The following is a 72,089-nucleotide window of genomic DNA, read 5'->3' as shown; positions in this document are numbered from 1 at the left end:
GTTTTAAGTTATCATTTGTTATTGCTATCAGATAATTTTTTCATTGATTCTGTCGGAAAGTTATGACATTTATAACGAGATTAAATATTTTGATTAAATTATTTGCTGTATTATTTAAGTGAGGCTATGCAAATAATTGAACTCACAGATAGTCATCTGGAAGCAGGGCAACAAAAGATATTGCATACCATGTTTTGTCCTTAATGAACAAACATGTAATTTACATTGGCATTACTCGAACCAAGCTGCAACACATTGTGGTGGAGAAGAAGAATTTGCATTCACGGTCGGCATGTGGTGGAGAAGAAGAAATTTCGTTCACGGACACCTTGAGGTGGGAAAAAATTCTCGGGCTTATAATTGCGACCAGAACGGAACAACGTGATTGCTAGCTGTGCGGAACAATATCTTTCCTATATCTGACCGTCCAGGCTGTCTGTAGATTATAGATGAGAATCTTCCTTAACTCTCGATCCTCTCTAGAACTCTCGATGTTCATCGGCGGAGCAAGTCGGCCAGGCGACTTTGAATGTTCAGAAGGAATATCCCTTACAGGCATATTAAAGGTTTGAGGCCTTACCTTGTGTAGGGGGACACTCAAACCTCTAGAAAGAATTGAACGCAAGGTTTAGCTTGTTCCACCTTCTCTCTAGACTGCTCTCTAGAAGGCTTCCTAGACCGTATAAACGTGAGTTTATAGCTACCTTGTCAAGTATAGCTAGTTACCTTGTTCTTGTGTGTCAACTTTGACGTTTAAAAATATGACAGGTCAGATGTATGATTTGTGAGCGAACAAGCAGGACAAGTGTAAGTTTCGTGCTGAAATAAAAAAGGATAAATTACAACCGCTTTATTTATACCCAATTCTTAAATTGGGACAAAAATAGTTTTTGCTCGTTTTTTGTAACCAAAAAAGGTTCCTTATTGGTTTTTCTTTTTGCTATTGCATTTTGTACAAAAATGTTAACGTACATACAAAATGTGTCGCGGTGCGATCGATTGCTGCACTTGTAAGAAATGTGTCACTATTATTGTACTGAACGATTGTGGTGCGATCGATTGCTGCGTCCGCCAAAAATCTGCCGGATATCAATCGTCGTTTGATCTATCTGCTTGCTATGGTTCGATTTCCATGAAGTTACTTGTTTTGTGTTGCCGGCCACTGCCTGGACTCACGCACCGGTCGATGTTAGGCGCGCTGGTTGTTTTGAATTGATATCATATTGCATTGCGTCACTCGCTAGCCGGGTTTAATAATAGTAGCTGAATGTACATTTCTTACGTTCTTAGCTAATGCGAGTTATTTGTTAAATTGGTAAATTTATGCTCACCGTAGCATTACGTAGGGGCGGCCCGGTGGTATTGGCGAAAGCGGCGCCGGTCTTCATACGGCAGGACCGGGGTTCAAATCCCATCCGGACCGTCCCCCCGTAGTGAGGACTGACTATCCAGCTACGTACGAGGTATCGGCAGTCTAGAAAGCCAATTTCGATGGCCGGCAAGACCTTAGAGGTTGTTAAGCCAAGAAGAAGAAGAAAAGCATTACATAGCATTAGCTACGTAACGCTAGTTGAATGCGAGAAAATGTATACTCTAGTGAGATGTTTAGCAGATATGCTACAACATATCTAACTTCGTCTGTATATGTCAGCAATAAACTGTAACAATAAGTACGTATATCAGTAACAGCAAATGATTTATCTCATTATTTTTATTTTAAATAGGAACTGGAACTGCGAATAGAAACTCAGAAACAAACGCTCCAAGCAAGGGACGAGAGCATAAAAAAGTTATTAGAAATGCTACAGAGCAAAGGCATGGGTGCGTATGACAAACAAACATACTACATAATCTAAAGCAAAAATAACCAATTATCTGCACATTTTATATCCATACCTGCATTCCCTACTTTTTAACAACAAGTGCAAAAACCCATTACTGAAAATCTTGTATTTTGATTCTAGGCAAGGAAGAAGAACGACAGATGTTCCAACAAATGCAAGCTCTCGCTCAGAAACAGGTGAGTTTTATTGTTTTATACATGCTACACCAGAAAACTAATTAAATTGACAACGTAAGGCTCTTGCGCGGCATACAAAGAACACTTTAAGTTATGTTAATCCGATGGATAAGGCATTGAGAGGTCCGTCTTATGTTGTATTAATAATTAAGATTGCATGAAAACAACGAGCTATAATTTATTGATTATTTCTTTCCAATTAACACCAAACTCCATTACCATTATTTTTACACAAATATCTCCTACAAAGAGCTTACATTTTTAAAGTTTGTTGGATTTATACCAGTTTCATTCTTTGGTTTAGCTACCATCTTTTTCTTTATTTTTTGTTTGGTTTAGTAAATTACGCTTCTATCGCTTACGTACCTGTTGTTTGGCGAAAGAATTATGATAACTTATTTGTTAAAACAACCGTGCGCATTAGCAACTACGCTAGCGATCATACACCCACACACGTGGGATAAGCTATTTGTTTCGATCTTTCTCTTTCTCTTCAACTGTGAAAATCTTTTTTTTATGTTAGTTTGTTATTCTTTGTAAGTTAACTTCAGATTTGTTATTCGAATCAAGAATTTTTTTAAATCTTTCGCTCCTTTTGGATTTGGCTCATACTTTTTTCTCTTTACCTTTCTATATCTCTTCTTCTTCTCTCTGTCTATCTCTTTCTTTCTCTCTCTCTCTCTCTCTCTCTCTCTCTCTCTTCTCTCTCTCTCTCTCTCTCTCTGTTTCTGTGGCTCTGTAACGTTGTTGAAATTTGATTATTTCGCTATCTGGTTTCTTGTAAATATATGCGTAGGGAGCTTTCACGGAGCTTTCAAAATGTCTTGCAAGATTCACCTTCTTAAAAATGTATCTTTTTTTGTCACATTTGATTCTGTATTTACTCAGGTTTTAGGGTTTTCTTTCCATTTTGTTTCTGTTGTAAGATTTGCTTAAATTTATTTAAATTTATGTATTTTGTTTGTATGAAACGTAATGTTTGTATTTTCATTTGAGCTGTTAGAAGCAGTGTACGCTGCTGATGAATTTATTTTAATAACTTAATTTCGAGAGAGTCATATTGTTATTTAGCCATTGTTGAGTTTATACAATTTTCATACACTTTGTTGATTATCTCTGTAGCTCATCCACACATCCTTACAACATTTGATGGCGTTATTGGTTATTTACATTTTTATATTACGACTACATAACTATTTTGATTTTGTTTCTATGTTTTTTTATATTTTTTTTATTAATCACATTTCAAATTAAAAAAAAACACCCGAGAAAGAGTGCACTATTATGTGATCGTTCGTTTGTATGCCAGCCATTTAATTGTGTGGGTGTATGTGTGCGTAAGTGTGAGGGTTGTTTAATGCTATGATCGTATGCTGTCGTTCGCTGGCTCTACTGTTTCGAGAAGGCATCTATCTAGTTCAAAAGAAGAAAATTGAGCATAACAGTCGGACTGGCAAGTGTTCAATTAATGAAAAGTAATAATCTGTAAAATATGTCAAAGTTACCAACACACATAAACAGATTGAGTAATCAGATGCTGTTCACAACAACGTTAACAGTTGGCAGAAATTTCCATGTGACACACGTATATGCAAACAAACATTAAAAACTATCGAATGTAACACGAGACCATAGCAATGCAATGTAAGCGAACACGTTGGCGGATGATGACAATGATCATAATAACAATAATTCTTTCGTCAAAACAAAACAAATGCGATTCTTGACGAAACTTAGAGGCAAAAATACATTTCATACATTTTTTTCAATCGGGAGCTAATCGGGAGTCATGAAATAAGAAAATGTACATACAATTTAATTGTATAAACCATCCAAATCTCAATAGTTAATGATGAAAAAATGACAACACGGCGCAAGCTCTTTACACTTAGAACAAATAAAAACAATGATGAAAATATGGTAATTTATTAAACAAAAACTTATTTATTAGAAGAAAAAAAAATGCATCTTTTCACTAGAGGCATTTAGCATACAATGAAATGAGTAGCATTGTGATATAAATATATAATACATTTAGCTAAGCATAGTCTATAATATCCAGGCATAAGCTCTTTATTTGTATTGCAACATTATAGAATGCTTCTGATTATTTTTAGCTAATCATATACCAACATCTACCGATGAGATAACAATGATATCTTTTTGATTTGAAGATACTGAAGCAACCAAGCATTAGATTTCTTTTTTAATTTTCATTATGTTCTACAAACAACTATTATTTTGTCGTTCTAATTACAAACCTTCATTAGATTAAATTTTTTCTACATATTGCGGAATCTAGGAACATCACTTTTACATTAGTTTACGCAAACATGAAACATACTTGAAATTCCAGCCGACATGAGTTCGACGGCATGGCATATACTAAGCCGAAGCGAACCAAACACTATCCTAATCCTAATTAACAGACCAATGTTAAAAATTTACAGTACCCGTTAAACGAAACCAAACCAACATCTCCAGTGTTGTCTTCTCTCTCTCCTCTTTTTTTTCCAAATGGCCATATTTTCAGATGTTTGATTTCGCCAACTGCACCACTACCACACCTGATTTAATGCGTAGCAGTTTTTATCCAGCCCAGCCAACGTCAGTACTAAATTCAAACTACCACAACATGACCCCAACATCTAAGCTGTTGGAAGCGCGCTCCGGACGATTGCCGGCTCGCCGCTACAGCATAAGCGGCAGTGTGCCATTGTCATCCATGGTTGATTACTGCAATTTGTCCGAGAATGCGGCGAATCTTTACACGCAATCGGCAAATCTTACCAACTTGTTAAACGAAACCACCAAATCACTATCCCGCTCTTCTAATATACTCAATATGCGGTCCCTGGGCACAACCGCCTCTGGTGAAAGTGGAATTAATCTACCTATGAGCCATGCAGCGACACTCTTTACTCAACCATTGCATACATCCGCACCTACATCTTCCTCCACTAACGTTTGCGGTGTCCTCGATCCTTCGCCATCGAATCCACTCGAGCGAATGGCCACCGCGGCTGCTGCTTCAGCGTCAACAGCCTCCGGGTTTCTTTGCTCATACCCGAACGCCTCTAGTATCTCACATTTGCCGAATGCGCATAATAACAATTCCAATCTATCGTACTATCATCACCATCTGCAGCACCATTTGCCCCAGCTTAACCACCAAATCATGTCTTTACCACAGCAACTACAGCACTCACAGCAAAACTCATTCTCAAGCACAGCATACAGACCGACCACTGACTACTTGCTCTCAAAACCAATTTACAGCAATAATACGCTCAATGCCGCAACTAATTCCACCTCCTTTCCATCGCAACCACACAGTATGTTGTCCCAGACGAAGAATCTCTTGTCTCAGCATCATTTTCTTTCCAACCCAAATATAACGCGCTCATTAACTAACTTGCCTTCTTCTACCACATCTGCTTATCCTTACGATCGTCATTTACCTTCAGTATCCGCTTCACGCTATCCATCGTCGTTTGATCATTCACACTTTCTGCATACAATGCACGATAACATCGATAGCAGCGGCTTGTTCAAATACCCCACCATGTATCATAATCCATATACCAAACTAGACTTAGACTACAACAGGGCAAACGATATGAAACGCCAAGTAAGTTTTAAATTCGATGTTGATACCTTATCAATTGATTCGTAGATTGGATCGGGTGTACGGATTTTTCCTATGCATAGACAACGAATGCCTGCGTAAACAGGAAAATGCTTTAGGTAGAGCATAGTCTTAACTGCGTACGTTGGTCGTACCAACGCATTTGTAGTAACAATTCATGCATCAAATGTAATTGCAATAGCGTTAGATTCCTTGACAAAATCATGACATGAGAAGTAGACCACAAACGTTTCGTACTTGATGGACAACGGATAGTATAAACTATGTACGTTCCAAGACTGCCAAACTGCCAGCAAAACTTGCCATAGTTGTAAATACAAAATTGAATGTAGAATATTTTACAATTTGCCAACGTATGTTACATAGTGATCGGAGTAAAACGCAAAATTGACACAATTTCATCAATTCCATTCCTGTGCTTTGAGGCTAATGGAGGGACAACCGTAGAAAGCGAACAAAAGTGAAGCGGTGAAACAGTAAGGCAAAGACAGGAGAAAGTAATATAAATACAAGCATAAATCTTTAAAAAAAAAGCATAATGCCAATTATTAAACGCCAACATGTAGGTAATAATTAAGTATTTATTCAAGTGCAAGCAAACATGAGTTGTGGTATTGTGGAATGCCTTCCAAACATTTTAAAGTATAGTTATAAGGACATTAAATTCACTAGTACAATCCATGTCCTAGAAACCCATCATAAAGAATTTTGATTATGATGCCAAACAAGGTGTAATGACACAACGCAACACAACAGGAAATAATCCCTCTCATGAATACGCAATATGCAATAATAGATTTACGGTTTGGGCTAGAACATTATCTTTTGTAAAAATACAGTCAATTCTCTGCTATTTTTATCAAATCTTACTACATTTATCGAGAAGACCAGCTCAGCCACATTGCTCCATTAGACTTTTTTTTTAATTTCTTACAATGTCATTTTAATTTAGAGATTTGCATTAAGAGTAGTTGCAGAGTTACATTTTTGTTTTTAAATTCCATATTATGTATATTATGTTAAATTGATGTAACTTAACATGTTCTACCAGCCAACATTTAGGAACGCGACTCTGATTTCACATGGAATGCAGCTTGATATTATTGTGATAAATATGAATCTATCTGACGAATACGAAGCTATGTACAAAATTGAAATGAAACGAAGTAATTAAGGCAGTAAACAGTCAATGTCAATTAAAAACAGTGCTCTCAATTTTCGTGCAAAGAGCTGTCATCATTGGTACATAAATCCAAATAAAGAAGGGACTTTCATTTCATGTTAATTCAGCACGCTGATTATATTACCCGAGCAATTCAATATGTACGTCTTTCACTGATATAAATAAGAATGTTACTTGTTGCGGAAATGCAGCATCAAGATAATTCCGTAGTTTCAACGAAAAGTATAAGCAAAGTTTAATGGTTTATCAGTTATGATGTAGGTGCTAAAGCAGATTTAATAAATCTAAGAAAATGACATGATATTTTACCTGTATTTGCAAAAAAAAAAAAACAAATGTTATTTCAAACTTTTGGATCATTCATCGAGCAATTGTGTTAAGATGTATTTAGTACAACCAAGGAAGCAAGTGAACAAGATATCTTTAGTAATGAATACCACCATTAAAACGTTGATAGTTAAAGTTAAAGATAAATCCAGAACGAGTGATAACTAAGCAAAAATATTAAGCTACCCAAAGCACACGATGCGTTCAGTATTACTGAATAGGCTAGTATGCTGCATTGTTAAGGTTGATTGAACATTAAAATGTTTAATTTTATTGTACATTTAAAGTTGAAAGATACTGTGTTTCCGTTTACTTGAAACTAAGTTTCATTTCCGAAGCTTTTGTTGTTACTGCTAAGAATTATCATAAGACTAATAAAAACGAATTTAAATCTGAAACGCAGCATTTCAATCGATTTGTACATTAGCCGTTCGAAAAAATATGTTTTGATCACTAAATCATTTGAAGACGGGAATGTTTTTTTTTTATTTGTCTATTAATTTGAATGGATCACCAGTTCTTGTTGAAGAGTTCTTTTTCCTTTTTTGATTAAAAATTACAAATAGTAGTACGCAATACAATTCAAGAACACGACAAGTCACATAACGATGAACGGATCAGAGTTTCATCAGAAGATCAGAGCAGATCGTACTTTGAGTTTTAAACTCAAAGCCTCTATAAATAAATGAAAAAAACAATTAGATCGTTAGTCCTGCCTGCCAAGAATTCTCGAACAGTAGCGCCTTCGACTTCAAATTGTAATCCTCGCACTGAGAAGCGTCACACGTATACGATCTACAATTCTAAAGGCTTGTAGAAGATGGGATCTGGATTTGTTGTAGAATAACCACAGCTACAGGCCATGGAAACACACCATACTAAACGCATTTTTGTATCTATTTTAAAGCTGGATGATTTTCGCTTGGAAATCACACGCCGCGATCAAGAGATAATGGCAATGGCTGCCAAAATGAAAACGCTCGAAGAGCAGCATCAGGTACGTAACATGCAAAGTAATGTCACTAACGTACGCTGAGTATATGTGTATTGTATGGCTTACCCACAGGATTATCAGCGTCACATTGCTGTCCTCAAGGAATCATTATGCGCTAAAGAAGAACATTACAACATGCTGCAATCAGATGTAAGCCAACTGAATAATAAAGCAACAAAATATGTTTTTGTTTTCATATTTCGACATTCGACATATTTGTCAATAGTTTATCCTACTTCTAAGCTTCTAATTTAGTTAATTTTCAACTTCTTTTTCTTTATGAAATTCTATTTCACTCCTTAAGGTTGAAGAGCTGCGTAATCGGTTAGAAGAAAAAAATCGAATGATCGAAAAGAAAACACAAGGTACAATGCACACGGTGCAGGAAAAGAATCGTCTGCAAACAGAACTCACTGAGCTCAAAGAACACATGGATATAAAAGACAGGAAGATAAACGTTCTGCAAAGAAAGGTATTTGTTGAGAAATGTCATTGAACTATGCTAGTTTAGCCGTCATTTTGATAATTCTTATGTGATTTAATCGTTTCAGATTGACAATTTGGAAGATTTGCTAAAGGAGAAAGATAATCAAGTTGATATGGCACGAGCAAGGCTCAGCGCAATGCAGGCGCACCATTGCAGCTCAGAAGGAGCGTTGACAAGCTTGGAAGAAGCAATCGGAGATAAGGAAAAACAAATGCAGCAACTGCGCGACCAGCGCGATCGAGCTGAAGCGGAGAAAAAAGAGGAACGAGAGCTACACGAACGTGAACTCGCCGAATTCAAGATGAAGCTTCACTCTTTGGATAGCGAGGTAGAAAAGCTAACGACACGTCTGCACAGAGCACTTGCCGAAAAGGATCGCCTGGAAGCCAAACTGGAGAGTTCACAGAGCGAACTAGGAAAATCCAAGGCAGAGCTCGAACATAAGACGGCAAGCGATGTGGGTCGTAGTGGAGCCGATTGGGAACATGCTAAACAGCGGCTGTCACGATTAGAATTGGAAAATGAACGTTTACGTACTGAGTTGGAGCGGTCACAGGTAATTTGCCAAGTCGACTCAACTCGATGAGAGAATTTTGTTTTTATATAAACAAGTATTTGAACGATAACCATACAATTGTTATCCATTGATCGTTCGTTTGTTTTGCTAAAACGTACAGTAATATCAACCTCCTTAGTGAGGACTTACTATCCAACCACTTGGCATCAATAAGCCTAGTAAGCCATTCGGTGGCCGGTGTGATCTATTAGCCAAAAATAAGCCAAAAATTAGATGAAGAATGTTATATCATGAATATTAGTGATTAAGCATGTTGTGTCACGTGTTTTCTCTGAAAAAAGCAAACTACACACGAATCCTTTCATCATGTGTTTGCTTAAAATATAAATCAATTTACATACTCCAAGTGCTACTTTCCCTACAAACACGCAGTTTAATGCCTGATTTTTTCATGTTTATTGTATTTTTCAGACCACTTTTGGCAGATCTACCTTAAGTACATCACAAGAACTAGACCGCGCTCAGGAACGGGCTGATAAAACTACGAATGAGTTGCGACGCACGCAAGCTGAGCTACGAGTGACACAAGTAAGCCCGAAACTTTACTTACTAGTACACTACAAGCTAAAATATCATTTGGCTGTTTTACATCATTATTGCTTCCTAAGGTTTCTATTTTTCATCTCATCATTTCAATGACATCCAAATGGAAACATTATTCAAATTATTTTCACATTTACATGTACAACCGTGAATTGTGAACAAAAACAAGTCTTACAACAATATATAAGATTGCCGTCATTTGTTTTTAATTTGATTTGTTCGGTAAATATATATTTTGTTCCCATACTACAGTCAACCTTTCTAATTTTGGAGTTTTGGAATAAATTCAACTGCGGCACATAAAAAAAACTTTACTACCGATTGCAATGCGTTCATATGTTATCATATGTTCAACAATAGTTTATTGGCGCTAGTTATTTTAAAACGTACATTTTGATTATATACCAGGAACATTAGCATGCTTACATAGTTATACATATTATGACACGTTGAGAATTTTTCCTGTAGCTATAAAGCTGTCGGTGTTCTGACGTTTTCTAAAGGACAAGTTTTCTAGTATTATTGTGACCCTGATATTACTCTTCACAGTTGTTTTCCATGTATTGTTCCCCCAAAATATCAATGTGGTTCTTGTACCGTTATGTAAAACTGACCGTAAATTACTAGCATTTGCTAATTTATCTACATCTCGCAGTGGTGTTTGTTCTTCTTTGATTAATTTCCGCTCGTATTTCTGGTGGTAAAGAGTAGTAATACATGATTTTGCAAAGTAAAATCAATTTATTATTTGATCCATTTCTATAAACTTGTATCGCTTGCATTCGGCTACGTGAATAAATTGTGAAAACATGCTTTGATGTACCTGTTCCTTGTGCATGTTGTGGATTTCACACGCTTTAAATGTGAAAATGATGCTTGATATGATTTAATCGTGTTTTTTTGTTATTTCATACTGTGCTACTTGAAAATCTGTAACCAAATTTTATGATTTCACTATTACGAATGTGGAATACTATTCTAGCTGAAAAACAAAATTTGTTCAAGGAAAAGTGTGTTTTACCGTTTTCTGGCTGATAACGAGAACACCGTGTAAATAGAGTTAGTAGGGAATGGACATCAGTAAACCGTTAAATTATGCCAAACAAATGTGTTGTTCTATGTTCTCGTAAAATTTGATAGTAATCATACCCCTTTTGTATAATTGGTCAAATGTTTTGGTTTAAAATGAGGAGCATAGAAATCATTCCTCTAGTAAGCATAAATATTGCATTTGTTTTAAATCGTTTTGTGCGCATTCGTTATTGCATACTCAAATAGATGTTTTTTTGTTTATTTTATGTTCAATTCATTACACAACAAATAACACAATCACTGATAAACCGTTCACCAACGTTTTATAGGAACATACGGTACACGATTTTGTGAGTAGCAACTTTTTACACAATCTTGCTCTTTTCTCACTAATTCATTGATTTGATGTAATATTAAAAATAATGCCAAATCAGTTTAATTTAATCTTGCAATAATTATCTTGAACTACTATTCGTTTTATAAGCTCAATTTCTTGTTATTTAGATTTCTTTACTCTTAAGAACAATTGTTTTATTTTCTGCCAGAATGATTCAGATATTAAAATTCATGCAATTTACATAATTATTTACCTTCCATTGTACAATCTGCAGAACTTATGAACACAACAGTTTCACGCTGACAATATTACGAATCACTAAGTGATTTTTTTTATAATTGCTACACTTGCACTCCAAATACTGGTATTTAAATTAACCAAAACAGTTCCAAAGGCGAGAGCGAAAATCACACGAATAGCAAAACAGCTTTATGCTCACTCTTTATATAGTACACATAATCATCTAAAACACTTTGTTATAGACTGTTAGCAGTACTTGTTGAGCTTTTGTTACTTTCAAACCAATCTATGTTCCTAGTACGTTTTTTTTTTGTTTCTGTTACTGAGTTATTTATGCCGATTCCATGGTCACATGTATATTCTTTACAAATTATTGTTAACGGTTGGTTGTCAATTCAACAAAAAAAAATCTCTTAACATTTATAGCCTTTTTATGATATAATAATTACTCTGAAGTGTACTATAAACAAAAAACAACCTCTTTTTACCTACCATAACACATAGCAAGATATATTTTATGTAAAACATTGCTATAGTATTTGCTTGCGTTAAAATGCTATACAATTCAATTTTGATTTGATTTTCTTTCTTTCTTCTTTTCTTTTTTTCTCTTCGCGATTCTTCCACTTGTCGTTTTCATCCCATTTCTTAACCTGTGTCATTTGTGCAATTGATGCGCTGCGACTCCGCATTACGACTTACTCAATCGAACGGCAATTTTAACGCCTAGACCGACGCCGAACGATCAAGAGCGGAAGCTGCCGCCTTGCAAGAAAAATTAGAGAAGAGTCAAGGCGAAGTCTATAGACTAAAGGCCAAGCTTGAAAACGCACAAGGTGAACAGGAAAGCTTGAAACAGGAAATGGAAAGAGGCCAGGCTGGTATACAACGAATTGTTAGTGAAAGAGATAAGGTAATTTCCTGTTCCTTTTGTTTTTAAATCTACACACAACATACCCTCACATGACCGGCTTTATTACATACATTCGTCACACAATGCTCTCACATTGGCATTTTGTTAGAACATGCCATAGATGCTAGTTTTCTATAGTGGAAAATGTATGCGCAAGTGTTTTTTTTTCTTTTTGGAGACTGGGATGCTAACTCGTTCTAAAGTACTTTAAAAAAATCCTTTCCCAACACTAACAATTGCCTAAGCACAATTGCTTTCCTTTGCGCAATTGTTTCGATATTTAATAACGACCTTGCAATAAGTGCACCAGTTTGATTCATTATTTTAGTTTTCTTATTCTGACTCATGCAAACATTCAAAAGCAAACTAACGTACCATCATACACCTACCATCATACATTTGCAATGTGACCTGTGTTGCTATTTTCGTACCCTAACATATATTTTGAAGCACATCCACGAACAGCATTTGTGTAAGAGTGCGTACCAAAACCAAACAGGCATTAACATAGCCGATCAGACTGCATTGCATTGTAGATCACTGCAACACATTTTGTATCGCAATCGTCGTTCTTGTCAACACTCCCAATTAGTATCTTGCTCACCGTATACCATCATCATGTCCAATACAATATAAATCGTATGAGTGTCGTATAGCAAACCATAGCAAGAATTTATCAACAATGTACTACACACACACATAATTTCCGTGAATGTGGATTAGATAAGTAGTTAGCAGTGTCATTTAATGATGTGAGTCGAGAAACACATGCTTATCCCTAAGGGTATTTTGTGACTGTAATTGTAATACCATGTTTCCATACAACTTACAACGGTTGAAAAATAAAGCTATGACGTACATTAAAATTGATCAGACATATAGCATGTATGCTCGACGGCATAGTAATATGTAAGACGCGAATTATAATTCTAAACTAATGTTGTAAACACTTTTTCTTGACGCAATGCAAAACGGGGTTTCTGTTGATATTGACACATTTGAATCGTACTCCAAGCTTTCGTTTTGTACAATCAGTAAATGATTTACTTTGGACCGCACGGGCCCGGAAACAAATCTCGACCGTCCAGCTCACATACTCTAATAACAGCCGTTAAGCAAAGAGAAAGAGAATACTATAATTCAGTACAACCATAATGCATGCAGCTAACTACTTATGAATCCATGCTGTAAGTGTAAACACCTGCATATATCTACATACATATGAAGTGTAACTAATGTCTAATTATAAGTACCTATCTAGAATATAAAAAAAATACATAGCTGTATGTAAATATTGAATGATTGGTAGTTCAAATCTATCGCTCCTGCAGTACGTTATCACTCTACGCTTTGTAGTGTAAACTCTATAACTTTTTGTTATTTCCCACATTCAACTCGATATGTCCATGGTTTGCTTAAAATGACCTACATTTTAATGGCAATAAATTAAAATAAAAAATATTTCACTATACTAACGGCCCTGTATGCACCTCTGCCATACTGTGCAAACCACCGATGCTAAGCTCCCATTCTCCACTTCCAATACACAAACGAACATTTATGGGAACCGTTTCATCAAAACAAATACATGCTTCTGTTCGACCGTTCCAAGTTTCCAAGGAGCTCGATAGTCTTACAAACATATTCTTAACATGTTGATCCTTTTATGGTCTACTGTTCCACATAATCAGGCGTACACAGAGCTGGAAAAAATTCGCGAAGAACTCGAACGTACTCAGGCGACACTCGGAAAGTCACAGCTCACGCAGGAGAAATTACAAAACACGCTCGACAAAGCACAAAACGAAATTGATCATCTACAGGAGAAGTTGGACAAGAGTGGCGGAGAAACCCGTAGGGTGAGTCAATACAACAAATGGGCATGCACTTCCGTGTTCAGCATTATCTAATGAATAATTTTATGTTACACTTTTTTTTTACCTGCAGCTACAACTCGAGAAGGAAAAAATCAATTATGAATTTGAGAACATTCAATCGCAGTTGGATAAATCATTGGGACAAGCTTCACGAATCCAAAAAGAGAAAGAAGCGGCACAAATGGATCTCGACCGGTACCGAGACAAGGCAGATAAGCTGCAGTCATCCCTGGCCCGTTTACAAAAGGAGCGCGATGTTCTTTGTGATGAGTTGGAAAAATTGAAAGAAAAATCCGAATCTACCCAAAGTACTGCCCTCAAGTATCAGCGGGAGCGTGATGCTATTCAGACCGAGCTTGAAGTGGTCAAAGAACGATGGGAAAAGGCACATCAGATCCACCAAAAGCTTCAGATGGAACGTGATGATGCCGTTACAGAGATCGATATATTGAAGGAAAAACTGGACAAAGCGCTGTACGCCAGCCAGAAGCTGATCGATGAAAAGGACACATCTACGAAAGAGTTTGAGAAAATGCTGGAGAAGTACGATCGGGCACAAAATGAAATCTACCGGTTGCAGTCACGTGTGGACACGGCTGAAGCTGATCGTAACCGTTTAGAGGTGGAAGCGGAACGTTCCGCACTGGCGGCATCGAAGGCACGCGAGGACTTGCGCAAAATGCAAGAAGAAACCACACGCCTACAAGAGGCTTGCGATCGTGCCGCAATGCAGCTAGGCCGCTCGAAAGAGCTCGAAGATAAGGCCAAGGAAGATGTGGACATGATACGAGAAAGATTGGATAAATGTCAAACAGATTTGCGCCGTGCTCAGTCGGAAAAGGAAAATCAACAAGCAGAACTAGAACGCTTAACGTATGAACTGGACCGTTCGCATAACCTATACACTAAGCAAACAGCGTCACTTGACTCGGCTCAGGAAGAAATCGCTCGCTATGGGCTGGAAGTCGAAAAAATGCGCGAGCGTTACGAAAAAACGGCGGCTGAATTACGACGATTGCAGGAGAATGAATCCTTCTCTCGCGAAGCCCGCCGAATGAAAGACGAAAACGATCGATTGCGCGAAAAGTACGATAAGGTCATAGTGGAGTTAGAGAACTTCCGTGGCAAATCGCAATACGAACAGGAGACATTCGACAAGATGAAGGAGAAATTTGAGGCTCGAGAAAATGAATACCAAACGATGGAGCTTAAATTGCACGAAACCAGCCTGCAGCTCGATCTGGCCAGGTCAGAAGTTACTAAATTGATCTCGAATCAAGACAAACAGCGTGCCGATGCTGAACGAGCCCACATTGAATACGAAAAAATTCGCGACAAGCATGAAAAACTCATTAAAGAAGTGGAACGACTACGGCAGAACCCACAATCTGCCATCAGTCCTGGTGCGTTGTCCGCTGCCAGTACGGTAAGCTTAGCGGACAAGAACGAGGTTGAGCGTCTGCGTGAACGTTTAGAGAAGGCGCTGCAAAGCCGTGACGCTACTGAAATGGAAGCAGGCCGTTTAGCTAAGGAGCTCGAGAAGGCACAACTGCATTTGACCAAACAGCAGGAAGTGTACGAAGCCACGCGCATCGAGTTCGAGCGTATGTCTGCGGAACTGACACGCGTACTCGAGCGACTTGAAAAATCGGAAGCCGAAAAGGAAACGCTTCGCCAGTCGACTAAGATCTACGAAAAGCATCACCAGCAGCATGCAAGTAACCATCATGTGGAGCAGAGTTTGATGAAACTCGAGGCCGATAATAAACAACTGATGGCCGAACGTGATCAACTTGTGATGCAGCTGGAGAAGAGTCAGGATATGCTTATGAGCTTCCAGCAGGAGCTTAACGCGGCCGAACTGGAACTACAGCGACAGTGTGAAGAAAATCGTCGACTTAAGAGCTCACCTCAGCAGCCGGGAGCTGCTGCTACTACACCTCAGCAAGCCCAGGCAACGGCCCAAGAAATACAAAATTATAAGAAAGAAATCACTAAGCTGAAACAAATGCTCCAAGAAACCGGGGCACGTGGCGACAATGAACTCGAACAGTGGCGTAAAGTTGTCGAGCAGGAGAAGAACCGCGCAGATCAAGCAGAGAAGGCGGCGATTGAGTTGCAAAAGCGGATGCAGGTAAGATACGCAAAAATATGATTGCATTCGATGAGCCTGCACCCCGTGCACCTGTGCGATTAGGCTTCTGTTAAATCTAAACCGTTTGACTTCTATTAAATGTTGATAAATTTGCTTTTTTCGTTTTAGGTGATGGAACAACAATTAAAACAACAACTCCTGCAAATGACCAATATGCAAAAACAATTACAACAGCAATCAACACAACAGCAGCAACAACAATCGCCGTCAAACAAAAAGGAACTCGAAAAGTTACAAGAGGAACTTAAGGCAGCAGTCACCCATCGAGATCAGTTCCAAAACCAGTTGGAGCTATTGGTGCAAGAACTTGAAAAGAGTCAAGTAAATATAATTGAGCTACCTGAGCACTTTGCCTGCAAAAGCTGACTGCAATACATTTTATGTTTTTTTCTTTACAGACAGAAGCTCTGGATGCTACGAAAAAGACTCAACAGCATCAGCAGCAGGTTGGTCAACTCCAGCAACAAATACAACAATTGCAGCAGCAATTGCAACAAGCAACACAGGCAGCTAATCAAAAGGTAGCCCAAAACGCAAATGTCAGTGAGGCAGAACGTAAGCAGCTAGAAGCACAAATGAAACAAATTGAAGATGCAACTCGGCTGCTGGAGAGTGAACGAAAAACATTCGAAGATCAGCGCAAAGCCATTGAAAACAAGCGTAAAGAGTTGGAGGATAAGGAAAAGAATCTTATCGAGTTCGACAAGCAGCTTAAAAAACGCAAAGAACAAATGGACCAACTAGAAAAATCGCTACAAAAGGTATTGTAGTGTTCATGCTGCTCTGCGACATTTAGATCAAACATATTGTAATCTATTTGTTTGATTTTGTTTTATTTTTGCCTACCCATATTCATTGCAGGCCGGTGGAACTGCTGCTGCTGCTGGAGAATTAAACAAACAGTTAACAGAGGCTCATCAGATGTTAGACAAGTATGTGAATAGAAAATGAATATTTCTTATTTTCTATCAACAAACCTATGCATGTTTTTGCTAGAAAGCTAAAGCTGTATGGTTTTTTTCCTAATGTTGTACAATCAGATTTTGATTTTAAATACCTTACCCTGAACATTCACATTGATTTCATGATTATCATCCATGCCCACAGGTCAATTTAATTCGAAAATATGCATTACCAATAGCAAAAAGTTGCTTACTGTAAATTATATTTTTCTAAAAAAAAGCAACCCACTCATACCACTTTTTGTACTCCCATTTCCATACAATAGAGCGTCGAAAGAACTGGAAGATGCAAAGGAAGAAGCCAAACGATCGGCTGCCGAAACTGAACGACTTTTGCAGTTGGTGCAAATGACACAGGAAGAACAAAACCAGAAAGAGAAAACAATTATGGATTTGCAGCAGTAAGTATAACTGAGTTTTGAATTTAAACAAACCATGTTATTGTAATATGCCACACCCATTCGCTTTATTTTCAGAGCCTTAAAAAATGCTCAAGCAAAGTTAAAAACAGCACAAGCACAGCCACAGGATGCGGGACCAGCAGGATTCCTCAAGAGCTTCTTCTAAAAAAGGTTTCCTTCGATCTGGTTCTGCTATTGGTGTATTTTAGTTCATTATACACCATTTATTAATCGTATTTGGATGCCATAAAAATGTTATAAAGTAACAATATCGCAAAGAGAGTACAACTACCAGTAGTCATTCCGTTTAGAGATGCCGAATAATTCAGGGTTAGTTCCGTGCAAGCAACTTCACTCGATGCAGTGATTAGTTTTGCAAAGTTGTGGTGAGTGTTTGCTTATTATATTGTATAACATTGACTAACGAACGCGCAGTAAGATTGTACAGTAACAGAACAAGGGATACAATCAGACACCCATAACATTTTTCGTTATTTAAACTCGTCAAGGACGTTAGCGAGTTATGATTAAGATCGTTGGCATTTGTTCTATACATCGTTTAAATAATGTTTCATTTCAAAGGCAAACCTAAACGGTGAGTTTACAAATAAAAAAATTAACAAAATAGAAATTGCTTTAATGTGATGCAGTCACTAGCCAGCGATCAATCTTAATTATAAGCAATAATATTAAATGTCCTGTAAAGCAGCAATCAGCTAAATGGAGAAATGGTTAAACTAAACGAGTAAACATACTAACACGTGGCAACCAATCGCAACACTAGATCATTAGTAGGGCATGTGAATATCTGCCGTCATTGACTATTTGCTTTCAAAGAAAGTTTAAAAGCAGATTTTCAAGTCTAAAAAATGTTATCCATACTCTACATTACTTTACGTGAAGTCCAAGTACACGTCTGCAATGAAGATTTAGTTAAAATGTTAGTGAATTAACAGGAGTGCAACCAACAGACCATTGAGCATTTGGATTTAAAATGATTTGTTTGAAGTCTGGAGATTTGTCTATTCTCCTTCTCTCTTTCTCTTAAAGCCGGCGAAAGTATCTCCTTCGAATGGAACAGTATTTTATTTGTTGATATTATAGTAGGATCATAAGCGACCAGTTCTGAGCCACCGTAATCGTTGGATAGTACCAGCGTACATACATGCCGGTAAAATACAAACCAATCAGTTATATAGTATTTTACGCACCTATGTATTGTACAACACATTGAATAAGTAACAATGCATGTGAGCAAAAAATACACACACGCAATAGACAATAATAGAATTCAAAAGCAAGTGTGTAATCGTTATTCGAACCAAATTGAAGATATTCGAATTCATCAACCCCAACGAAAATGTGTAGCGTAATAACACTTTACTTTCATCAACTTCATTACCTTACGGCACACGTACGAACTATAAGCTTGACTAGAAAAGCAGGACCAAATCGTTAGTAGGTCTTGTGCAGGGTGTTAATTTCTGAAGCTACGTAACCAGTTCCAGCGTACATGTTGTTGCTGATAAATTTTATTCCATTTTCTGCATTTTTCTCATTTACAGCAACACATTTGCACCTTCCTTGGCTATTGCATATTTTTACTTGTAACAGTTCCAACAAAAAAAAAACCTTGCTTATAATACAATAACGTGTTAGGGCGACACTTCGGTAGAGCGTCAGTTAGTCTTGGTTTGCCATTTCTGGCTTTCTTGACTTTACCTTACCCGTAGTAGTCAATGTAGCCAATAATGCGTACGCGGGGACATTGCAGATTCAATATACTCACGATTGTTTTGTATAGATGAGGTTACAGAACACATTCGCATATTTCAATAGGACAACACAATATGAGACCAATTATTTGGAGTTATTACCGTTGATATATTGATTAAATCATTAGATAAACGATAAACGTAAACCGTTAAAGACAAACGTAAAAAAAAGGTAAAACGTAAAAGATTAACTAAGTGGCCATTCCAAAGATGCTCTCTGGTTGAAATAATCATTTATAGCTTCTTCCTTTGTTAGATTATAAATATTCGAACAAAAGACATCAAGATTTTAATTTTTTAACGATTCTTGCTTTTGTTGAAAAATACTTTTTCAATTGGTTGCTTAAATTTCTCTTTGCACACACTTTTGCCGATTTGACGCATTTATTGTATCGTGTACATCAGGTGTGTCAAACTCATGATTAAAACAACAACAAAATGTCTTTTTCTTGGGCCATAAATTTATGCAATAGAGTTAAATATGTTTTATTTTTTCTACCAGTGACATTGGAATTTAAGAAACTGAACATTAAAACGTTCATACATAATTTATAAAGAATATAACGTTTTTAGTGCTAACACTCGCCTATCGCCTGTGAGACATGGACCCTATGACAAAATCCTGTGAGCTGTGTTATACCGTATGTGTGATCCGCACGCTTACGAAATGCAGGTTCTAACAATGTAGTCTCCATTCATTTGTCTCTAAGTACGGGTCAATATTTGTCTGAGGCTTGCTGTACTGGAGTGGCATTTAGAATAGGCCTTGGCCTTCGTAATGCGTCATATTGAGAGATCCAGCATGTTAAGACAGCGGCTGGATCGCGGCCACATCCTTCGTCCAGAATAGAAGACCTACAACCACTTCTGGATGCCGTTCGAGGTGTGACACGGAGCCCCATATAATTCAAATACACCGTTTGGCTTCGGATCGTATTGTTCTTTTTTTTATTTATATAAAACGGCCAGGCCGTATTACTGACCGTATTGTTCTATGATCCACGGAAGAAAGTACTCACTTAAATTTTCAATGTAGACCTGCGTGTTGACCTTGCCGCCTTCTGGAATGAAAAAAAAAGTTTCAATTTTTTTGCCATCGGAAATTCACCATAACACTAGCAGGATACTTGGTCAGATAGACATTCTTGTGCTTGTCGGTCACGTCTTTTACCGGAAGAAAATACTAATCTATCGGTTGGTTCTGGAATTTGATACCGGATCGATAGTAAACAAGATCTCGTCGGTGAACAGGACTACCGGATTTTTACGCTTCGTGAAGATTAAGATTTTTGTGCATCGTTTGTCTAGCATGTCCCGGTTGCGGTAGTTAATCATGTAGGATTTCTTCCTTACCCACGACTTCGCCCCGTAATCTTCCTTTAGAATCTTCCGTGCCGTAAAGTCACTGATCTCGTGTTCCTTCGCCATGACTTCGGACGAGCTGTGGCCACCTTCGCGGATAGTTGCCCTTTCTTTTCTCGGTCTAAAACCCTTTCAACGGTCCACCGAGACACGGCGATTGAAATTTCTTTTTGTGACATTTGCGCGCGGGATAAATCACGAATATGCTGTCACTTCCTCATGGTATAACTGTGAAACTTAGTATTTTAATTGTTGTTTTGCATTTTGACACTACGGTATAAACTACAGGATACCTGAAAGCAAATAAATCCAAGATATTTAATGCACAGGTGAAACGGGAATCTTATTTGTACGATGGTGCAAACATTATCACGCATACGGTAAAGGAACATGCACAAACAATGGCCCCGTATTTGCAGTAGGTCAATGGAGAAACCGATACTATAACGAACACTAAGAGCCGTACAACGACTGCACGAGTGTGCAACGTGTTACATTTTCCAGGCATGGAAAACAACAACCAAGGCGAGAAAGTATCAAACGGAATGCTAAAAGTGATCTAATGAGCTTTCAAATGATACCATTGTTTTTTTTTCTCAACTTGGAAGATCTTGTTGGCGAAAATTTATTATTAATAACGATTAATGGATTTCATTCACTAGTTTGTGTTGCGAGTTCAATCTATATGTTAATGCAAGTTTAGGCATAGTGTTTTATTTCATTTATTTATTTATTTTTTGTTTAGAGTCCACAAAGGCAATTCGTTTAGCAGTCTTAGAAAAACTGCGGATCCCTAACTAACTTCTGGTAAGCTACCCGTGCATTGTTATAGAAAGAAATACAAATACAGTTAGAACCGCAACAATTTTGTCTAGAACGATGTGTGCGATTACATGTACATTTAACGACAGCGATCTGTAAATCATTATTGATCGAGTTGCTAGCACATTAGAGGCATGATCGAATCACCAACGCATTAAGCATACATGCTCGAAAGTTCAGATTATCGACAACAAATGTAGAGTAAACAATATTAAACTTAAAAAAGTTATTTCTGCCATTTAGTTAAGCACCTTTTCTGCCATACGTTGCCTGATAATGTATTCAGTACATGGAAAATTTGCACAGTATTACCAATTAAGAAAGAGCGCATGTGTTAACGCATTAGAACGCTTGCATATATAAATCTTGATATTCTTCATGGTCCGTTGGTCCAATACTAACTAGATTCGAACATAAACAATTCTATTCCTCCGTTGCTTTAACTAGTAAAATTGCTAGTAACCATAGCGATTGTTATTTGTTTTGTTTATGCGCTAAAATAATTTAGTTGCTGTACTTCCTTGATGCGCTAGATAAGTTAATATTTCAGAGGTATTTTCAAGTGCCTTAATGAAGCTTTTTATTTTTTTATTTTTTTCAGTATGGTTATCTTCTGACATAAATTTTCTCCTATGTTTGCTTCAAACTTGATCACTACCTATTAACTCTAAGCTAATTATCACACATAGTGAGTCAAAATTATAAAATGGAAGCAACCGTGGCTACGTTAAATATTATTCGTATTGTACGTCTTCGCTCGTCTCGGTTCGCATTTCTCATTAACTATCTAGGAACAGTACAATTTATCCATCGTCAAATAGTCGTGGAGTGAATGAAGGACTCCAAATGGAATTTGTTGAGTCGTCCACTGCTAGCACTGCGATGAGATTAGTTCAAAAGACATTAATATCATAGATTATTTATACCATAATAAGTAGACGTTCCAGTTGAAACTTAATCATTTTCATATGGTTTTAAACTAATATCACGTGCAACGACAATCATATCAGTTGCTATTTTACTTTAAACTAGTTTTCCATCGTTGTGTAGGAAGCAAACGGTTTTCAGAATTTATTTTGTCTCACGTCCCAGTGCAATACCGAAAGAATGTCAATGTGTAGCAAAACAGAAACTACGATTTTTAAACTTATTCCAAGTCAAACTGTGATGTTGCTGCAAACATTTAAATTGTACTACACTTATCCTTGTTCTTCTGAATAAACTTACGATCGCACACCTCAATCATTATATAGTTGGAATGTATCGAAAAGTATACAATTGTACTAAGAAAAGTTAATTTATAAAGACGATCATCTCTAGCAATCGTGCATAGCTCTATAGCGTTCGTAGTAGTTTGTAAGGAGCTGGACTCCTAGGAATTCTTGAAACATCAAACTTACTACTCAAGGTTGTACGATTCTGGTTTTACCTTATTTCAATTGGATTAGTCTTTTTTAATTCCTTCAAATGTATGTTTGGTGCGTACAAAGAGGAAAGAGTAGTATTATTTTTCTCTAACCGACGCAGTTTAGTGCTACAGATGGAAAAATGTTCAAATTACGATTGTTTGAGCTTTTTTGAGCTGAAAACGTACGGCATGTCGAACAAACAAACAAATTTAATAACTAGCAAAAAGGACCACAAAAAAAACATGATTACACAGATTGAGCATCACATATTTTGTCACGTAGGACTCGAGCACTTAAGGACGAGAGTACATAAGTACTATACTCGACGGTTACCCGTTTCTCATGTATTTCTATCGCTACGATTGCAATCTCTATTACTTCTACTATTCCTAACTGTTTATAATACTGCTTTTCATGTACTACCATTACTGTTACTATTGATACCGTGCACCCAAGCTGCTCATTGAACTAAAAAAAGTACGGTTATGTCACACAAATAAACCTCATCCAATACTTCTATCTTTGTATTAGGACTAGCTATAGTTCGAAACGGGATGTACGTAATAGAAAAAAAAGTGAACAAATGCTATAGAAAATATCATTTCTACCCTAACTCCGCCAAACCACAAATGAATAATTGTTGAAAAGGTTTTTTTTTTGTATGTAAAAGCTTAGGACTGCGTTACTAATTTGTTGTAGGAGCATCGACTTCTAGTACAGTAGCAAAACATGCAGTGTACGAAAATAAATGGCACAAGAAATGAGATCACATATTAAACTATTATGTAATTTACTGTAGTTAACTGTATGAGTCGGATAGAGTTAAAGAGCAATTCAGGCAGAAATAGGTCTCACCGTAGTAGCACACTGTTGCAACAGACTACTATGAAACGTAAAACAACTGAAGCATGAGTATATATATATATAAAACAAACCTAAATACACGAAACGTGGCGCGAGTGCTTTTCTCATTTACATATCTTGAAAATTATTGAGCACAGTAATATGTAAACAATGCAACAATCCATTACTAAACAAACGTTAATCTATTATGGCGCCAGCGAAGGCATACAAATCGGTATTTATTTTAATAACTTATAATAAAAACGAAACAAGCGAAACACAAAAATGGCTATAGCATTACATATATCGGAAATTATACGAACATATAATGCGAAGTATAGTATAAATATTGCGATAGATTAGTCAACCCAAAGATATAAAATATTCAAGATTACCATAATTATTACGCTAATTTATCCTGCTAGTCATAGTTTATGATCAAACGAGATGTGTAGGATAACGATAAATATGAATACCACTATAAATATCTACCTAATAAACAAACATAATCACGTTAATATGAAATACATCAAAACAATGTATAGCTTAGTACAACATAACAAATTCGAAAAAGGCAACAGAATGGATAACTGTCTCAATTCATGAGATAGCCATTTTTTTTTTTTTGAAAACGAACAAAATTATACAAAAGCTTGTAGTTCAAAGAAAGACCTGCTGTAATATTTTAGTACCGCTGCATTCAACATCCTTTGGGCCGGCATTCGTATAAAGCTAATTTAATCACACAACAAAGATAACTGTGGCAATTGCGGAAAACTAACCTGGTTAATATTCACACTTTGTTACATGTTATTGTATGAAATTATCAAAGCAACAACAACAACAATCTCGACCCTAAACATTATGTGTGCAAACATAGTTCAAATGAAATAAACAACTGTTGAATGCGTAATATCAACAAAACAATCATTACAATTTTAAATGTAATTCATTGACTACATATCAGCAAATCTTTTACATTGTATGTTCATACTTTGGATTATATTATAGTCCGTAGCGAGCACTCAGTAGCCGGCATCTCTTGCCTGAACTACTAAGGGTTGAGCAAGTCGTTATTACATAGCCTGATTTCTTTTTTGTTTTATTCCTGTAATACGGCCAGGCCGTATTGCTAGCCTGATTTATTTTTTTATTTGTATATTATTTTGTTACATGATATAACTCCTAAAGTATTATGTATTTTGTGCGTATACAAAACGCGCATAGTTACTTATAGTATGTGTTGGAGCTTTAAAATCTAAACCAGCTTGTTGTATCTTCGAATACAATTTTTATTGAAATATTGTATTCGAGGTTTATTGAAAGGTTTATCCAGGTTTTATTGAAATAACAAAGAGAACACGTCTGTATCGTTCTGAGCCTGCTAGTCAAGAGCGCGCGTTATTCTTAGCCAAAGTGGGTAAAAAGACTAGACGGGCTCGTCCCAAACTATTTGACAACTGCACTGTAGAAAAATGAAACGCAATTTGACAGGAGTGGGGGTAGATCGTTTGTCAGTGTATGTGTGTACAATCGTGCCTATGTTGAGCAAATATGTGTATAGCACAATCGAACCCACTTCAGTCGAACTCTCATTCAATATGGCCTTGACGCCAAAGCTATGAGGTTACCTAGTCTTTGCTAGTTACCCACTTTGCTTAACGTCCTCAGAAGCTGCCATCTCCTCGACCGTTCTCGGTGACGCCACGTTTATGACGTCTCGTTCATCTCTCCAGCATCCCCCTGCTTCAACTACGATTATAATCAATCATCCACGCGGGCTACTTCCTCGATCTTGTTGAACGCCGAGAAGTTGCCTCTGAGCGGTTGTGTTGGTTACTGTTGAAATGTACCGGGTATGATTGACTACCTCAACTCTACCAACATTTGCTCGTGCGAAGTATTGACAGCTTGCTGAATAAAGACGCTTCTCGTTTACCTTTCCGTTTCCGACCGGCTTGCTGAAAACATCGTGTCTCTAATTTATAGGTCCGAAATATAACGTTTAATTACAACAGTTACTTCCATCTCCAACATAGCTGGTTCTATAGCTGTCGTCGGACCTGTAGTTGATGATGATACCGATTCTTTTCTGCCGGGCATGTTCCAGGCATCCAATAACACATGCAGTGGTACTGCTGCCCGTCGACTTCTGCATGTCTTCTTCGTAGCTTGTTCACGTGATAACGTAGAGACCTACCGTCGATGTCGATCATATACATCACATTACCCATACGACTGGTCAATACTCCGGACACCCAGCCGTTCCGATGATACTTCTTCACGTAAACCCTGTAGTTCACACGAAAACTCCTTCCAGCGCGATTGTCGTCTACTATTGGTTCTCTTGCAAAATCACGAAAAGATGGTCGCAAAAGCTCAAGCATGGTTTTCGATTCAGCATCATCTCCCCCGGCGATTTCTGCTCCAGCGTCTTGTTTGGCGTGTACCTGTGTATGCCTACAGAAATTCATCGAGGGCCTCATGCATTCCACCATTACCGATCTCCGATCTTTTTAACTGCTCTCTTGAATATATCCACAAACTTTCGGATTCGGTGCGGTCCGCACATGGTGGATACCGTTCTGTGTGCAAAAGTCCCCGAACTCCGAACTGTTGAACTGCGTACTATTATCGCCGACAATCAGTCCTCCTAATATACGCACTGTTTTTAGTGCAGTTGTACGCTGCGCCAGAATTATTTCTGGCCCCTTCGAATAAGCCTTCACTGCCAGAAAATAATTCTCTCCCTCAATGGGCCCGGCGTAGTCAATAAGAATACGCTGCCAGGGAGCGGTTGGCTTCGACTGACCTAAAGGTGTACAATGCTTTGGAGACTTTGCTGCACTTGCACACGGCTGATACGTTTTAACATCGTACTCGATTTCCCTGTTCATTCTTGGGCAATAGACATATCCTCTTGCTAGGAACTTCATACGGAAAACTCCAGCGTTTCCTCTGTGCAGGAGCTTCAGCACTCGTTGTTGTAATTTTACTGTAACCACAACTCGTTCTCCAAATCAGATGCCAAAATGGATAATGCCGCCTCCCATAGTGCGAATAATTGCTTTAGCTCGTAGCTTTTCTCCTCATTTTCCTTAATACAGGTACTACGCTCCAAATTTTTGAAGTTCAACGGCAGGGCTTGAGTTACACTGGTCACCAGATGATTCCTATCAACATCATGCTGGATACTAGCAATAACGTAATCCACTTCCGGTTCCTCGTAACGATTCATCAACCTGGAAAGGATGTCAACATTGCCGAACTTGTCTGTCGCTACGTACTCTATTGTGAAATCGTAAAAAGAAACACTAATGCCCAACGCTGAAGTTCGTTCGCTGTGTATAACGGAATTGCTTTACAGGTGGTGAACGGTTTGAAGCGTGAATTTACGTCCGAACAGTATTCGGTGGAACTTCGCCACTGCAAATACAATTGCGTGTCCCTCACGATCCGGCTGACTGTAGTTAATTGCCACCTTAGTTAATGCTGGATTACTTTAACACGCCCATCCGGAAACCGATGGCTGATCGTAACTCCCTAACCCCCACAACCCTTTTTTTTCAACGATTCAACTAGGTCTAGAGTAGCAATGGGAACTCCGGGCCGGAATCACGATTCCGATCCGACGCAAGAATAGTTTTGATCCGATCCGAAAGAATGATTCCGGATGGTTCCGGAATCAAAAACGATTTCGGACCCGTTTTGAATCCGGACTCAATTTTTTCTGGAACAATTTTTGAGCCCGGACTCGTTTTTAGTGGTGGTTTTTCCGCTTCATGTGTATTTTCGATTCTAGAGGGATTTATTTTACTTCTGTATCTGTATTCACTGTATTGTAATGAATAATTTACAACATTACATACAACAATTCAAAACGGTTTCGAATATGACCAGTCACGGGTTTAATGGTAATCGGACTGAGCTGCCTCGGGTGTGCAATAACTCCCAAGTAGCGTTGAACTCACAGCTTGAACTGTAAGCTGCAAAACCTTCCAAGAGGCGTAAACAACCACTGAATACTACCAACGATTTGCAATAGTTAAATATGTGCCGCTATTAAGGTTACTGCCGTTAATATTGGCTCGGCTGATATTATTGCTCGGTGGCATGCCACCAATTGCAAGAGAAATGTATGGGATTTAACATTTGAACATCAAACGTCAAATCCCATACATTTCCCTTGCAACTAGTGTCATGCCACCGAGCAATAACACCAGCCGCAAGCCATGAAATGATAATCACTTTACAATATCAACTTCTTGCAAAGATTCAGGCAAAAAATGCAAAAAACTGGTAGCAATTCAAAGGAGGTGCGAATGTCGCCTCAGACACTCAAAGCCTCGCAAAATAAAAGAAAAAAAAAGTTAAATAAATAAACTCTAGACACGCTTTTGATTCCAGACTCATTTTTTTTGCATTTCGCGCACGCACTTTATTTTTGCCTACTACCTAATTTGTTGACCGATTTAGATGCAGTTTTTTTGCATGTTGTCGTTTTTAATCCGGACTCTGTTTTAGTCCGGAACTGTTTTTGAGTCTGGACTCGTTTTGCACGTTGAACATTAGCTGTTCTCACTATGGTGAAGGACACCAAATGACAGAGTTAATAATATTGTGAATATCGTTTTCCCTTTCACGTACATGCAAATCTGATCAATCTCACTTGAAAACATGTACATATATTAACTTTCTCACAGACACTTCGGCTGGTTGAAAAATCATCAAATCAGTCGCAAAAATCAAGAAGAGCACGCGGTTTAAGTTTTCTGGAAAAAATGCATATTTGAGAAAACCGGTGTTTTTCACTACATCTTCTGAAATTCGAAAATATATCATAGTTTACAATGTTGTAAATAGAAATAAGTATACCACCAAACGAGCATTCGTTTTAATTATTATTTTGTAAGTAATAAATGAAAGCAACTGGTTAAATTAAACAAAAAAATTAAGAATAGCATTTCGAACATGTTGTGAACGGGTTTTTGTGCACCTTGGTAAATATATTCGATACTCTTGACATTGGCCAGTGACAACTGTCATTGTCGTAATAAGAAGAAGAAGACACATTCATGTATTCTTCAAAGTGTTTGCAAAAATCAGACAACATACATTTTTATCGGTCGCTTCATTACGTTGCATATCAAACGCTCTACTTATTTACAAACCTCTAGACATTTGTGAAACATTGATACCCGGAAATAGTGATAATGTGTGAGTTTAGGGAAAGAAATAGTAGAGTTTTTGTTGCGTTTAACTGCAGTCATGAATAGACATTACACTGCATTTACAATTGTCTGCTGGAAACAAGCGCTTTAGCATCAATACCCCGTACAAAGCGGCCTACTATAGTTACATCCATGGTGATGTAAAACGGTGGTGCGGAAAAAGCAATGGATAAAAGCAAATCACCCGTACGCCGTGCTAAACGTCAATCTAAAGTGGTGGAAGAAAACTTTTGGGACTGCAGCGTCTGTACTTATCGCAATACTGCTGAAGCCTTCAAGTGTTTAATGTGTGACGTGAGAAAAGGTACTCCGCATCAATAGAAAACCGTTTTCCACAAATGATTGTAGAGGTGGGCATTTGGTTGGAACTTTGCTAACTTCATCAACAAATTTCGCTGTTTTGCGCAGTGCTGGTTCGGTGATCGCTATTAGAAACACTGAGTGGAAGTTATAGGAAACCACCAACATATACCAAATGCATCATTCCTTCAACCATTTGTGCGGTGGACGTTAACGTTCTGCAGAGTGGGGATGCATTATAATTAATTTCAGTTTACTCCGTTCCAGGGACTTCCACGCGAAAGCCGCGACTAAACTCAGCTCTAGCGGCGCAACAAGCGGCAACGCAAGCCTTTCCCGGGGCGTCCGGAGGGTCTCAGGCAGGATCAAACGTAAAATCGCCAGGCGGCACAAAAGCACAGCGGAGCAAAGGCAAGCGATCGAAGCATCCTGCAAGATTAAAAAACATTGATCGTTCCAGCGGACAGACACGTGAAGTGACTGTCAATTCGGTCACGGTGGTCATTACCGAGTATAAACCAAAGCCCTCCGTTAGCCGGCATGACTCGAGTGAAAGTTTTAGTGAGAGTAATGATTCTAGAAGTTAAGCTTCCTTCCTGTTATACCTCTGATTGCTTTCTTAGGTAATAAGTGCAGATAATCTCTGCACATAATATAAAAATTTACGTTAGAAATTTTTTCGGTTTGTTCGTTAGAATGGATCGCTGGAATATTATATCCATCAACAACATCAGCTCATTACTTATGTAGAATAATTTCCCGCTGAATATTATTGTTTATTTTTTATCGTAAAGGGCAATCTTGTATTAAACACCATCAACGTTTTAGTTAGTTACGCTCACAGATCGACTAGCAGAACAACAAAGCATAAAATGTCGCTAAAAGAGTTGATATGAACAGATAGCTGGTATCCGTCAACTATTATAACGATAAATAGTCAAGTATTAAAACAAATCATGATTCTTTTAATTTGCTGCTTCTCAAACTCAACCCTGAAGTCTTTATAAATACCTTCTCAATAAGCGATATGTTTAAGTAAACTGTTTGATGCGAGAAACGAATCATGGTTATTTTCAAGAAATAAGCATGTTATTCAAACTAAAAAGATGCTCATTACATTCAAATCAAGAAAATAGGGTGTACACTTAGGTTTTGTTATGTTTTTTTTTTTTTATATTACCCAAAATGGTACATACATTTTCAAATTGAAGCAAGACAAATACACATTTTGTATTTTTGCTTTCATAGAAAATTAGTATTGTAAAGAATAAAACTCATCCACAACAACTGCCAGTTTCCAGCGTACGTATAGAATGGTAACATAAAGCTAACAATCTCAAAATAAGGAGAATGATATTGTAAATGAATAAACTTATAAATATGATAATCCAATGACTATCCTGTTTGTTGCTAGAATTTGCTGTGTTCTGAACCAGAAAACTATTAAATTACAGTAGTGGGAATCTAAGAAGATGTTTTACAAGATTAAAAACTTTTTTCATAATAATGAGAATATGGTGTGTAATAGAAATAATCCTAACGCTTAATTGAACACTGTATATAGGAAATGGGGCGGACCGGTGGTATAGGCGTCAGCGGCGCCGATCTTCAAACGGCAGGACCGGGGGGTTAAAATCCCATCCGGACAGTCCGCCCGTAGTTAAGACTGACTATTCAACTACGTGGTATCGGCAAGTCTAGTAAGCTATTCGATGGCCGGCGACATGACCTTACAAGGCGTTAAGCCAAGAAGAAGAAAAAGATGTAGGAAATACTATTGTAATGGCGTTTCATGATTTACGAAAAGCATTTTGAAACTAGTCCCTCATTTTCTTTTGCATTTGCGACAACAGGTTTGTAACTAATGAAATTCCCTTAGTTTCTTCAAAAGATGTCGTATGTCATTTATAGTTGCTTATGTGAGTTATAGTTAGTTTAAGTAATACATGGCTGATAATATATAGTAGAGAAAATAAATAAAAATTTAAAATTCCCCTCTTTCAGTTTGTGTTATTTTCTACGTACAAAAACCATGTTTTACGAACAGTTAACTAAGCTTTTGTGGCATCATCCTTCAGCAAATGTAGGCGACAACGGCGCCGGTCTTCAAACGGCTAGCCCCCGCAGTTCAAATCCCATCCGGAACGTACCCCCGTAGTGAGGACTGACTATCCAACTACGTGGTATCGGCAGTCTAGTAAGCTTTTTGATGGCCGGCGTGACCTTAGAGGTTGTTAAGCCAAAAAGAAGAATAATAATAATGCTTTGTGTTCCGTAGCATACAGATTTTTTTTCATGTCGGTAACAGCTTCCGAGACGGTTAGAGTGACGATCTTCACACGGCAAGTTGGCATATCAAATCCCATCTCGGACCGTCTTCTCATACGCGAGGAACTGACTATCTAGCTACCGGTTTACTAGATCAAGGAAAGCCAAAATAGCAGACCAAGACCTCCCGAGATTGCAATGGCTAAAAAAAAGAACATCGAATTTCATTCGTAAAAATTTTTCTGAGTTTACCCTATTGACCAAATCATTATAAATCATCGATTTTGACAAAATCATCGATTTGATCAATAGGGAACTCACGTAACAATTATTCGTAACGTTCGAGTTCAAAACCTAGGACCGCAGCACAGCTCCAACCAAACACTATGAACCTTGGTATAAACATAAAAATGGCAGATATACGGTTTATCCGGGTTGTTCATATTCCTATTGACCAAATTGCCTTAGCAACCAGTACTAAGGGGTTTTTCAATACAAATTTGCCTTACTAGTGCCTTAGTTGGCAGATTGACAAAGATTTTGTCAATAGGGATAGTGCCGGTATTTTCCCATTTCGAATGTGTGTGGGTGATGATGATAAGTCCCACCTCTTACCAGAAACCCACCAGAAAGCGTGGCCGTTGCTACACATTCTACAAATGCGTTAAATGCTAGAGTACTTTCGCAAAATTTGTACAGTCAGTTTCCGAGTCAGATGGAAAATGCAAGTGTTTGCTTGTTGTTATTTTTGTTATAAATTCAACTTGCGCTATCCAGAGTCTAACACAACATGATATCGATATGAGATTCTCATACGCAAATTTGTATTGAAAAAACCCCAAGTAAGTAGTGATTGTTAAGGCAATTTTGTCAATATGGTTAGCTCTACAACGTTTCTCAGTATGCAAGAATCAACCATCGGATCATTTCATTTTAACATCAAGGCGGACTGGGACTGCAGCAGAAATCCATTTAAGTAAAACGTTTAAAATATATCACATTTACATAAAAATAAAGTTTTGTCTTCCTCAAACATAAAAAGCAACTAAGCAAAAGAATAATTACTCAGAAACAATATAAATGAGATAAGGACAAGCATTCCTACGGGAAACCTAGAATAAGAGCAAACAATAGAAATGGAAAGGGCACGTCGATTACGTAGCTGATCCAGACCCCTTTGCCATTCGCCCTACGACGCTCCTCTTCGATGATGGGCGAACGATCGTTTGGGAAAGAAAACTCTACAGACTTGTGGCCCTGTTTGGCGACTACTAACAGCGCGAGAACTAGACTCTGAAGCGTCAAGCAGGAAACTGAAAGAGAAATCCCTTCGTTTGCTAGATGTAGGTTTGTAAGCGGGTTACGATTGTACGCTGGATTCGTGCTGAGGTAGAGGCACGGATATCAAAAGAACTGCAAGCCAAGGCACAAGACAAACGCAGCAAGTGCACGATCGCTGAGGAGCAATTTTCGGTGGACTGACTATTATGGGGTTCTTCAGTTCAGCATGCATGTCTGCGTTTGTGAACAGGGGGCAAGCTTAAAAGGGTCCTCGTGTCCTTAAAGCCTGGTTGGATACAACGCGAGCTCCGCAATGCAGCAACAGCGCACAACATCGGTTCGCTTGCCCCCCCCCCCCCCCCCTGGACGGGCTTGTTGGAGGGCTCTGTGGAGGGCTTTGGATTTGAATACAACAAACCACCACACACTAGGATCCGAATGTGTCTGGACACGTACACAGAACGTGCACAGGCCCTGTGTACGCACACACGCAGGTACCAATGTGCTGCCGAAGGAAGAGCGCACACACAGAATTTCATAAATGACAAGTTTTGCTTTAGAAATTTTAGCTGCCAAAGAGCTGAAGCAGGAAAGACGACAGCAGAAAAGTAGAAGTGACGAGGGCGGGCGCGCTGCGACGCCATGCCCGTTCCCTAGCTTCTACGGCGGAAACCCCCACGGACGAAAACCCGGTACTTTCTGGGCCGAACACAGCGCAGTAAGTAGCGAGAAACTCGAATTCGCTTATTTCTGGTTCGTGCGAGGTACAGTCGACGCATTCAGCACCAATTCCACGCAACGCTGCGGGATTCGTTCGGCTGGTCAGCATCGGTGAGCGCTGCGAGTGTACATTACTGCATCTATGGTGCTGCTTTGAAAATAACGTCAATTTTTAAAGGAATCTACATTAAAGTTCTGGATGAGAAGAGAGCTCGAAACGCGACGGCCTGTGTGTGAGCCTGAACCTGAAGCCCATCATCCCATCAGAGGGAGCGGAACGCTCCATGCACGAGGGAGCCTGCGTGCGTGCGACAGCGACGACGAATGGCTCCTGTGTCCCGTCGAAGAACGTGGAGCCGGCACCGGGCCTCATCGTGGCGCACTACATGGGAGGCCCCAATACATTCAACTGCTATCTCCTTCGCTCACGCGTCCAGTCCGGTTCATGTGCATACGAACACGCGTATGTATGCTTGCGCTAAACGGCACAGAGGAAATAGGACGGCGAATGCACTGAGCTAGAACGGCGAAAGAGTGCCGCACAAAGCTCCCTGGATCCTTCAACAGTCGGAGAGCGAGAGTGCAGTTTTCGCAAATACTGGCTTTTCCCATAGGCTGCTACAATCTGGCTTTAAAGTGAACGCTGCTTTCGCAAATTTCTTACGTCGATTGGGCATTAACGTACGAACTTCAAATCAGTTCTCAACTTCACTGAATTCAACAAGGATGTTAACATCTAAATTTTATAAAGCATTTTTATACTTAAACTTGTCCATTGTTAAAAATTGATGCATGCATTTTCTTTGAGTGTTATTTAGCTGAGTCTAGATCAACGGGATTCGTATTCATTAAATGTATAATTAGCTAAGGAAAATATAGCAAATATACAGATAATATAACGATGGTGAATTATAAAAGCCATGGTACACAATCCGAGATGTCAGAAAGATTTCGGTTGAAAGTGGCGATTGTCGAAAACTCAATGTCAAATAGATTACGACTGCCCGAGCCGAAATCTCCAAAATGTGCAGAACAGCGACAAAGCCGGCAAAGCTACAGTACGGCATTTTTTATCACTTATTTTCCTCGTTTAACTCCGCCACACACGATAGCGTAGCCAACCACTCCATAAAAACAGTTTTTAATTAATATTCTCACCGATTTATGATTTGGAATGGTTTGTTTGGCGATGGAAGATTGTTTGTTTGTTTGCAAATGGCACACGAATGATAGCAAATTTTTGCTTGCTATCGATGACAGCAACTTGGTGCGCTTATTGGTGCCAAATAACGCTAGTACATGATCCGAAAGCGTTTTGACGTTAAGTTTTCAGCTTTTCGAGTTTTCGCTTCGAGATCTCGGATCGTGTACCGTGGCATTAAGTCTTCACGCCGGCCATCCAAATGGCTAGACTGTCGAAATCACGTAGTTCGATAGTTAGTCCTCACTATTGGGGAACGGTTCAAATGAAATTTGAACCCTGATCCTGCCGCGTGAAGACCGATGTCGATATCGCCCCACACCCCTGTTTTACTTTTCTGGTTGAATATATTTATTGAGCGCATATAGTTGACTTGTTTGATGTTCTAAACTTTCACATAGAGGATCCAAGCTTAATTATGATTCTCTTTAACAGTTTTGGTTTACTTTTTCGTGGTGTGAAAATGGTGATGGGGGTGTCAATCCGAACCCGAGTGATTCAAAGGGGTTTCAGTTTTATTTGCAATGGTGCTAGTTCACGTAGTTATACGAGTTCTTTTTGCACTAATTTTTCACAAGATTTCAAAACGTAATTGGTGTATCATTAGTATTCAGTACTATTCCTATCACGGGCAAAGCATTCCGTAGATATATAGTTAGCGTTTAAAGCATTGATCTCCAGTCACAATTCTTATGGCATCCCGTAAACTTCGTCTGTGAATAGAAATGTGATTGACGCGACACTTATGGGACCTTACGCATAGCAGAAGTACTTGAATTGTAGACAAGAGAGTTTGTCTTTCAGTGAAGCCTGATAGCATGGTTTTAATAACATGTTCGACGTATTAAGGTAGCTTTCATGTCTTCTTCATTTCACTTCTTCTTCGTATTGATATAACAACCTACTAGGTCATGCTGGCCATCGAACCAGACCTCTTGCTACCACGAGCCTCTCTTTATTATAGCGGAACGGTCCAGATGGGATTTGAATTTCGGTTCTGTCATGTCAAAACCGGTGCCGCTGTCGCTTTTACCACCGTATCGGCCTTTAATCCTGATCAGATTAATCCAGCGAGTGTATAATACAGAGTAGTTGTTAAAATTGTGCTCCGGGAACATGGTAGTCAGTAAGTGATTTATTTAAGTACCAGATAAATATGATGCTTGGCGTAACAAAACCAAATAGAATTTTGTATTCAAATCATAAGAAGAAAAACCAACCGAGCATGCTCGGAATAAGGCAAATAACAGGGAGGAAATACCTTGTTAATATTTTGGATGCAACACGTAGTCATAGATGAAAAAAAAGTTCAACGATATTTTTTTGATAGGTAATAATAATAATGTCTATGATCCGTTGTACCTGTATTCCCTTTCTGCGATCGAAACACAAAACTATCTTACCTACCATTCGATGCCAAACATAAGGGAATCAGGTGCAAGTTTAAATAAAACATGTAAGATCTGAAGTGGAATGCCCAGAAATGAAGCAACCATCTTCTAAAGAATGATTGACACATAGCTTGTGTTTTCTAAAGATTGCGTTTGTATGATTCATTCATGTTGGAATCGGTAAAGTAACTTTACAGGTCAGACATCCCACCACACACCACACACAATCACGCATGGATGGTTGAACGTGCGATTTGACCCGTATCTTCCTTTGGTAGTTTATAAAGAAATTTTCACGGGTCCAAAAAACCATAAGACTAAAAGGAAGTTTGATGTATTTTCACCGTCCAGCATATCCTGAAGTACCTTCTACGTGGATGAAAACACCTTAAGAAGTATGTACGACAGCATCTACTTTAAAGATTGAAGGCACTCTACCAAAACTGCACTCTCGCTCTCCGACTGTTGAAGGATCCAGGGAGCTTTGTGCGGCACTCTTTCGCCGTTCTAGCTCAGTGCATTCGCCGTCCTATTTCCTCTGTGCCGTTTAGCGCAAGCATACATACGCGTGTTCGTATGCACATGAACCGGACTGGACGCGTGAGCGAAGGAGATAGCAGTTGAATGTATTGGAGCCTGCCATGTAGTGCGCCACGATGAGGCCCGGTGCCGGCTCCACGTTCTTCGACGGGACACAGGAGCCATTCGTCGTCGCTGTCGCACGCACGCAGGCTCCCTCGTGCATGGAGCGTTCCGCTCCCTCTGATGGGATGATGGGCTTCAGGTTCAGGCTCACACACAGGCCGTCGCGTTTCGAGCTCTCTTCTCATCCAGAACTTTAATGTAGATTCCTTTAAAAATTGACGTTATTTTCAAAGCAGCACCATAGATGCAGTAATGTACACTCGCAGCGCTCACCGATGCTGACCAGCCGAACGAATCCCGCAGCGTTGCGTGGAATTGGTGCTGAATGCGTCGACTGTACCTCGCACGAACCAGAAATAAGCGAATTCGAGTTTCTCGCTACTTACTGCGCTGTGTTCGGCCCAGAAAGTACCGGGTTTTCGTCCGTGGGGGTTTCCGCCGTAGAAGCTAGGGAACGGGCATGGCGTCGCAGCGCGCCCGCCCTCGTCACTTCTACTTTTCTGCTGTCGTCTTTCCTGCTTCAGCTCTTTGGCAGCTAAAATTTCTAAAGCAAAACTTGTCATTTATGAAATTCTGTGTGTGCGCTCTTCCTTCGGCAGCACATTGGTACCTGCGTGTGTGCGTACACAGGGCCTGTGCACGTTCTGTGTACGTGTCCAGACACATTCGGATCCTAGTGTGTGGTGGTTTGTTGTATTCAAATCCAAAGCCCTCCACAGAGCCCTCCAACAAGCCCGTCCAGGGGGGGGGGGGGGGGGCAAGCGAACCGATGTTGTGCGCTGTTGCTGCATTGCGGAGCTCGCGTTGTATCCAACCAGGCTTTAAGGACACGAGGACCCTTTTAAGCTTGCCCCCTGTTCACAAACGCAGACATGCATGCTGAACTGAAGAACCCCATAATAGTCAGTCCACCGAAAATTGCTCCTCAGCGATCGTGCACTTGCTGCGTTTGTCTTGTGCCTTGGCTTGCAGTTCTTTTGATATCCGTGCCTCTACCTCAGCACGAATCCAGCGTACAATCGTAACCCGCTTACAAACCTACAACTAGCAAACGAAGGAATTTCTCTTTCAGTTTCCTGCTTGACGCTTCAGAGTCTAGTTCTCGCGCTGTTAGTAGTCGCCAAACAGGGCCACAAGTCTGTAGAGTTTTCTTTCCCAAACGATCGTTCGCCCATCATCGAAGAGGAGCGTCGTAGGGCGAATGGCAAAGGGGTCTGGATCAGCTACGTAATCGACGTGCCCTTTCCATTTCTATTGTTTGCTCTTATTCTAGGTTTCTCGCAGGGATGCTTTTCTATATGCGTTCGAATTTTCTTTCTTGTTTCATACTTTCCGTTTATGGTTTGTTTTCAGATGCTTGTTTTTCGTGTATGCTTAAGGCTGTTTTTACTAAAATGTGAAACAAATATATACGAAAATAATAAATTTTCTGAGGTAAACGAAAAAAGCTAAAGTTTAGACTGCTGCCATAAAAGAGCGTAACATTATTTTTTTTGTCATTTTCTCAAAGGGTTTTTAAAATCGCTACTACTACCTGCATAACTCATAGAAACACACAAACACGAACAAAAATACAAAAGAAATAAATAAAATAAAAAAAACTCGTACCTACTTCAATCCTTCAAGAGAAATAATGAAATATCCAGAACAAAAAGCATAAAAGAAAAAAAAAAAGAATCCAAAGTGTTTCCTGCACTATTGGATTCCTCTACTCCATTTCTACCCTGCTATGTATGGCTGTGTGTGTGAGAGTGTGTGTGTGTGAGTGATTTCCAGGAATTTGTTTGAGACCCGAGTCCTCTTAAACACCGTGGCGTTGCGTTTTGATTGATTTTCGTACTGTTGCTTTGCGGGCTTTAGTGTTGTTTTCTTGTTTCATTTTCGTCTCATGTTCCATGCTTCTCGAATATCTTTCGTGTCGTTTCCTTTTTGTTGAAGCATCTTGTCATGTTTCTGTTTCTGAAATTTCATTCGTAAAGTTTTCTGGGAATTTTCAATCTTTTGTACATGCCGTTTTACAAAAGGCGGGGTGAACTATTAGCCTCATTTTTCCATATACCAGCGTTGGAATTTTGTTCTTTCCATTTTTATTTTAAAGTTGTATAAGGTGGTTCAGATAAATTTGAATAAATAAAAAAAAATTTAACTTCACCAACCAACATGAACCAAGTTGATCTGTTAACATAGAATAGATTGTTATTGGAATACGATCAACTGTAAGCCGACAGGTATGTGTCTTGCCCTTGAAACACAACACACATACAGATATAGAGTTAGAAAATGACCAGGCACATAAAGATGCGCCAACCATAGAAGAACTGGAAACCTTTTCCACACTGCTTTCCGGTTGAATCAGACCTTTTTTTTCCTGGCCTTTTTTTCCACACACTAACGCAGGTAGTCCGACAATGCAGTCCTTCGCGTTGGCCTCTCTCGCAGAGGACCCCATGGAAGATATAGGTAAAAGAGCCATGGACGAACAGCATAGAAGGAGATATGCATAAGCAAATAGCAAGTAATCTTACCACGCTTTGTGCTTTCGTTCCTCGGGGAGAAGGATTTCTTTCCAAAACTGAAAACCAAGCATAGGAATAGGATCTGTGAGGTGGCAAGGATGCCAGGCAATGGGTGACAGGGGTAAAGATCGAAAGAACTCTCTGCTTGCTCTACGATTTGTATGGGAACGCACAGAAAAAGAAATCGTGACACCAAAGATTCTTCTATCCCAAAAACTGGCTACCCTGTTCGGTTAGAGTAGTGAAACAAAACAGTAAAGCAAAGCAAAGAAAACAAGAAAAAAGTTTCTTCAAATTGTGTTGTGAAAAATGAAAACTGAGAACGATCTGGGAAGCAATGGTTGAAAACTGTAAGCACATCATAAGCGAGATCCTCCAAGAGCAAAGCGAGGGTTGGTAGAAGTTCGATACACGTTAGGCTGAAGCAGGACACTGAACACAGGTAGTAAAGCATTGCATCTCTTCAATCTTGGTCCCTAGCATAAAACATGCACAGGTAGAAAGCGGACAGGTTGGTTGTGTAAAGCGTTTACAAATAAAAGTGACTTGAAATGGTTTTTGTTTTTGAAACGTCAACGTCAACCACTGATCAACGCTGTTGACCACTAGCCCTCAAAAGACGGCAATTTGTTTTTGCCAATTGCTAACATGGTTTAAGTGGTACAATGGATAGTAAAAATTTAACATACAATCCACGCTACTTGCTTTCTGCTTACAAACGTAACACTTTTATGACATATTGACACTGCTTAAATGTGTGTCAACCTTTGCCAAACAAAAGCTGCTAGCGACCGAAAAGGGGAAACATTGGGGAAAAATAATCTAACATTGGTGGATGGATAGCTGAAGTTTTAATTTTAAATTTTAAAACATACGAAGGTTTGCATGTGTGCCGCAGTAACATACTTATTTTCAGTTTTGTAATTATTTGTATTGTATGATGTTTTACATTTTATGATGTTACACGCGAACCACCTGCCAATAAAAGCACAACTTAAACTTACTTAGCGCAGCAGGCCTTGTTATGATATAACACAAGTAAGCTTGTCCGCTCTCTCTCACTCTCTCTCTCTCTCTGGGCCTTTGCACTAACTAGTGCACACGAGTGAACTGTTTAACATTACATATTGAGGCAATCATTTGTCAACAATGTGTAGAGAACGTTTTTAACAAGGTGTTTTGGTTTTATTATTTTGCTTCAGCAATGATATGCTTTTGCATCGGTAAACAGCTGTTCTAGCAGAAGGTTTGGCCGTTGTTGTGTGTTGACTTTTGCACACCGAACACAACCGATTTAATGAGGACGTGATTGCACTGTAGCAAGTATTTGTTTAAATTGAACACCGCAATGCGTGCAACACGAGTAACCAGCAGCCAAATTGAATTGATATTGTCGATAGGGTTGATGTTTGTTTTTGATGTGTGCTTTTATTCTATTCAAAATAACACTTTGCAACGAGATATGATACAGCAAAACTGGAACGATACAAATGTACAACTTTTTACAACATTTACAATGCAACTGGCAAACACAAGTACCTGTCATTAATTTACTTACCAACAAACCACAACATCAATCTGTTAAGCGAGCATTTGACACATTTTTACCCGTAAATAATAGCATCCACCAGACAAGGCAAACACCAAAAACCATATCTAACTTAAGCAATATTTCTTTCTTGTTAGCGTGTACGAAAAGGTAATAAAAAAATTAAGAACACAAAAAGAACGTTGTTTTCAATATTTGGTTTTAATTTTTCCGTTATTTTCCGTTTTCAGTGTTTTTATAACGTTGAAAAACATATTGTACAGAAATTAATACAGTTGACGTATACCGAACTACACTTTACACATATTGCCATATGCCTCCGGAGGCATGATCGCAAGTGTATGGTTGACGGAGACCCTTTTTTTTTTGTTTCACGTACCAGTATGAATTTAAAACACTGACTTTTGATTAAGCAGATTCAAGGACTGTTTGTGCACGGTCCACACACGATGATATATCTGATCCCGTTTGTTTCCTTGTAACTTATATCGGTCTGGCCCAATGAAACGGAGATCGAATGTCTCGTTTATTCGTGTTCTGCTCTCACACATAAGCGTCTACAACCGTCGGCTGGTTAACGAACAATTTAAATCATTTGAATCGTATGGCTTTTGGTTTGTCCTAATTGGTTTACTTAAAATTACAACAATATAACCCTATGAGTTTCGACATGTCACACCCTGACAACGGAACCGGCTAATCTGCAGAACAACTTCCTTTTAATTGGAAAGTGTTTGATCTAGTATCTTTAAGTGTTGCCTGTTTGTGGGTTATACTTAACCGATCACAAGTTCTCTGCCTTTCGGCAAGCCTTTTGATGGCAGCGGAGCACGTGCAGAACAATAACGAAGAAGAAGAGAGAGAGAGAGAGAGAGAGAGAGAGAGAGAGAGAGAGAGGAAAGTCTCTTCTTCTTTCCCCTTTGGTACATCGTGTGTTAATTCGAGTAACTTATCATAATAGTCGTATTGTACAATTAAAGCCATTAACGTAACACATCTCACAGAATTACGCTTCGTCTGCGGGAGACAGATGAAGAGTGGACGTGTTTTTGGGACAAGTAAAATCTTCAGTCACATTAAACCTTACCTCCGATCACAATAGCCTTTTCTTTTGCTCCCGCACGCCTGGCACATGTACTTTGGAATAAAGGATCATATGCTTAATCTTTGCCGTGTTTTTTTTTTTTTTTTTTTGATAAATTGAAAATAACCCTTCAAAATAACGTCGTTTTGTGTAAAACAAATGTACAGTGAGAGTAAAAAAAAAAAACTATTTCAAACGCATTTTTAACGGAAATAATCTAATAATCTAATCAAATCGTAACGCAACATACAATCAACATAAAACAATCTCTTCCGTTCGGCGTCTTTTTGTCCATCTTTTTGACAGTGTGTTGTTTTGCTATACTAAACTATACTATACTGTACGCGAACGATGGGCTTGCTGCATGATGCTGCACGGTAATTCTTAATAGTGTTCTAGAGCACATCACCGGACATGCCAAAGACCGAGATTAACCTTCGACAGTCGCGGCAATTGATTAATCTTTTGCAGCGCATCAGGCGTTAACCGGGTGCAGCCGTAAAGATCGATGGCACGTAAGTTGACCAGTTCTGCTGCTACGATTTCTAACCCACGATCGGTGATACGGCTACACTGGCCAATGTTGAGCGTCTCCAGATCGTGTAGCGATTTGGCAATGCGGGAAAGCCCCTCGTCCGTGATTTGACACGCACTGAGGCTTAGAGAGCGCAGCTGGAATAGTCCTTGCGAGATGTGCACCATGGCCTGGTCGGCCACCTTATCACAGAAGCTAACATCCAATGTTGAGATCGTGCTGCAGCCTTCCGTCAGGTACGCCATACCGATGTCCGATATGTTATCACAGGCGCGCAAATTCAGCTCTTCCAGGCGCGACATACGCGCCAAATGCTTCAACCCACTGTCAGTGACGGACACGCAGAAGCTTAGATTGATTGACCGGAGCGAAGTGAGACCTTGGGCGATGTGGCGCAGAGCTTCGTCTGATAGACGCTGACAGTCCTGCAGCCCCAGGTACTCAAGGGCCGGAGTGCCGTCCGCCGTTTCTTTGCTCAGCCCAGCCAGATGGCCAATACCGTGGTCAGAAATGTGCCAACAGGAACGTAAATTGAGACGTCGTAGCTTCTTCAGGCCCCACGAAATAAGCAGCAAGCCCGTGTTGGTGATGTTGCTGCAGCCACCGAGCTCTAGGACTTCAATATTCTTCAAATGCTGCGTAATGCGTCCAAGGCTCGAATCGGTCACTTGCTTGCAGAGAGACAGATTGAGCACCTTCAGATTAGGAAAGTCTGCCGCAAACGCGTGCCCAATAGCCATGTCCGTGATATTATAACAGCCACTCAGATTAAGCGACTCCAGGTTGGGTACACCGGTTACGATGTCCTTTAGTGCGCGCCGTACCGATAATACCTGAACGCGCTTGATGCCTCGTTTGACCAACGAGCCAAAAAGTGTTGGTGAGGGTCGCCGGAGATGCAGACTAGCTTCGACGCCTCGCCAGCAACTTTTCGCGTATGCAGCATCCCGCCAGACGGTGCATACCTGAGCGGCACGCCCACGATCCTTGACGCTTAGCTTGGCAAAGATCATTGCCAATATTTCAGGGTACAGGTGTCCGATGTGTGTGCCTTCCTCCTCGATGGCTTGTGACGGCGGGGTGATCGGACTTTTTGGGCGATTCGCTGAACGGACCGACCCATGGTGATGATGATGAGCCAGATGATGTCCGGGATGTGCGTGATGAGAATGGACATGATGATGCGACAAATGATGCGATGGAATGGTGTATATAGCGGGTGAGGCGGACGTCTGTTGCAGATGTGGCTGGTGCAAAACCACTGGATAGGGTGCAAACCTATGATGATGTCCACCGGCAATCGTGTGTGGCCGGTGCGATATGAAACCGCCCGGAATTTCGGTCAGCATAAAGCTAGCTTCCTCCATTGACACTTTTGATTATTGTAGGGCGGCTCAATCACCACAAGCACGCCGGTTTTTTTTTTCACTTTTTGTAAAGAGCTTGTTTCCAAGTACAGAATACGATTCGTCGACACGTTTCACTCAATGCACCACGGCACGGTAAAGTTTATAACACATCCAAAGTTACGCAGATCAAGCTGTGTCGTCAGTTTTCACTCTGTCACTACGAATAGCTAATGTGCGTGTACTGTGGCGCTCGATTCTCACCACAGTCTGTCTTTGCTGATCTCAGCGGCCAACAAGACCGGACTTGTTGGCATTGCCGTTTCCTCTATTTTTCACAACGCCAGGTAAGACACTCTACTGTACAATAACTAGCGATCCCACGCGGACCCGACGTAATTGTTGCCGTAAGCACGTCAAAACCGCACACACGCACACGTGGTCTCACACGCACGCACGCACACAAACACGCACGATAGTAGTATACACACAATAGCGCACAGATTAGATTGCCAAATAAGCGGTATACAATTAAGTCGCTGCGAGCACCAATGGTCGATGTTTAGCACTGAGTTGCGCACTTTCTGGGCTTATTTTAACAACAATAGTATGGTACCACCTGGTACGTAATCAGACACCAACACAACGCATCTATCCATGCGTTGCAAACGTGCGTAATGATTTTGAATTGTAACAATATTTCACGATTTCAGACGGTGCAGCTTAAAACATGCAGATTACGTACTGTACTCAGATTCGATGATTCTACTTTACGAACGCCGTAAAGAATATGTCAGTCTCAACCGAGACATCGGGCAGTACGTAAACAGTACGGACGCAAGTGTTCAAACTAACAGATTTATCGGAGTACCACGCTTCGCACGTCCGCTCGGCACAAAAAATGAATGAAAAATGAAAATGGGAATGAATGAAGGCCGAACTTGAATGAACAAAATAACTACTGGCTCTGCCTGTGTATGTGTTTGTGTTTATGTATAGCTATTAATGCACCTGACTGATGCATTGCACTGTGGGAAAATGATAGCAACATGGTACAAATAATTAATCATAAAAACAGTGTTTTTAGTTTGGAGCTCTGGCGCTCTCCTTGTTAGTGGTTCATTTTAATAAATGTTTTTTTTATTTATTTTTGATTTTTTTAAATGTCCGGATTCATTCGTCTCTGTAACGAATGCAGTCTATGAAAAGTTTTGTGTGAATTATGATTTGCCATCTATTTTCCTAGTTTTACCCACTGTTTTTCATTTAAATTTTTTTTCCTTTGCCTTCGAATCATTCTGTTCATTCGTATGGTTCATGGTAGTTGAACCGCTCCGATTATCCGTGGTCAGATTCGAAAACCCAAGCAGCCTCGAAAATCTTGACACTGTTGACCCAAACACCAATCTGTGACAATAGTCAAATAGCCATCTGTCAAATAATGATACGTTTATTTTTCTGAAAATGAATCACTCTCGGGTAGAGGCAAATGTAGTCTCAAGGCTACGGACCACGGGTAACTTCAATCTGTTGAAGTCGATGTGAAACTGTAAAGAATTTCTAATTTGTGATTTAATCTTTTTTCCGGTTGCCCCGTTTAGGTAGCTTGTGTGTGAGTATGGTTTCCAAAAAGTTTTTTAAAGTGAAAAAAAGTTCATAAACGCTCACAAGAACCTAAAATTTTGATTATAAAATATCGCGTGTAATTCGACGAGTGATTTCAAACTGTTTAAATCTATGTGGAACTGTAAAAAAATCTCAATTTAATAGGCATAAGGTATAAGTAGATTGTCCAGGTGAACGCAAAGCAAGAAAATGTTTCAAGCACTCAACCAGCACTCATGTTAAATTTTGATATTGAAATCTTTCGTGGCCTGTGGCCTTAGAAAGAAGCTAATTTGACAATCATAACATCGATTTCTCGATTTAGAGAGTTTTTGTTGAACGTTTGAGCACGAAGGTTTTAAAGGCCGTGATCCACAAGCGATTCCAAAATCAAAACTCCAGTTTGTGGTTTGTGGTTTTCTGAAATTGCAAATTGGTGTGTTGGAAACTTTATAAGGTTCTCAACGCCCTGTCAGTTAGGAGGTGCGAAGAAGAATAGAAGAGATAAGAAGGATCAGAAAAGGGAGGACGAGCCTGCCCCGGGATCAGCTAGGGAACGATCGATTCATTCGAAAACTTATAACGAGCGGATAAAGATCGGAAAATTAATATAAGCGCGCGCGAACAGCGGACTAATTTTTTGTCTCTCTCTCTCTCTATTGTATCTCAAGAGCTTGGTAATAAAGAAAAAGCTCAGTACACTGAGAAGGCAAAAGAAGCCGCTCGTTTTTTAACATGATGATTTTTTTAAAGTTCAAAATTAATTTCAACAGTCTGAAATTTTAAGGCCCTTAAGGTTCTCATAAAAGGTGCTCGTAAAATTTAAAACCCGAATTTTGTTAAACTAAACTCGACATTGAATAGAAGTACCTACTAGGAGCCTGAAAGTTGTACGGGGCGTCAATTAATAAGGTTGATAGCTTATGTAAGAAAATACACTGGTCCGTAATTCGTCTGTATTGGAAGGATCCCAGTCCGAGTAGAAGGCACCTAGCGCGATAAAAGGAATATAACGCTACACGGGACCAAGGAAGTACATGAAAAATTGTACGAGTTATTTTTGTTTCTGACTAGATTTTGCTCAAAATTGTTAGTATTCTGTTTTAAAACTTTGGCTTTGACTTATGACTTATGACTTTAGAACGTAGATATAGATATAAATAACTGGAATGGATATATTATACGAGATTGAATAGTTTAACGCAAAATTAACATAAACTACGCCAAATCTTACAAATCTCTTAAGATGTATGTTAACTGTATGTTAACGTTCATAATCCTGCTTCTTTTTAGATTTAAATTTGCTAACATCAGTAAAGTTTACATTTTTTCATTAATTTTTTCCTTTATGAAATATGACATGCTCTGAGTATTATTCGAGAAAAATTTTAGCTGCCTTCAGCTCCCTTTTCTAAGCGTTAAATGTATTTAAACTGTAAACATAAAATCTGTGTTTGTAAAAGTTTTATTTATTTATTTATTTACAATTGAATATGACGGTCCAGTGCCGTATTGTCAACACCACTTGTGTTGAAAAAAAAATACAATTATATTGATATGGCATTTCCTCCTTATTCTTTGCTTTATCCCGGGCATACTCGGTTAGTTTGTAAAAGTTATTTATTAATTATTGCAAACCAGCAAACATTTGTTTTATGGTGTTATTTTTTACAATCAGTAAAAATAATAAATGTGTCATTATTACTCAAAACAGATTCGTTTAAAAATGTGAAACTTTCAACTGCAGGGATGCACGAAATTATTCATAAAAAAATTCAAAGTTCGCGTATTAGTATAAGTCATCCGTATGTTTGTGAGCACAATGGAGAAGCTAGTACAATAACGAGCGTTACGAGTTGTAGGGTGCTCTCGCTAAAATGCAGCAAATAATACTCACCAGACTCCTACGGACTGTACTTGGGAATGGCAACGGTTGAAATATTGTGATGCCATTATTGCGTCCACCAGAATGATCGGAACAACGTGTTTCCAGGCGACGGCTAGATCGTTAGTTGTATAAATGATTGTGATCGTTAGATTTGTAAATGATGAAATTTTTTACAGGAACTCATGAGAACCTGATATTTTGATTTTTTGATGATTTGATTTTGAAATTTCCCCTAGCCCGCAACATTTATACTCCATTGATCACATCCAAAATTACAAACATTCATGTTTTAGTCTTTCAGGAGTTATATAGCATTATAGCATTCAACATTCGGCTAAAGAGTAATATAGGCCCTCAAGTTGCACGCAGCAAACTCAAATGTAACTTCCACAGTCATTTGTGAACATGGCTGAGTAAGACATATTGAAAATATTAAAACTATTGGTTTATAAAATCGAAAAAAACCTTTTTTTTACTAGTTTTAATGAAGTTTTAGTAATTCATTCAATTTTCTAGTCAAATCATGTTTCAGTATTATTTTTTCCGTATATTGAGCCATTTAAATAAAAAAATATGGCTCACTATAGAATTATTTCAATTAAAGTATGAACTGTCTCGTTTAAATGATGAAATAAGTTAGTGAAATGTTTTTATAAATTAGTCTTATACATAAGCTAGCTTTTGCGGCACGAAACAATAGTTTCAAATAACTTTCCTAGTTTTAGTAATGATTAAATTAAATAATATTTTTATGTCCTACGCATAATGGTCATAATCTACCGTGATTTTTCACACAAGCTTGCATGAGATGAATCCCGTACAACTTGAGAGCCTTACTACTCTTTAGCCCAACATTCATGTACAAATTACAGGGCTCAACATTTTAGTTTGGGCTGGTTGTCCACATTTTTTTACTTGCCGCAATCGGGGTTTAACTAGACACTCTCGGGTTTTGACTTGTCGCATTCAGTTTTGGACTGGCCGCGTATATTTTCGAATGCAAGCATCGAATTTTTGATTGGGACCATTGATTTTCATCCGCTCGATTTTGGAGAGCTTGTAAGGCCGTATGTTTAACCGAGGATCAATCCCATACAGAAAATTTTATCTCTATGGATTTGCTACAATATACGTGTATGTCCATTTCGAGAAATCTGTTACTTAAATTCAATTCACATGATTTTCGTACCACACTACCCAATGCATGTTTTATAAGTTAGCATCAAATTTTTAAAAATATATACAACAATGCTCAGTCCAAAGCAATCTTTCATAAAGGAGGTTATAACCATGCGGCCCCACAAGCTGTCATAAACAGGGCGGATGAAAATCAATGCTCCCAATCAAAATGCGACAAATTCAAAACCGAAGGCAGCGAGTCAAAAACATTCGGTTTTTGACCGTCAAAAACAGGTGGTAAGTCAAAAAATGGGGGCAGCTAATCCAAACAAAGACGTTAAACCATGTAAAACTGTCAATAATGTATTGATTTAATTGTTCTTACGTATGTATACTCCATTGTAAGATTGGTTTTTGCAATCATTCGGAAGTAACCCTGCACATTGAGTGTCGGAAAATAGCAAATAACTTTTTGGTGTGCTTTCGAAAGTTGTGTACAAGATGGTCGTACAACTTGTATCGGGGTAATCAATTCTCTCACAAAGGGATCGTCCACCTTTCTGCGTAGAACGGTTAAAACTTGTTTTTAACCTAAATCTTATTTTTGTCATGAATAACAGCAGTCTGAGCTAGTTGGTCATTTCGATTCGGGTAAAATGTTGGAGCGCATACCACAGATTAGTATTATGACTGATGATTCTTGTAATGAATACATTTAAAATATTGCAATTTTTTTCTAAAACAACATCCCTTTTCACTGTTTTGCAAAGTTTTGCGAGTTAGAATGTTTCTAAGAAAAATCAATTTTTATGCGTAGCTAGCTGTTCATTAAATACGATTTTAATGAACAACAAATTTTAATGAACTCACTCAAAATGATTTTTTTTAAATAGGGAAAAAATATTGGTGTGTTGGTTGCTTGACTGAGGAATACCACGTAGTGAGGTTAGTCAGTCCTCACTACGGGGAGACGGTCTGGAAGGAATTTGAACCCCGGTCCTGCCGTTTGAAGACCTGCGCCAATGTTGCCTATACCACCGAGGCGACCCGGAGTACCGAAATAAACAAAACTGAAATCTTTATGTTAGTTTTAAATATTTGATTTTTTGTATAATTTAATGAAACATGTAAATATTTGGTTGGTCGTAAAAAATGTCCATACCGGTTGCAATATTTTACATTAATAAAGGTAACATCAACAGACTGTTCTTTTCAAGAGTATCATTTTTGGTTTGATTATTTATTCTATAAAGGCTTTGAGTCTCTACATTCACGTGTTTACAAGAGCATCAATACATTTAATTTATTCGAATGCATATCCGAATGTTATTGCTTTACATATTTGCGTAACATGATAACAAATTCAACATTTCTTTCACATCACATCACCATTGTCCCTATACCAGGCGAATTATTATAGTTATAATTTTGCTTCTTAGATTGGGCATGTGCATAAATGTCTTTTATTCCCGCGTTGTAAAGCTAATTAAAATTTTGAAAAAAAAAACGAATTCTGATAACAAATACAATCTCGCTCTGTTTATGTGTACGTGGCGTAGTGGGGTTACTTTCTTAGTTACCATCAGATTGGTAGTTCATTAATCATTTTTACGGTAATGTGTTTACAGGTCTGACGAGTTTTTTTTTTTCGTTCTTCATTGGCGGTGTTTGCCGCCAATGATGCCGACAAACTACTCTGTTTCTCTCTCTCATCTCGGCACGGTTGAGTCATGTGCTTTGATGAGCATCAATATAATACCTGCTCCTGATGCCTGTTGAGGAGCAATATGTGGCGTGGCAGAGAATCTTTATTATGATACCCATTATTTTCAGCATTAGACATTCGAGAATTTGGCTTTCTACTCTATTGTAGCATTGGCTATTATTGCCTTCCTTGCCGGCTATGCTTTCTTCAGCCCATACCAGTTGTGCATGTATATGTTAGAAAGAGGATGTCTGTTTCTTGTTCAGCCAACTGGCTTACACCGACCGCCCAGCCGCAGCCAGCCAGCCAGCCAGCCAGCAGCAGCAGAGAAGTCCACATTTTGTTCCTTCCACTTTGCCGACTTTTCCTTGCTCGGATATTTCCGCGGGCTCCAGAGAGGCGAACCTGTTTCGTTTATTTCAGCTTCTTCGTACCGTTTTGTACTTTGAATCGTACGTGTGCTGCTCGTTTGTGTTTGATGGTCATCGCTTTAACTTTATTCTTTACCGACAGCGATGATCAGAGCCAAGATGAAGAAGATCGACACCAAAAGGAGAGTGAAATACTCAGACTAAGCAAAAAAAAAAAAAAAATGGGATAAAACAGAATAGAAAAAAAAAGAAAACAAAGCATGAGAAGGAAGTATTGAAACCAAATGCCTTCGTCAGCATAACTGAATGTGATCGCGCACGGTAGCAGCAAGCGAAGGAAATACAAGTGGTTTTTTTTTCACGATTCTTATTGACAATGTGTAACTAGTATACAATGCGTTAAGCATTGCCAAACTTCAACGATATTCTAAAAACCTCCCGTTTAGTCATGATAGTAAAGCAATTAAATCGTTATCAATAACATTACAAGTACGGCGCATAATGCGTACGACGTGCAGCAGCACGGCGGTACGATACAAAGCAAAACGATGGAAAAACTGGTAAATGCACGCAGAACCCGCTAATGGAGGGAAGATAGAAAGAACAGAGATGATGGGGTGAAAGGCCTATAAGGTTGGACGCTATTTGATTTTATGCTCATGAGAGTATGCTTCAGCGTAGACCACTCGTTGACCTGTCCCGGCTTAGGTGATGCTGGCTCTCTCTCTATTGCAGCGTACCATGCCTAGGTATGCGTAGCGAAGGGCACATGGACACACAGAGATAAGTTCAAAGAAGAAATGCCGCTACACACTATGCGGCTGCAAATGCACATTATAGCTTTGATGCAGCTTTCCTGTTTATTTATTCTGTTTGGTCTTTATCGACGTCTGTCCAGTGCGGTGCGACAAGTTCGGCAACGGGCTATGAGTACTCCATACCAATATAAACGAAATGATTTTTTGATGAAAGGTAGCAGAAAGCGTGATAGCATTGTGCACATTCAAACGCACGTAATCCTATCCATGTAATGAAAGGCACGTTAGGACTGCAATATTTATAACTTTTCCGGGGTAGTAATGTTTAAAACTATTCCGAACTTGACTTTGAACTGCTATCGACAAATGGTGTGTGTGTGTATATATTACCGGATTAATTGTCGTCGGCCAATAATCAAGAAATGGCTCAATAACTTGGCTTGAGAAAGAGATTCATTCACTTACGATCGAGTTACTCAATTACTTAGAAAAAAAAGAAAGGAAAATTCATTGCCATTGCTGCAGGGGATCTAACTACTGCTTTGTAGCATATTTATTGTTTAAACACAATTTGAGCAAGTAAAATGCAAATATAACTTTTACTGTCACCGGACCATTTAGAGCGGTGAAATGCATTAGGTAAGCTAGAAACGTGAGTAAAAGAACAGTTGTGTAAAGTATGTAATTAAAAATCAAATAGAAATCAAAGCAAAAGATGCTGTTGAAAACCCCTGCAAACATGTAATCTCTCTGATTAAATTTTGGCAGCAGAACAGTGAGAGCATAACTCCGCCCACTGGCATCAACATTGGATATGCAACATTTTTTTGTTTGATGGCGTGCAAGCAAACCGGAATGCAACATCCCGAACCGAGATCGTCACACGACCTGTAAAACTGTCTTATGAGTTTTTGCTTTGGTGTTTGCAATGTTGCTAAGGGTTTTTATCGCTCAAACAAATTTATCATGTTTCTTAAACTTATCGTTTTATGGATGGCCTTTAATATCTTCAAGATAAAATCACAACCTCTTGATGCTTTCTATACGCACTTGGATGCTTCCAAGAAGCTATAAAACTTTTCACTCTTTATCACAAAATAAATTATGCTCCTGTACATATTATCAGTAAAAATGTTAAATTCAACTGAGCTGACGTGCCCTGCTTAGAAAGGGATGTCTGCACGCATCGGTCTCGCCTTAGGTCTGGTAGAGAGAGCAGCAACACCGTACATACCGCAAGAGCGTGTAGGTACATGTTGGGAGAGTTTTGCTCTCTTCCATGGAATGGAATGAATGTTTTATGTTGCTGGAACTGCATAGTCAGCTCGAGATGCTGTGCTCGCTCAGAGTAGTAAATTCAGTCATGTTGAGATCTGCTGGCGCTGCTGTGTTCCGTGCTGAGTTGTAAACAGGAAGTCTTGGACTCTTCACACTAGATCGGTTCGTCCGTCGGGCTTCGGGCAAGAGCTAAATAACAAAGAAATTAATTAAACGCGTATTGGAGGAATGTGGCGATGACGCGCTATAGTGCTCCACAGGACGGTCCCAAACGACGGTTCAGACGGTGTTACTTTTGCGGCAGCCAGTCCGAAACAGTTGACACGCTTCACCTTTGTGCTAACGCGCTCGGGCTTGAACTCGTGCAAAGAAGAAGTGAAATAAATGCAGTGCCATTCTGAGGTAGCTGACTGGTTGTCACGGAAACGGATAAAAGTGAACGGTATGAAAGCATGAAATAATGTATTTTTTGCCTGCCAGCCAGCCAGCCAGCCAGCAAATATAATTCCGCAAACCTTCATCCAGATCATCGTTGAAGAAACCACTACGATCGTGTTGCTCAAATCCGACAACGAAACAAAACAAAAAAGCTGTAATGCTACAAAAGGCATGAGGTACCTATGAAGTGAAACCTACACCTTTGTAGCACTCGAGGCGCGATAGCATTACGCAGCGCTTCAAACGACATAATTCCATAAGCACTGTGCGGTTATTGTTGTTCTCGTTTAATGTGACGGTGGCACAAATGTAGGTGCACAGTTTCAAGCAACGAATACGGATCAGCATACACATTCGTACCGATCAAAATATATAGCGTGAACAGTGCAGTGCATCCTATGGATAATTCGACATGACTTAAACCCATGTACCAAAGACATCAGGACCAGCTAAGCAACGTAAATAGATGGGTGAACAGAAAATCGAAATAATTTTGTGTAAAGTTGGTAGCACGGTGTTATGTGTATTGTAGATAAATGGTGAAAGTTCTCAACAATGTGTGCAAAGCGAAGATCACCATCGTCCGTGGATATTATATTACATCCGTATCAACTAAAGCCCTTGTTCCTTTGCACAACCATCGGAAATGATATTTGCATCTTTCGCACTCTCGAGGGAGAAAAGTGTTAGTATCTAAAACAACGATGCCAATATCACTACTGTACTGAATCAAAACAACGCGCGATAAATAGTTCGGTGTGATCCCAGCAGCTTGGGCCTCGTATTTGTGCTCAGAGACGTGCCTGGAAAGTGAAATATCAAGAAAAACAAAATAGAGTTGTTTGTTTATTTAACGCATTAAAACTGTGCCGTGTAAGTGTATTCGTAGCAACTACGCAAATGGCTTTAGTGTGATCAAGAAACTAGTGGTAAATACATCTATGCAAGGCAAAATGGCTACGGCTGGAAAAACCTCTCCGAAAAAATCGACGATGATGGCCACTGCCATCAAGCTGAACCGAGGATGGATTATTTTAATGTGGATTGCTACATTGATCTTCGGTACAAGCAGTGGCAGTAGCAGCAGCGCATTGGGAGTCGCGCTAGGACAAGGAATTCCGACATGGATGTAAGTTAAACGGCTCGTGTAAATTTCGTCGTCGAGCAAAGTCCGCTTTAGTGGCAATGATGTAATATTAATATTTGAAATGAAAGGATCTCCTCATGTTTTAAATGTAGAACAATACTAAATTTTCCTTTGTGTCTTGAACGATAGTTAGTATTCATTCTTCACTGATAAATGACGTTATCAATTCAAAATTAAAAAAAAAAAAACGTTCTGCAACCTTTTTTTAAAAGGTTTAAAATTTTATGTTGGTCGAACTTGTGTACTTAAATGCACGCACAGATCGTGTACGTGACAACGGTGATCATGATGCTGAGGATTAAAACAATTTCATACGAAATTTTTATATACTCATTTTGCGTTATCCGTTGTGAAATGTTCATTGTCTATCTTGATGATCTTACTTGGATGCAGTCGTTTGATAAGCGTTATAATTTGCAGACCTGACCGTTGGCTGCATTGTGTCCTACCGTAGTAGTATAATAGCCACTTTAGGCTCATCTAAAGACGATTTGTAAAATTTTGAGAATCATGAACGCTAACCATGGCTCTCAAGACGATTACACATGCGTTTTCTATGTCGTGATTATTGTACGGTGGATTTAGTTTACCGAGAAAGTGCAGAGGTGTTGGCGCTGCTTCCTGATCTTCTTCTCTGTCTTTAAGCGCAACAGTGAAATGAACGAAGAAAGTGATATAAATTGGGTGTAAGCATTGCTACACATGCGACAAATGAAGTTAATTTTCTTCACCGTGTGACCAAGCGTTAGCTTGATGCAAAAGACGACACAATGAAACGTATCTCTGCCCGTTAAGACACTTTATTAAATCAAGACGATTGAATATATTTACTAACTTTTGGCTTGCTAGCTACTTTCATTCACAACAATTATTTAAAAGCAGCATTTAATGTTTGGGCAACTTCTCGTTTGCATAGTTTTTTAATTATGAAATTTGCAAAAACTTTCGAAACCAAAAAATCAAATCAAATCAAATTAAATAACGCCAATAATTATCTGCTATTTAGGATTAGTTTACCTCCAACCAAACGTGCCACGGTAATAATCGTTTCTGTTGGGTGTGCAGCCACGTTCAATCCTTACATTGTTGACTTCTTCCCCTAGTTGAGAGCCTGTGCCAAAGCGTAGTAATATTTCGGAACCGGGAGGAACGAGCGGCTCGTTGCAGCCATCAGTTTCACTCGGCAATATGATATCGGTAATCCGCTTTCTTTGCCTTGATACAGACAAAAGGCTTCTGAAAGCAACCCTGGTAACAGCTGGCGAGATGACGATATTCCGGGTGGATTTAAACCCGCTTGGCTTGAAAAAAACCTTTTTACGGGTCGACTGCCTTCTCTCAAGCGCTTCCGTAAGTTTATATGGCAAATCGTGATACAATGCGTACTGCAACGGGTTGATGAATCCCTACGCGCGATTGGGGGAAAGGACTTTTATGTATATATATACGTATATATTTATATATATGCGCACTTAAGGAAACATTTAAAAAAAAACATCACTATAGTGACAAGAACGTTAGAATCTATTGTCTGTCGTCAAACGCAGATGACTGAATAATGTAATCATCAATCAATGCTATCGCAGCAATGCATAAGGCGACATAAAAGCATCTACGTGAAGTTGTCCTGCCAAAATAACAAAACGGGTTAACGAAAATGATAATTTTTATTATGTTGCGTGTGCTTCATCATTTTAATTGCTAGGAGATGCAATTATTTCGAGCGACATATACGACGCACGCAATGTTTTCTTTTTTGAAACGATACATGATCTATTTTTTTGGAAAACTCATAAATTGTTGCATTATTTGAGCATAAAATTTCTTTAGCGGAATAATAAGTTCCTTACAAGGTGTTGGAACATACACGGTGTGCACGATAAATTTGACAGTTCCTGTGGGAATTGTTTTTTTTTTTTGTTTCAATGAAGCAAATAAGAGAAAAATGTTTTCTACAAAGTTTAGCTTATCATTTTGGCTGCACAAATTGCTCAAAGTAACCTCCCTCGGCATTGATGACCGCCTGTATCCCCGTCCGGAACCTGGAGCAAGCCCGGACTATCATAGCACTGGGTAGGGCCACAAAAACGGTCTTAATTTTTGCACTAATTCTGCTTTTGTGTTGTAGGACATTCGATTGGTGTTCCTTTCAACCATGCCCCCCACTCGGAGGCCAAATATTGGGGGTGGTAAAGTCGTGCAAATTCCGTGAAGGTGCCGAATCTTGTTGCCACATATACGCCTTACGAATGGCCAATTTGGTTATCCAGGGCTTGACGACCGTGTCCAGCAACTGCCCTGCTCGAAGAAATGTCGAAGAACTCGTCGTTCCGTAAGCAATCCTACTGCCTGGTATGATTCTTCCGTTGCATCTACAGCCTCAAAATCTCCGTTGCAGGTTTCAACCTGCTTGCGAACATCCTTCACCGTGTTTAAGGCACACTACGTCTCAGTGTTGATGTCCCGGTTTGTGTGTCCGGCGCGGATCATCATGAAACACGTTATTCGTTTCCATAGTTTCGGCGGGTTCCACCTATTAAGTTCACACGACATTTTTCCACTGTTTTTAAACACTTGTGGCTTTCGAATGACGTATCGTTGGTTTTGATACGATAACTCAATCAAAAACTATAAACGAAATGGGCAAGTGTCAAATTTATCTTGCACACCGTATTCAGTCAATAACTTTTAGACACAACTCGAATGAAAAGCCGAAATAAAATATGTTCTACCATAAATATGGTTTATGAAATGAAGAAAGTTGAAATGTAAAATCTAATCTGAATAATTTTATGTTTATAGTAGCTAGTATTACCGTATTATTGTTCCAAATCGAACGATTCGCATCTACACATGCATTATTGAAAATTATTGAATTGAATTGTTTTCGTTTTGATTGTGTTTCTTTTTGCAGATCCCTGGGAATCAAATCTCCTTTTATTGTATTCCGAGCGGAACAGGAGGTGCTATCGAATAATAGCGTGTTGCTGAACCTTACAGACATACGGAACAAGCTTAAGTCCGTTCATAACCTCGATCATTTCATCCGTCCGATCGATGGTAATGTTGAGAATAAAAACACCAGAAAAGATCCGTTCGCACCGAAAGGGGCGAGCGGAAGGATAGGGATTGCTGGCACTAACGCACCACCTGCTGCGCCACCCGTATTTAGTGCCGAGAGTGCGTTCAGCAGTGGCAATGTTTCGATAACGTTCCTCACCACGGTAGCCCCTTCATTTGTGAACCACTTTGAAAAAACCAGCGGCAACGAAGGAGAGCACGGCGCTCGACCGATACTGTCGGTGAGGAGCAAACCTCAGCATACACCGAGTGTGATAGGTGCTGGGGATCATATGATTTCCGACGACGATGGAGGAGGCGCTGGAAGTGGGAAAAAGGAGCGGAAATACATCATCCCACTAGCGCTGAAGACGTCCACGAGTGAAAAGGAGAAAACATCGTCCGTATTTCATGGTTCATCTACCAATATCGACGATCTGAAGCGGCATATTTTGATGTTACAGAATCTGACTCAATCCGATAAAAACTTTCAAAGCAAATTTGTAGTTTTTCCCTCGCTGCAGAAGAATGGAACCGAACGAATTGGGCAGACTGCGGTCACCACCGTACCGGCAACAGTTTCACCGCATCATTTATCGCTGGCAGCTGGAGCATCTTCCACAAAGGATGTGAAAGAGTATCGAAACTTTGCGGAGTCAAATCGCGGTCAAAGGACGAAAGGGGATACAGCTACCCCAAACAATCGATCGGCGGGACGGACCCAGATCTCCGCTTCGATCAATATGCCAAAGAAAGCATTTCCAGACTCGCACGACATCATGTCTGACAAGAAGGAAGAGGGACTGCAAGCGTTCAAAACGGAAAAAATCACTATAGTGCCACAAGTATTTTTGCAGAATGATCAAACAAGTGAAACTGTCAGCGATAAGGAGCAGCAACCGAACGAATCTGCCAATCGAGTTGTAGCCGACAGTGCTAAGATGACGGCTACATCCCAGGACGAGATTGGTTCACCGTTTTCTAGAATGCGCGATTCGAAGGAAAAAAATGTTATAAGAAAGTTTGGACATAAATCAATGGCATCTGCTAGTCCCAAACTGGAGCAGACGGTGGGTGGCATGAATGGTAGAAACAATCAAACTGCTCTTACCACGCCACGTATGAAAAGTAGCGCTATTACGAATAAAGGAAAAGGATTCCCTATCAGTGCGGGATCCGTTGCGATCGAAGAGCAGCAGTGGCACACGAATGGGCCGAAGCTAAACGGAACGTCATCGTCAATGCGTACGACCGCAGCAAAAGGCGAAGGCAAAAAGAAACAACGTAAAAATGGTAAACGCCGGGGAGGCAAGCAACCTGCCAAACTCAATGGGGCAAGAGAACAGCCAAAAACGGTAATATTGAACGATGACGCCACGGTACTACAAACGGATGATATCGAGCGTAGCAGCGCTGACGCTCCCCGTCATGAGATGCCTGGCATGCGGCCCACCAAGCCAGGACGTACCACCGGAAGCCGGAAGAGGTCTCCGTCCTCCCGAGTGCGGCGCAACGAGAACGGTGGTGTACAGCAGGTCTCCAGCAGCAAACAACAACAACAACAACAACAACAAATGTACGGTTCTACCGGACGATTGCATGGGCCGATTAGCAGGGATGGACGTTACGAGAGCCGAATGGCTGCGGCACCGGTCAGTGCTTTGGAGACGTTAGCAAGTACAACGGAGCAACTGACGAATGAAGGATCCGATGAGAACAACAATAGAAGCCACAATTACCGTAATCGGACTTTATCAATGGATGGCAACGAGAAAGACATTATGGACCTGAACCCGGATCTGTGCTACACGCTCGACGCGCTAAGTGGCGGACAACAGAAGCTGTGCGCCCAGCACACGAGCATTATGCCCGCAATCAGTCGTGGAGCGCGAGCGGCCATACAGGTGAGCTTTTGAATTGTGTAACCGATGACAAGGAATGTTCTATTGCTGTGCTATTGAATGGAAATCCTTGCCGATCCATGAACCTGCTTGCGTATCATGCTTGAGGGATTGAGGCACGATACGCAGCGATGTGTTCGAGAAATGCATCAGTGTTTTGGATACGTTGTAGATTAGACGTTTTTGTTGCTATCTGGTGTCCTTTATTCTAATCCTGCTCTGTATCATCGCAAATGCAAGGAATGCAAACATCAATTTCGGAACCGCCGGTGGAATTGCAGCATCGTAAATGATGATACCGTGTTTGGACCCATATCAAATATAGGTGAGTAAGCAATAGTAATATTTAAGCTTCGCAATCGATTTTTCCTCCCGCAATAACAGTAACTGCTCGTTCTTGTGCAACAAAAGCGCAATGAAATGGAAACTAATTGAAACAAAACCGATTACGGTTGAAGTAACAAATGCGTTTTCACAGGCGCACCACGAAATGAAAGGAAACCGCAGTTTCCTAAGGTGTGCCGAGCAATGTTTGAGAGATTGCAAATGGAGGATCACAAGTGTTGAAGATGAAAAGCTAATATTAGGGGTGCTTACCAATATTTATTGGTTCGATTAATTCGTTAATGGCACTGATATGTAGCAATTTTAAGATGGCCAGGCTTCAGTATACGGGTACTCAGCTGCACGACATCTGCGGTGCTTTTGACTCAGAAGCGCAACGCAAGCAGTTATCACTGTTGTCGAGAACAGTTGAAGCTGGGAATGAGTGACTATGTTTTATTATCTGCTGTAATGCAGGCACTTCAGCTGGCTACCTGTGAAACATCGACGAGCTTTATTATGGCTACATTGAGTCACATATAAGTAGCAGCAAATGTTAAAGTTTGATCAAAGAGCCGAATAAAGTCAAATGTGTTAAAGCATTTTAAAACGCTCCTGCTTCAAAAATTGTTTCAATGAAACTTGCTTTTCTTTCTTGCATTTTTCCATTGAGTTCTATCTTTATCAAACTACCACTATGGACTTTATCAAAGTAGATCAAATATACCGCTTTCGCTGCCATCTCGAATCAATACTATTATAAAGCAGGACCCATTTATCTGTAAAACGTTCGTTAATGCTTCGTACTCCGAGGCAGCACATAGGACGGTATATAAATTCAAATCATTCGCTCGCACACCCAAACGCTTGTAGAGAGGCAAAGAAATAAATGCTGGTGGGCCACGACCACCCATGGAAAAAAACACAAAACTCCAAAGTTACCGCTAAACGTACGACGAACCTACATGGATGTTACGCTACATTACCAGAAGAAAAACTACCCAAGGAAAATGAGAACATGGGACACCCGGTGTCCCTTTTGTTCGGTTCTACAACAAGTCCGTAACCAATGTTCAATTTTCCACGCATGAAATGGCGTGACCGGGGGCCAAAAAGATGCAATGCGTAGTGCTTGCGCTGCCTGTCCCTGACCACGCATGTGGCTTGGTTTTTCTAGCTAACTGACTAGCGATGCAAAATTAAGGACACCCTCCGTTGTTGTAAGCAATTGATAACAGTAAAAATGATGGTGCCCGAAAACCTCTATCGCCTGTCGTGCGTCGGGACCTGGTCGGCCCAAAGCCATTGTTGGTGTTTTGTGACAAAAACGGTTCTGCGAAAAAGAGGTGTATGCATAACTGATTTGACGTTTTAAGCTGCGGCACTCGTTAGCAATAGTTGTTCTCTTTATGCGAATGCGTTCGTGGTGATGTAAAAGAACCTTACTTAAGAACGAACCTCGTGTAAATGTTTTACATGTTTACGTTTCTAGCTGTTTCACGAATGTGTTTTAAAAAGTTTCTATTTTCTTCAGTGCTCGAGCGTAAGAGCCAGCAATGTTTCGCAGTTTTTTCGCATGTAAGATGCGTACGCAAAGAGACGTACGATATAGGTTCGAGTGGACTGCAACAGGTGGTCAATTAGTGAAGAAATCACGTTGTCATGAGTCATTCAGTGACTGTATTGAAATCCAATGGGATGGGAAGGTATCTGTTGTGATTCAAACGATATTGCAGTGTGCAGGATGCTCATAATTGTGCGGGTTTTACAAAGAGTTTTTGGATGATATTTCATCTTCGTCGCAGATCGTTCGAATGAAAGGAAACGCCCCTATTAGCCTTGTCTACGCTAAGATAAGAGCAGCGGCAGATACAGATGCCGTCGGTTTTGTGTATTTAAATTTACTTGTGGAATGATGAAGAAAGTTCGCCTTTCGGCAGCTCATGCATAACCCAACCACCTGTTTTGCTGATGTTTTTCGTAATCTTCTGTGGGTTTGTACTAGACGCATACTTGTTCTTGGTTTGGAGATTCATTACAAATTTTAATGAGGTCTGGGTTAGATACTATAATATTCAATTAATAAGGTACGAGCAACAGAAACTCCCCCGAGGGGGGGGGGGGGGGGGGAGAGGAAAGTTTAAAAAGGTTTTCGAGGTGTAATAAAACTCGGTTCCTTTTTGTAATTTCGTAAATAGACCAACGCCTCATTGAATTTTATATTCTTTGTTGAAAAGATTAAAAAAACTGCTGTCGATGAAAGTAGATACTGTGATGAACGAAAATGTATTTTAGTATGTTTGTGATGTAAGGTAACATAAAAATGTGCTTCAATGCGTTGACTTCTGCTTTTTATAAAACAAAAAAACACAATACGCTTTTGTTTTTGCTTGTTTACTTTAATATGTGCATAAAGTTAGAGCGTACACCGATTGAGACGCACCTACCTAAAGTATGGTTAATAAAGCAGCATCATTGCTTTTTCATAGAATAATGCAAATTTAATGAATTCCTTGGAAGACCGCCGCACCTCCATCCGTCTACCTCACGTTTACATTGCTTCACCAAATCTGCCTGGTCACATTGTGGTACGTTCTTTTACAAGGATAACAACATTGTGCAAAAAGCAAAAGAATAATGCCGCTGTTCTCACCGAAAGCTCGGGGCTGCAGTGGAAACAAACAGAGTAACGGCAGGAAAATCCCAACCATGGCATATCACGCCAAGAGGAGCCCAGCCATCCAACCGGAAAACCGCTCCCGTTCGTTACGATGAAATGAGATGAACTTCATTACGCTTACAAAAGATTTACTCACAAATATAACAATAACAGTTGACTGTTCCGTTCGCTTGCAAAATCCATCGGGTTTTGGAGCTGCTCGGTCGCCCCTTTTGAAAGGAAGAACCCAGCGATTTTTTCCCCCTTCTGTCTGTGGGGTATGATTTGAAACATAGCAGCACTGACTGGACATGTACCGGGGTGTTGGTGTTGGTTCAGCGCGAAGGATTTTTTTATTTTCCATGTTTTGACAAATCTAATACAGCGAAAGCTAAGATAAGCACAACACGCTCGTGGTAGCAAATTTGGAGCAAAATGAGAAGGATGGATGTTGAGGTTGTGCATATAAACATGCTGTATTTATAAACTTTAACATGTAGCCGTAAATATTGCTGAAGATCGTGTTAAATTTAGTTGCAAAGCGAACCATTTATACGTACGTAAGTATGTACGAATCCTTGCAGTTTGATTTTTTCCCCCGTACTTTTGCTGTAATATGTACGATATCTATGTTTACACACATTTTGAAGAAGGCCACACAGCAATGAACTGCCATTTCTTGACTTCGTTTTACCCGCAGCTTGACGGGGGTCTTAACGGTTCGGGCGGGATTCGTCACACAGCCCGGTTGTATGAAGACTGGTGCTGCTGCTGCCCGGTCCACCGAATCGCATCGCCCTCCTCCAGTTCATTTACCAGTCATTATCATTATAATTTAAATCAAATTGACTTAATATGCATATGTATCTTAATGCAGGTGTAATGCAGTTGTTTTTGGAAGTGAAAACATTTTTATGCTGCCAATATTTTCATCATGTCTTTATATATTTTATAATTTCTTTTAATAACTGTAGTGTGAATGTCAAAAATGAAAAAAAAATACTAGAACTAAACTGTACTGTATATCTAAACTTTTTTTTTTTTTAAATATCCCACATTTAGGATCCCCAGAGATGGCGTTCGTGTATGCAATGGCCGCGGCTGCAGCGTCTAGTTTTATTGCACGGGCCTGCCGTGATGGCCAACTGGCTTCCTGTGGGTGTTCCCGTAGCAGTCGACCCTCCAAGCTAAACGACGACTGGACCTGGGGCGGATGCGGCGATGATATGGAATATGGTTACAAGTGAGTACAAGCAAGAAGTACAAATCGCACGAATCTGTTCTTGGCACTGGGGCAGTGTGAACTTGACGAGAGTGGTTATTATGCACGTAAGAGCATGTGTCCATGTGAGAGGTGCACGTTTAGTCGTTATTTTGTAACACCCTAATGGTCGGTAGTAGGCCTGCTAAAGATCTGGGATCGAGGGACACCAGTTTGGTTTATGCTTATGACGCACCATATTTCAAAAACATACGATGACACTCGACGCCGGGAACAGCAGCAGCAGCATTCTGTGCATTTATGCCTGTATTATCTTTTTGGCAGGGATTTACATATGCTTGTCATAATGATAGTGTACGAGAGGTTTGATCTTGTGAAACGTGTTTCTAAACACCGCTCTGGGTATTTGTAGTTTTTTTTTATGATTGTAGGACCCTTTACAACGATCGGAGCGAGTTGCTGCTAATTGTGGGCGATTAGGGTCAATTTTTGGCAGCTGCTCAATGGGGTAGTCCTGCAGCGAAAAGGGTAAACTGCACAGAAGTGTATGTATGTTCAGCACATTGGTACATTTGGTGGAATTTACTTAAGGGACTAAGTTGTTAAAGACAACGTTCAAAAGTACATTAACTTTCCAATCTTATGTGACATTATTATTGTGTAATGGGGAAAAAGTATCCTAGTATTTTGCTACAATTTTCAGAGGAAAGTTGATGGTTAGTTAAATCAGATATAACTAGATAGAATATTCCGTAAAGTTCCTTTCTTCTTTTATTCATTCGCAATTTGATCACATAAAACTGTGCCTAAAAAACCCAACCCTAAGTTAGATTGCTTGGCCGCTTGCTTGGATTCAAAATGGAATGTATTTATCGTCGAGTTGTGTGACGAGTTAAGCATAATTGGACAACTCAATCGATAACAAAAACTAACCATTTTTTCCTACTACGCTACGATACACATTGTGAACATTTTTCATAGCAAGTAGCGCGTATATTTTGAACCGTATAATAGTGCGCTCTTTTGCTATTCTGCTTACAAGCTACAATAGCATTACAAATTACTATTCATCCATCAATCTACGGGTGCTGCACTGTCTTTCCACCGCGTAACCGTCCATGTATCTGGATGCTAATGGGCCTGTTTCACTTTATCAAATTCTGTCTCATTACGCAACGAGTTAGATTTACACAAACTTTCATCGACATTCGCGAGAAGGAGAAAAAAAGGGGCACACGAGGCCTGGTATCAATTCCGGCCAAATATCCGAAAATAATCGAACGACTCTTGGACGCACTCAACGATACCACCAAAGCAGGCGTAATGCTGAACGAGACGGACACGATGCTTCGGCCGGAAGACCTAGAGAAGCTGCAGGATAAAATAGCGAAAGAGATCGCCAACTCGAATCTTAATCCGAAGGAAATCAGCGACCTACAGGTAAGAGCATATAGGTGTTGAGCGTTTGCTTATCTCGCAATAACGCAGAGTTAACTTCCCACACTCCGATGCGGTGAAGGTTTAGCTACAGACTCATGTTGACGATGGCACCATCATCCATTCCACACAGCCCGGTGTCTCATGGCACACGGACGGGCGTGTGTTAGTGTTTAGAGATCTCATGCATTTCTCATGGTTTGTTTTCCTTTTCTTCTCATCTTTTTGCGATTATGATTAGGAACGGATTAACAAGGAAATCACCAACTCCGAGGTATTCAACCTGAAAAACGTCAACATTTATGATAAATTGAAAAAGATATTCCGAAAACCCGAGAAAACGCTCAACGGTGTACAGTTTAGTGCGTCGGCCAAGGCACGAGCCCTGATGAATTTGCATAATAATGAAGCTGGTCGTAGGGTAAGCAAAACACAAATGGACTTCCTTTATGCTGGCTACATGGTTGGTGGGTTACGGAGGGGTGTATGGGACACGAAGAATACGTTGCTTATTCAACGAGCCATAGGGCGGGCAGCACTAACCTAATACGATTTCTTCCAATCTCAAGAGCAGAATGGAACCTCTGCAATATGATTACAAATTTGGGTGTAACTATTTTATCGGGCTCGTAAATGTGGTATCATTTGCCAGGGATTACAGCAAGTTTCTTTAACCATTAACATTATCCTATCGGGGACGGGTCGTTGTCGTTGAGGGATTTGCAATCTGTTGTTTAAACTTTTAAAAAAATTAATGACGATTTTGTGTGTGTGTTTGTTTCTTTTCACTATCAACGTTAACAATTGACCAGGCCGTCATTAAGAAATCGCGCATTATCTGCAAATGCCACGGAGTATCGGGTTCGTGCAGTTTAATCACTTGTTGGCAGCAACTAACGTCGATAAGGGAAATAGGTAAGCTTTACTTAAATGTTTTATTGATGTTACTCTCCTTCTCTTTTTAATAGGGTGCAACGATTTTATTATTTCCATTTTGTATACGCCTTGCCATATTGCAGGGCTCTGGATAGTCCTTGCAGGTATACGGTGTTTGCTTCTGAATCTATTTAAACGCACACTACCTATTGTGTGTTCGATTCAGCACAGTAAAAAGCACTATGGAGTTTTATGTTAAAAATTATTTTAAGTTTAATTAACGGAAGCTGATTTTAATGCAACAAATAGATAAGCTGATACTAATGGTCTAACCTCAATTTTTTCCTTTTAAAGGTGACTTTTTGAGGGAAAAGTATGACGAAGCAACACAGGTCAAAGTGAACAAACGAGGTCGATTACAAGTAAAAGATCCACGATACAAAATTCCCTCTGCTTTAGACCTTATCTATCTCGACGAGAGTCCAGACTGGTGTCGCATTAACCGACAGCTCATGTGGCAAGGTAAGCTGATGTTAATAATATGTTGAACTATATTTCTGGCTATCAAGCATTGCTTCAAATTGGATACTTAACTGTCTAATACTATACCATCGCTGGTATTTCTGTGTTTCGCACTAGGAACGCATGGTCGTGTGTGCAATAAGACTTCGTCTGGGCTAGATGGATGCTCAATACTTTGCTGCGGTAGAGGTTACAACACAAAAAAGATCATCGTGAAGGAGCGCTGTAATTGTAAATTTCAGTGGTGCTGTCAAGTAAAGTGCGAAGTCTGCACGAGAAGCATTGAGGAATACACATGTAAATAATAGGGTAAGCAATGAAATGCGAAATGTGCTGCAACGTTAGTGTCAAATGAATCGAAGATATGGATCATCCACGCAGAGCAAACGTATACTCGTTATTCAGGTACACAAATCCTCCCCATATAGGTTTTATCGTTAGATTGGTACAACCGAGCCGTGAAAAGTTTGACAACAAAATCGAGACACAATGTCTCTGACTGACTACGCAATGGGTGACAATATGATTTACTTTCAAACATTCCGTGAAGCTTGTTACACCATTTCTTGCTACTATATTTCACTTTCACCGTGAATAGCCCAATACCGATTGATACCCCATTAGTGACTGCCGGTGCATGATAGTCAGTTGTAAATATCAGTTATTGCAGCGCGTGTTAAGAATATTTCTAAAACAAAAAAACAAAACACACAGTATTATTAGGTACAGTTTTACTTAATGCAGTAATTTAATATGCTAAGATGCTGGATGGAATTGCAATTGATGTTATGACGATACGGTTGGCAATAAATTACTAATGATCTTGCAGATGGTTCATCGAAAGTTGAGATAATTTTCTTCTATTTCGTGTCTCGTAAGCATGTAACAAATCCTAATGTAGATACTGAAGTTTTAGTAGCAGTGATTGAAACTCGAGCACGGTAAAACTAGCTTTTTAACGTTTAATCTATTTAAGCAACTGTCGTGTAGTCATATACTTCACTGATTTTGTACAAAATGTGTGGCCCGCTAAGGGACATACTTTCCGGTCAACCAGCAGTCGGAAGTTCTTATTTGGTCAGTCATTCGTCTGGCTTGAATATTTACAGACATTTCGCCAATTTTCTTATTAGCTAAGAATGAATGAATATCCTCCCTTTTTAAGTGATATAAACAAAGGAGCACATTTAATGAATTATTATTGTACTTTTCATTCCAAACATGTTTCAGTCGTAAGCATGAGCAAAGAAGCAATAAAAAAGTCATAAATCGAACGATAAAAAACGAGCGTTGTTTGTTAAAAGGTTTGGACATAATTAAGCGTTTGAGAAAACACGCTTTTCACCAGACATAAAAATGTAAGTGATATTGTGATAATTATGAACCTTTTCTGATGGTAAAACGAAGGAAACAAAAAACTGTACTACGCATTCCAGGCAATTCTTTTATTTTCATGAGTATTATTATTATACTTCTTCTTCCTCTTTTTGGTTTAACGACCTTCTAGGTCACGCCGGCTTTCGAATTGCTTACAAGACTTGCTGATATACCACGTAGTTTGATACCGGGGAACAGTCCGGATGGAATTTGAATCACGACCTTACCGTGTCAAGACTGTTGCCGTTGTCACATCACCACTATATAAAATAACTCCTTTAATACTTACTAAATATAATACTTAAGTGCTTTAAGTAAATATATAGTATTACTATTATATTAGTTGTCCGATGTTAAAGATAACAGCGGCGCTAGTCTTTATAAGGCACTACTGTTTCAAATACCATATGGTTCCGCCGTTAAGCTTACTCACTCACTCATGTTGGTCTGCTCTTTTAAAGAGCACGTCGTCGTGACATGGCCCGGTCAACAATAGATCCCCAAGAAACTCGATCCCTAGTTGTAGCTTTCCATCCATGTAGACACCAGATCTCCGACAGGTCTCCCTTCACCAGCCAACGAACTCGCTGTGCTCCCCGACGCCTCGTGCCGAACTGGGGGACGCTGACGAATACCTTCTTGGCGGGGCATGAGTCCGGCATTCTCATAACATACCCCAGCCAACGTATCCTGCCGGTCTTTGCTACCATCAGGATGTACGGTTCTCCGTATAGCTCAGCAAGTTCGATGTTCATCCTTCTCCTCCACACTACATGCTCGAACACACCGCCAAAGATGGTCCGGAGGATGCGACGCTCAAACACTCCAAGCGCGTTTGCATCCTTCGCTCGGATGGTCCAAGACTCGTGGCCATATAGGACCACCGGGCGAATCAGTGTGCAATATATCTCACATTTCGTACGGTCTCGAAGTCTTCTGGATCTCATCAGACGGTGAAGGCCGTAGTAGGCACAATTCCCCTACACAATGCGTTTCCGGATTTCGCTGCTGACATCGTTTTCCGAAGTTACGACAGTCCCAAGATAGCAGAACTCCCCTAACACCTCGGAGTTGTCGCCGTCGACTAACACACTAATTCCCACTCGGGCTCTACCACGATTAGAGCCTCCGGCAAGCAGTTATTTCGTCTTCGTCGCATTGATCATCAATTCAATTTTTGCTGCTTCACGTTTCAGTCGGGTTTACGCCTCACACACCTTCGCTGTCTTCTTGCCAACGATGTCAATGTCATCCGCGAAGCCAAGAAATTGAAGAGACCGGTAGAGAATCGTGCCGCGGATCTCACGGTTGCCTTGCCCCGCGCTTCGTATGATACCTTCCAAGGCTATATTGAACAGTAGACGGGAGAGTCCGTCCCCTTGCCTCAGACCCCTGTAAGATTCGAACGATTCCAACAGCATGTTCGATACTCTCACTCTGCACTGCACCCCGTTCATGGTGGCCTTTAACAGCCGGATCAGCTTTCCAGGAAAGTGGCGCCGCTGCATTATGTTCCATAGCTCATTTCGATCTATGGTATCGTAGGCCGCCTTGAAGTCGATAAACAGATGGTGCGTAGGGATCTGGTGAAGATTTGGTCGGTGGTCGATTTGCCTCCAACAAGTCCCGCTTGGTAGCTTCCGACGAAATCTGTAGCAAGGGGGGCAAGTTTGCAGAAAAAGTTCTGGGACAGGGTCTTATAGGCGGCATTGAGGACTGAAATGGCACGATAATTCGAGCATTCCAGTCTGTCGCCCTTTTTGTAGACTGGATGAATGACGCCCAGTTTCCACTCCTCTGGTAATTCTTCCTGTTCCCGGATTCTCGCGGTCAGCTTGTGCATTTCGACGGTAAGCCTATCCAGCCCCATCTTGAAGAGCTCGGCCGCCAGTCCATCACTACCAGCAGCCTTGTATCAGCAGCGGCCTCGTTAAGCTATAGCGGGTCGTTAAGCCAAGAGGAAGAGTGTGATTATTATCTTAATCATGAATAGATAACAATAGTACGACCAGATCGTCCTTAAAAGAAAAAGAAAACAATAAATCAATGGAAAATGGTAATCAAAACCGATCGCAGGATAGGATTTCAAATTTGGTGTTGCATCGTAAGCGACAAGTAAGTACATTCGGCAACGGATCATGGATAATGCTCTTTTCTCCTATCTTTGTTAGATATATTCTAAATCGGGAACATAAAACTTAGCAAGACAAAAAAAATTAATAGTATGAATACACGAACTGCTCTTATGCTTTTTGGTACTTAAATTCTCTGTCCCATTTATAAAAACTACATATTCCAGATTTAAAAAAGCTATTAAGATTGATATGAGATCGACCGAGCAGTAGTGAAAATCCCTACCTATGTACCTATGTATGTATTTTCGTCTGTATAACACCAACTTTTGTATCCTGGATATCTGAATGGAAAACTAATGGTGTGATGTATATACGTGCACTTATTTTCAAGTACATCCCAAAGACCTTGAGTTTAGGTGCTCTCATTCCATTCCAGCGAAAGTACCGGAAGTACCTTCCAAAGTCAAGATGCTCAGAAGGATCGTTGGCCCCGTATGTGAGGAAGGACAATGGAGGAGCTGCTACAACGACGAGCTGTACGAACTGTAATGGACGACCTCACCGTCGTGCAGCGAATTAGGCTCGCCAGGCTCCGATAGGCTGGCCATGCTATACGCATGGCACCGGACGACCCAGCACAAAAAGTCCTTTTAGGCCGTCCACATGGACAGAGACGGCGTGGTTGACCCAGATTGAGTTGGAAGGATGGCGTGGAATCATCCACCATCAAGGCCGGGATAACGGATTGACGGACGACGGCGCGGGACCGTGAGCGGTTCCGGATTCTGCTGCGGCTGGCCAAGACCGCAAAGCGGTTGTTGCGCTTGATAAGTATGTAAGTAAGTCCTTCCAAAGTAGAATTTTGATGATGAAGAAAAATATCGATATGTGAGTAAAAAATGCAGTACTAAAATAATCTGTAATGTTAATAATCTTAAACAGTAATAAAATGTTGTTCAATATCATGTCTTTCATTGTTCATTATTCATTCCTTTTTCATTATTCTCGTGCAGATAAATCGGATGTATTCGTAACTATGCATTAATACACACAAGTCCCATGTATTCTGGGTACATGAACAATCATTCCACCTAGACAAAATTTATTTAAAAAACAATCAGCATGTTTACGCACACTGATAAACGATATTCATTGTTAACAACTATTGTATGATTTTAATATGTTTGTTCCTCTGCGTACAACATACGACCAAAATTTGGACATCCAACTTTTATGTCGGATTACAATTAGCGAACTTTGCATTTATTTTCGAAGGAAACACGCTTTCATAAAACATCTTTTTTTGTTGTTGTTGCACATTAAACAGTGAAAGCACATTTACACTAATACAGATAGTTCCGACTACACGCTATCGAAAGGGACCGAACGAAACCTTGTGCATCGAATTTCTGCGTATATAGAATCTCTTCGGACAGTTACACGCCCTGATCTTTATTCAGTAAACAAAATAAAACATAAACATGAAATGTATTTGAATGTACGGTCAGTTCTTGACTAATGCGGATTGTGAAATTCGGAGAAATACGCATATCTCCAGTCTGAACGTAAGCCGAATACTATTTCCAACATCGAATGAGAAGTTCGACATAAACATTTCAAGGTGTAACTTAGCCAAAAGATTCGAAACAAGTCTGTAAAATTCATCCATATACATTGAATGTTTGAATGCTGCTTTAAACGGGCTTCTGGAACTCTAAAATTAATATCTATATGAAATACTCAGCGTTCGGTCCAGCATGGAATATCGCGTACCTTCGAATCCGTTTGACTCAAATAATCTAAAATTTGACTTTCATATTTTTGTTTGTGTGTGCTTTCAATCTTAGAAATACCAGACATTCCTTACAGAATAAAAAAGAATCTGATAAACGTTTATTTCGATAAAAAAAGTAAAACCAAAGCGTAAAGAATTATATTACAACAATTTTGTAAACAAACTGTAGAAGAATAATATGATTTTTAGTAAGAAAAAGAACAACGAACTGTCGACGATTTGAAACAACCATGAACTTTGAACTCGCGTATTGGGTACACGCGTACTGCGAGAACTCACCGTACACGTACGGTAAGTTATTCATTCTAGTCTATGCAATATTCGATATTATCAACAATGTTCAATTTTCAAAGCACATTTTGTTTCAGCTACGCAATGTTACCGTATTTGCATCATATTTAAAATATGTTAAAATCCCCCTTTAAAAATAAAAGAAACCAGCATGACGCATTGGCTACCATACCAGGAATATAACTTCCTTGTTAACCTTTCATTGTGGTGGCATTTATCCGAACAAGCCGGTTATTGATTGTTTGTTGTTGTGTGTGTATGTGTTT

The 72,089-nt window shown here is 39.7% G+C and overlaps 4 protein-coding genes across 8 annotated transcripts in view; 3 read left to right on the top strand and 1 right to left on the bottom strand.

The window, feature by feature from the left end:
• LOC126563777 (plectin) overlaps nucleotides 1–18,020 on the top strand; it is a 21,274-nt gene extending 3,254 nt beyond the window's left edge. For 3 of the 4 annotated variants that reach the window (XM_050220510.1, XM_050220508.1, XM_050220509.1), the window contains 15 exons: nucleotides 1,725–1,821; nucleotides 1,965–2,020; nucleotides 8,087–8,176; nucleotides 8,246–8,323; nucleotides 8,478–8,645; nucleotides 8,725–9,216; nucleotides 9,649–9,765; nucleotides 12,120–12,302; nucleotides 13,994–14,161; nucleotides 14,250–16,313; nucleotides 16,443–16,655; nucleotides 16,733–17,095; nucleotides 17,196–17,266; nucleotides 17,563–17,697; nucleotides 17,773–18,020. In XM_050220510.1, coding sequence (XP_050076467.1) covers nucleotides 1,725–1,821; nucleotides 1,965–2,020; nucleotides 8,087–8,176; nucleotides 8,246–8,323; nucleotides 8,478–8,645; nucleotides 8,725–9,216; nucleotides 9,649–9,765; nucleotides 12,120–12,302; nucleotides 13,994–14,161; nucleotides 14,250–16,313; nucleotides 16,443–16,655; nucleotides 16,733–17,095; nucleotides 17,196–17,266; nucleotides 17,563–17,697; nucleotides 17,773–17,863 — 4,386 coding nt within the window. In that variant the 3' untranslated portion in view covers nucleotides 17,864–18,020. Of the gene's footprint in view, nucleotides 1–1,724; nucleotides 1,822–1,964; nucleotides 2,021–4,553; nucleotides 5,652–8,086; nucleotides 8,177–8,245; nucleotides 8,324–8,477; nucleotides 8,646–8,724; nucleotides 9,217–9,648; nucleotides 9,766–12,119; nucleotides 12,303–13,993; nucleotides 14,162–14,249; nucleotides 16,314–16,442; nucleotides 16,656–16,732; nucleotides 17,096–17,195; nucleotides 17,267–17,562; nucleotides 17,698–17,772 lie in introns of all 4 variants that reach the window. The other variant, XM_050220511.1, reaches the window with a different exon arrangement.
• An 11,171-nt stretch (nucleotides 18,021–29,191) lies between these two features.
• Nucleotides 29,192–30,073, top strand: LOC126565543 (YY1-associated factor 2). 2 transcript variants are annotated; one of them, XM_050222731.1, is made up of 2 exons: nucleotides 29,192–29,443; nucleotides 29,707–30,073. In XM_050222731.1, the coding sequence occupies exons 1-2, from the start codon at nucleotides 29,305–29,307 to the stop codon at nucleotides 30,024–30,026; spliced, it is 459 nt and encodes a 152-aa protein (XP_050078688.1). In that variant the 5' UTR covers nucleotides 29,192–29,304; the 3' UTR covers nucleotides 30,027–30,073. The 2 variants fall into 2 exon arrangements, with proteins under 2 accessions (XP_050078688.1, XP_050078687.1); XM_050222730.1 differs by having other exon boundaries at nucleotides 29,692–30,073.
• Nucleotides 30,074–42,488: 12,415 nt separating this feature from the next.
• LOC126564569 (F-box/LRR-repeat protein 14) lies at nucleotides 42,489–44,021 on the bottom strand. Its single transcript, XM_050221645.1, has one exon. The coding sequence runs from the start codon at nucleotides 43,994–43,996 to the stop codon at nucleotides 42,500–42,502; it is 1,497 nt and encodes a 498-aa protein (XP_050077602.1). The 5' UTR covers nucleotides 43,997–44,021; the 3' UTR covers nucleotides 42,489–42,499.
• A 9,287-nt stretch (nucleotides 44,022–53,308) lies between these two features.
• Nucleotides 53,309–66,599, top strand: LOC126560684 (protein Wnt-5). The gene is made up of 10 exons (XM_050216641.1): nucleotides 53,309–53,313; nucleotides 54,027–54,266; nucleotides 57,199–59,248; nucleotides 59,486–59,570; nucleotides 63,291–63,471; nucleotides 64,635–64,890; nucleotides 65,129–65,308; nucleotides 65,700–65,802; nucleotides 66,118–66,285; nucleotides 66,403–66,599. The coding sequence occupies exons 1-10, from the start codon at nucleotides 53,309–53,311 to the stop codon at nucleotides 66,588–66,590; spliced, it is 3,456 nt and encodes a 1,151-aa protein (XP_050072598.1). The 3' UTR covers nucleotides 66,591–66,599.
• The last annotated feature ends 5,490 nt before the right edge of the window (nucleotides 66,600–72,089 follow it).

Source organism: Anopheles maculipalpis, chromosome 3RL, assembly GCF_943734695.1.
Source record: "Anopheles maculipalpis chromosome 3RL, idAnoMacuDA_375_x, whole genome shotgun sequence".
In the NCBI taxonomy this organism is placed as follows: domain Eukaryota; kingdom Metazoa; phylum Arthropoda; class Insecta; order Diptera; family Culicidae; genus Anopheles; species Anopheles maculipalpis.
Note: the sequence above shows the minus strand (reverse complement) of the source record. Positions and strands in the feature narration are given on the sequence as shown.

Excerpts from the sequence above, each read along its gene's own strand:
- LOC126565543 (XM_050222730.1), top strand. The coding sequence starts at position 29,305 with ATGGATAAAAGCAAATCACCCGTACGCCGTGCTAAACGTCAATCTAAA. Across the intron at positions 29,444-29,691 it reads AATGTGTGACGTGAGAAAAG|TTTACTCCGTTCCAGGGACT; the intron begins GTACTCCGCATC and ends AATTAATTTCAG.
- LOC126564569 (XM_050221645.1), bottom strand. The coding sequence starts at position 43,996 with ATGGAGGAAGCTAGCTTTATGCTGACCGAAATTCCGGGCGGTTTCATA.
- LOC126560684 (XM_050216641.1), top strand. Across the intron at positions 64,891-65,128 it reads AGGAAATCAGCGACCTACAG|GAACGGATTAACAAGGAAAT; the intron begins GTAAGAGCATAT and ends GATTATGATTAG. Across the intron at positions 65,803-66,117 it reads AACGTCGATAAGGGAAATAG|GTGACTTTTTGAGGGAAAAG; the intron begins GTAAGCTTTACT and ends TTCCTTTTAAAG.